Here is a 72,089-nt window from a genome sequence, read left to right as displayed (position 1 = left end):
GGAAAGTTTGGTAGAATTCCCCTGTGAAGCCATCTGGCCCTGGGCATTTATTTGTGGGAAGATTTTTGATGACTGATTGGATCTCTTTGCTTGTGATGGGTTGGTTGAGGTCTTCTATTTCTTCTCTGGTCAGTCTAGGTTGTTCATATGTTTCCAGGAAATTGTCCATTTCCTTTACATTATCGAGTTTGTTGCCATACAGTTGTTCATAGTATCCTCTTACAATTTTTTTAATTTCTTCAGGATCTGCAGTTATGTCACCTTTTTCATTCATTATTTTGTTTATATGGGTCTTCTCTCTTTTTGATTTTGTCAGTCTAGCGAGGGGCTTGTCAATCTTGTTGATCTTCTCAAAGAACCAACTTTTGGTGATATTTATCCTCTCTATTGTTTTTTTGTTCTCTATGTCATTTATTTCTGCTTTAATCCTTGTGATTTCGTTTCTTCTACTTGGTTTAGGATTGGTTTGCTGTTCATTTTCTAGCTTCTTCAGTTGATCCATTAGTTCTTTGATTTTGGGTCTTTCTTCCTTTTTAATATATGCGTTTAGTGCTATAAATTTCCCCCTTAGCACTGCTTTTGCTGCATCCCATAGGTTTTGGTATGTTGTGTTCTCATTTTCATTCGTCTCTATATATTTAGCAATTTCTCTTGCTATTTCTTCTTTAACCCACTGATTGTTTAGGAGTGTGTTGTTTAACCTCCAGGTATTTGTGAATTTTCTAAGTCTCTGATGGTTATTGACTTCTAATTGTATTCCATTGTGGTCAGAGAATGTGCTTTGAATAATTTCAATCTTTTTAAATTTATTGAGGCTTGTTTTATGTCCCAGCATATGATCTATTCTGGAGAAAGTTCCATGAGCACTAGAAAAGTATGTGTATCCTGGTGATTTGGGATGTAATGTCCTGTAGATGTCTGTTAAATCTAATTCATTTATCAGATTGTTTAGGTTTTCAATTTCCTTATTGGTCTTCTGTCTGGTTGATCTATCTCTAGGAGAGAGTGATGAGTTGAAGTCTCCCACAATTATTGTGGAAACATCAATTGCTTCCTTTAGTTTTGCCAGTGTTTCTCTCATGTATTTTGTGGCACCTTGGTTGGGTGCATAGACATTTACGATTGTTATTTCTTCTTGCTGAATTGCCCCTTTTATTAATATGTAGTGGCCGCCCTTGTCTCTCAAAACATCCCTGCATTTGAAGTCTATTTTATCTGAGATTAATATTGCTCCACCTGCTTTCTTTTGGCTGTAGCTTGCATGAAATATTTTTTTCCATCCTTTCACTTTCAGTTTCTTTGTGTCCCTGTGTCTAAGATGGGTCTCTTGTATGCAACATAGTGATGGTTCATTTTTTTTGATCCATTCTGCGAATCTATATCTTTTAATTGGGGAGTTTAATCCATTTACATTCAACGTTATAACCGTGAAGGCATTTCTTGAATCAGCCATCTTATCCTTTGGTTTATGTTTGTCATATTTTTCCCCTCTGTCTATTAATATCCTTTATTGTACCCATACCGAATCTCTTTAGTACTGAACCTTTCTCCAAGTCTCTCTGTCCTGTCTTTGTTTCTCTGTCTGTAGGGCTCCCTTTAGTATCTCCAGTAGGGCAGGTCTCTTGTTAGCAAATTCTCTCAGCATTTCTTTGTCTGTGAAAAATTTAAGCTCTCCCTCAAATTTGAAGGAGAGCTTTGCTGGATAAAGTATTCTTGGCTGGAAATTTTTCTCACTCAGAATTTTAAATATATCGTGCCACTGCCTTCTTGCCTCCATGGTGGCTGCTGAGTAGTCACTACTTAGTCTTATGCTGTTTCCTTTGTATGTGGTGAATTGGTTTTCTCTTGCTGCTTTTAGAACTTGCTCCTTCTCTTCTGTGTTTGATAGTGTGATCAGTATATGTCTCGGAGTGGGTTTATTTGGATTTATTCTATTTGGAGTTCGCTGAGCATTTATGATTTGTGTATTTATGTTGTTTAGAAGATTTGGGAAGTTTTCCCCAACAATTTCTTTGAATACTCTTCCTAGACCTTTACCCTTTTCTTCCCCTTCTGGGACACCAATGAGTCTTATATTTGGACGTTTCATATGATCTATCATATCCCTGAGGTCCATTTCGATTTTTTTCAATTTTTTTCCCCATTCTTTCTTTTATGCTTTCATTTTCCATTCTGTCATCTTCGAGGTGACTGATTCGTTGTTCAACTTCCTCTAGTCTTGTACTATGACTGTCCAGAATCTTTTTAATTTGGTCAACAGTTTCTTTAATTTCCATAAGATCATCCATTTTTTTATTTAGTCTTGCAATGTCTTCTTTATGCTCTTCTAGGGTCTTCTTGATTTCCTTTATCTCCCGTACTATGGTCTCATTGTTCATCTTTAGTTCTTTGAGTAGCTGCTCTAGGTGCTGTGTCTCTTCTGGTCTTTTGATTTGGGTGCTTGGGCTTGGGTTATCCATATCATCTGGTTTTTTCATATGCTTTATAATTTTCTGTTGTTTTTGGCCTCGTGGCATTTGCTGAACTTGATAGGGTTCTTTTAGGATTTGTAGACCAATTGAAGTCCTTATCTCTAATTTATCAGATCTACAGCTTCGTGGAGTACACTTTCTCTAACTAACCAGCAGGTGGCGTCCACGAGCCACCTGTTCTCCACAAGCCAGTTCTCCCCTGCTTAGCCTTTTTGGTGAGTGGGGGAGTGAGTCTTGTGGGGTCCAATTGGTGTACCAAGCTTGCGTGTGTAGTTGGTGTTGCCTGCCCTGTATATGGGGCGTGTTTCTGGGCAGTCAGGGAGGGGGGGTGGCTCTAACAATCAAATCTCCCTGGCGATCCTAGGGTTTTAAAGCTGCTGCAATAGTGTAATCCTTCAGTTCAGTCCTGCCACAGTTTGTCTCTGCCACTGACCCACAAGTCCTTGGTATTGGCGTATGGCTCCTGAGACTTGCAAGTGGACCCCTCTTCCAGGCCGTGCACCCCGGGTCCTCTGTTGAGGGATGACTGTGCTATGTCACAGGTGAGTGCCATCCCCCCAGGGCAGTTCTGGGCTGCTGGGCTGTGTAGGGAGGCTCCCAGTCTGCTGAAATGATGGCTGAATGAGGGTTTGTTAATTCACACTGCTCTACCTTCCCAACTCTGGGACAATCAGCTGAGGTTGCAGGGAAGGCTAATGTCCACGCCCAGTTTTGTGGTATGTGCCTGTTATTTGAAGCACTTCCGTCACACTGGGTTGTCTGGGGCAGTTCTGGGCTATGGGGCTGGCAATGGGCAGGAGTGTTTCCTGTCCACCAGGATGGTGGCTGTGAGCGGACACCCCCCTTTTCTTCGGAAGTTGTGGTGTTTAGTGGATTTTCTCAGCCACTGGATTATTGCGTTTTGTCTCAGAGCTCTCCTAGTTCTGCTCTTGACTTGACCTGCCCAAATAGCAAGTCTTTGAAGCTTTCTGTATTGGGCTTCTTAGAGTAATTGTTTTAGAAAAAGAAAAAAGGATTAAAAAAAAAAAATAAAATAAAAATAAAAAAACGGGCCCTCCTCAGAGATCTAATGGGTTATTGAAATGCTAAGAGACAAAGCAACCAGGGCCATTAAGGAAAGGTCCACAGGGCAGAGAGATCAGCTTTTCTTCGGGATTTGCATATGTGCCTCAGGGCCCTTCCCCTTTCTATGTTCACCAGAACTCCAAAAATCCTCTGCTTTTATTTTGATTTTTTCGTGTTGTTTTTTTTCTATGCCTGTCTCCTCTCTGCTGGGCTGGCTGCTCTCAGATTCTCTGGTGTCTGGTCTCAGTCTATCTATGGTTGGATTTTGGATCAGTAGAATGAGTTTCCGATAAGGGCTGCCACTGCAGTTCTCCCTTCTCCTTCCCAGAGCTGACAGCCCCTCCTCCCCCGGAACTGAGCCTGGCAGGGAGGGGCGTGGGTCCCCTGGCCGCAAAAACTTACAGATTTCGCTGATCTCAGCAGTTCCACATTTTCATGAGTGTTGTATGAAGTATGCCCAAAGTCAGATTGCTCTGTGGTGTCCAGTCCACGCAGTTCCTGGCTTTCTACCTACTTTCCTGGAGGAGTAACTAAAACATACAGCTCACCAGTCTGCCATCTTGCCCCACCTCCTCTCTTTGATTTTTCCTTTCATTCCCATAAGTTCTGCCATTTGTTTTTTTAAGCTTACGAATGCTTCTCTATGGGCACCCAGTGTCTTCTGTAATTCCTTCATCTCTTTTGCCACATTTTCCTTCAGCTCACTGATTTGATTTAGAAGATTTGTTTGAACATCTTTAATTAGTTGTTCTCACTTGAAGTGCAAGTTTGTTTCTTTGTGCCATATCTTCATTTTTCCTTGTGTGAATTGTAATTTTTTGTTGTCTAGGCATCTGGTTTCCTTGATTACCCCAATCAGATTTTCCCAGACCAGATGGTCCCCAGTCTCAGGAGGAAGATGTAGTCAGTATCAAGTTTCCCTGAGGAGCAGGTTGTCAGACTTTCCAGTGAGGCCTCTAGACTCAGTGCTTTTCCTATCCTGCCCAGCAGGTGGTTGCTTGTCAGACCACAGCTCCCCACTGGCATAAAGAGGTGTCATTCCTTTAACTCTCAGTGGATCCTGTCACTGCCGGGGCCGAGGCTAAATCAGAAGTCAAGCTTAAGCTGTTTCTATTTTATTTTTTCTTTTCCCTCAGGCTCTGGGGTCTGAATTCTCTGAGGAAGGGCAGCCTCTTGAGCACCCCTCCCCTTTCCTTTGGGAAGATATGCCCTTTAGGGAATTATCTCCTTGACTTTACTTCTTCCTCTATCTTACCTGCACCCTTGCGTGGGTCAGTGCTGACAAACTGAAAATGCCTGAGGTTTTCTCTAATGAGCTACTAAGAATGAAAGAAAACAAAAGAAAAAAATAAAGAAATCCCCTTTTCAGAGCCTGTCCCCAGCCCCCCAGTTTTGCCAACCAGAGTCATTATCTGGTCCTATGTACCAAGTTTTCTTGGGACACAGCCCTTTTCCTGTATTCTAAGCTCAGCCAATTCCAAAACCCTCTGTTTTTATTTTATTATTACTTTTTTTCCATTAGCCCTGCCTCCTCTCTGCCAGAAGAGAGACCTCAGGGTCCCTTTCCTGCTTGCTCTGGGTGTATCTGTGCTCATAGCTTGTATTCAGTAGCCCAAATTTGTTAACTAAAACTGTGATTGGAGCTTGGTTGACCTACCTTCCCTTGCTCCCAACAGATTGCTTCTTTTTCCCACAGGGAAGTCTTCCAGCTCAGCCTGCTGTGCTGGCGGGGGAGGAGTGTCAGCTCCACAGTTTGAGGAACTTTACTTACAGTTCTATGCTGCAATATCAGCCTTTCCACCCATTCCAGACTGGTGTAAGATGTGTGTACAGTCACAGATGTCCCCCAGACAGGTGTTCCAGACTATTTACTAGTGGCTCTGGTGGACTAAGTGCCACACCTCCCTGTGCCGCCATCTTGCCCGGCCTCTCTCTCTATGTGATTTTATTGTGCATCTTTCAGTATGTGTGTGTGAGAAATGGAACGCTACCTCAGATCCTTTATGGAATTAGGCAGGAATGAGATGGTTTAGAAACTGCAGCAGCACCATCTGTGAACTTCATGCACAAAACCAGAATATGAGGGCTGCCTGGCAAACTGAGGCAGGGGCCCTCTGCTCCCCACATGGTCTCCTATCTGACAACAGCAGTGAGGAGGGGCTGCCCTGTTCCCCCCAGGATGCCTCTGCAGAAGTGGCTCCCTATCCCAGCCAGGCAGGCCTGTCCCCTCCTGCACACCCTCCTCACCAGGTGCCTTGGATGGTCTCCCCACACTGCTGTGGGGTCTACTGTCCCTCCTAGGAAAGCCTGCAGGTGGACAGGAAGCTATAGGACATCAGAGGTGGCTCGGAAAAGGCGGCACAGCTTCTGCCCCGCTCATTTTGGGACAGTCACTCTTGGAACAGCTTTCTGGCCAAGAGGGAGCCCCAGCAGCCTGGGGAGAGGCTGTGCACCCCTCTCCAGTCCACTGGGTGAGGCCCCAGCAACAGGGAGCAGAAACTTCCCTCCCCCCTAGAACCTTTCCAGATCCCCACCTGCAGAACCCGTGCATAAAGGAGTCATTCACGAGGCAATGACAGTAACTGGGTCGCAGTGGACAGGGACGTGGCCACCACTCCAGAGGACCGTGGGCTGCCCTAAAGCGAGTCATTTAACTTCTACAGCCTCAAGATCCTCATTGCAAATGGGAATAAAACCAGCCTCACAGGGTTGTATAAAATTATGTACAGAAGGGATTTTGATGCATTGTTCAAACAGGAAGTATAATTGTTTCTAAATCTCAGTAATGTCTTCAATGCTCGAATGGTGAGTTAAGCCGGAATCCCGCAGGGCCCAAAGTGGTGACATCAGGTGGGTCCTCAGGACAGGGGCCTCTGCACTCTTAACCTTGACTGTGTCCTGAGGGGTAGCCATGAGTCGCCCAGAAAGAACATGAAAATGCATTTAATTTTTTCTTAATTTAATTTAATATTCCTCCTAAATTTGAGCGTTAACTGGTATATTACATTCATACGAAGGCTGAAAATAGAACACTTATCTGCGAGCTCTCCAACCCTTACTGACAGTCAGACTTACCCCTCCTTGGCAGAAGACTGGGGGGGGGGGTCTCTGCTAGAGAAACTGCCCAGGAATGGCCTTTGGTGAGTGTCCAGTAGATGTGCTATCTGCTGTCATTTGAAACGATTTTATTTCCATGCAGGATACTTCTTTGGTAGGAGAGTCTCTCTCTCTCTCTCTCTCTCTCTCTCTCTCTCTCTCTCTCTCTCTCTCTCTCCACCTCCCTCTCTCTCGGGCTTTTCTGGGTGAACTGGGTCTCCCTCTCCTCCCCCACCCCCACCTCCTTCCCTTGTGCTCCCTCTCCCTCCGCAGGGTCCGAACCTCGCTGTGAGCTCTTCCCTATTCAAACTCAGCACATGTCCATGGCTGCCGTCCCCAAGCTGAGCGCTCTCACGCCAGCTCAGTTACCCCTGCCACCACCCAATGTTACAGCCAAGGACACCGAGGCTCAGACATCAGTGCCCTCTTCCAGGACACACCCTCGGAGAGTGGCTGAGCTTGGGTTTGAACCCAGGCCTTCTGGCTCTGCTGCCCTTTCCGCTCCATGCCAGCCAGGCCGGGGCCCTTTCCTCTAGCTCTGTGTCTAACTCCATGTTCTAGAGGCCTGAGATGATGCCATTTTAACCAACTTCAATTAGCTCCTCAAACTGAACCTGTTCTAAGGGACTGAAAGTTGGTTTCATACAGGCCAGGCTCATCTTGATACAGAACCAAGATATTTTATGTATAAGGTTAACATGTTGCCAATTTCCAGCTGATTTTCATGTTTCCGTAATAGGGGCCATCGGTATTCTCCAGCAAGGTGGGGAAACTAGAACTTGAAACTTGTGTCCCCCTTGCCATATTATGCTCCTTCCCCAAACAAGACGTGCAGCGGACGCCACAGGAAAGTCCACCTCGGAAGTGGCTGGTGCCAGGCAGCACGGACACACAGATGTTACGTCTTCAGGGCTCTTTCTTCCCTTCCTGGAAAGAGAAATAACGAGCTCTTGAAATTCAAATTCCCATTGACTCTGAAGTCATGAACATATTTAGAAACAGTGTGAGTCCGTGGCATTTACAACCACCAAATTCATGTCAGAGAATAAATCCGGAATCACTTACCGTCACTGAATACGAAACACCCGTCATCTCCAACCACGTGCTGGGGGACGCTGGCTTCAGAAGGGGTAACATCTGGAAAACGGTGAGGGGGTGTATACTGGAGGTTCCCAGCCTCCAACATCTTCAAAGAGGCTAAAGATTAGGGGAACCTGAGGTGACCGCTGTGTGCAGTCTCTACCTGGACAGGAGCATCTGGCGTCGTGGGGGGCCCAGGTGCGTGGGCTGAGCACAGCGGGGCTCACACCTGGGGAAAGGTGGGTGCATTCTCCACAGAGATGCAGCCACATTAGAGCCAAACGACGCTCCCACTGACGACACCAGCAGGGCTCAGTTCGACTGCCGCGCGGGGACAGTCTATCCCAGAGCCAAACGCGCTTGCCCGGCAAGGTGGCAGGCAGCTGTGCCAGGCGATGCTCCGCTGGCCACTGCCCGCTCTCCGCCCGCTCTGCCGATAACTGCTCCTGCCCAGGTGGCTGCCGGGCCTTGCCCCAGACTTCCAGCAGGCTGGTTCCAGCTACAGCCCCTTCTCCTGCAGGCCCTCCTGGCCGCCGGCCGTCAAAGCTTCCTCTCTCGCTCGCAGACGTGCTCTGTCTGTCTGTGAGGACAGGGAGGGTGGGGGCGGAGGCTCACACACCCTGTGGCCCACTCCCAAAACCGTGTTGCACATCGGATGAGACAAAGGAGAGCTGAAGCTTTGGAAGAACCACTTTCCCAGTTTCCTGCAAGTCTGTACGATTTGAAGCTGAGAACAGGTGTCCGACAGTCGGCATGTCCTCCCCTACAAGGAGCACGTGTGCAGCAGCCCTGCAGGGGACACGCTGACCCGTGTTGTCTGCACTACTTCCCAGCACTCTGAAATGTGTGCACCATCATTTTCTGCTTTCCAGGGTGTCTTGTCACCCCAATAGATGAGAAACTTCCAGGAGCCTGCTGGTGTCATCTCCCTCCCAGTGCCTCCACAGGCTGTCCCAGCAGCCCAGCAGCCTTCCAGAACTTCCCCTTGCCTCCATCCTCCTTCAGGGTTCTGAAGCAAGGGGCGCGCTTTCTCACGGCCGGAGAGAAGGCCCCATGACACGTGGAGGCCTCTGGAGGAAAGCTGGGGTTGGCCAAGCCTCTCCCTTCCCTGCCGGCCATGCCCAGCTCAGGGGCCGCTTCACCTGGGGCTCAGCGGGCGGCTGAGGAGGGGAGTGGAGACGATCCCCTGGGATCAACAGTGGGTTGTGGAGAGGCTACACCCGCAGGCGTGTTTGTAACCTGGATGAAGCGGGTGCCTGCAGAGCCTAACCTCCGTGAAGGTGTCCACACCCCAGGGCTGAGGCTGCAGAGAACGGCCAGTGGGCTCTGCTGGGTGCCAGGGCCTGTAGAGAGCCATATAAACCCACTGCTGGGGTTTTCAGTAACAATTTTTACTGATTTTGTCAGATTTCTGGTGACCAAAGGTTTTGCGTGGCCTGCTTTAACTCCATTTCCTCAAATCCTAGGATTCTTAGTGTGCAATTGTGAAGAACCCAAGGCGTCTTAGGACCACATAGAAGGTGCTACGGCACAAGTGCACAGACATGTGTGTGCTTTTACATCCACACCCAGTAGGGGTGTGTGTCTATACCCACACCCAGAAGGTGTGCATGGGTCTATATCACACTAGAAGACGTGAGTGTCTACACCTAGATGGTGTGTGTCTGTCTACATCTGTGCCTAGGTGTGTGTGTGTGTGTCCACCTCCGTGCCGAGTGTGTCGTGGATGACAGTGAACGGAAGTCCCTGTCCTTGTTTCGTGTCCACGCTGCGTCGGGCTCTCCTCTGGTCTGGCCGCCATGGGGTGGGACCCGCTGGGCTCTGGTCACGCTGACAGCTGCCGCCTGCCACAGGGAACCCACTGCGCCAGGAGGGTCCGAGCCGATCACCTCTGGCTGCTGCTGTCCTCCTGTGCTCCATGGGGAAGGGGGGTTCCACTCACACAAGGGGCCCCCAAAACACAGACCCCAGACCAGGTGCCCCAGTGGCCCCCGGGGGCCTCCAGAGCTGCAAATGCTCAACCAGGAGCCTGGGGTGGGCCCAGCAGGCGACCTGCAGCAGGCCCTCCAGGGGTCCTCGGGCACCAAACACAAGCACGCCTGGTTGGGGTCCCCACGCATTCACCCTGCCGGTGTCCATTCGTTCCCGCACACATCTGCCCCGAGGCCTGTGGCCAGCAGAGCCCGTTCCCCGGGAGCACGGTGAGAGCGGCACAGGCGGAACGTGAGGGCCAAGACCCCAAGCTCAGTGGCCAGACGGCCCGGGACGGGACGTGCCTCGGCAGCCCCACGCCCTCGCTGTGTGGCCACAGGCAAGCCCAGACCCTCTCTGTGCCTTCGGTTCCCCTTCTGTGGGTGGGATAGTAATGGCATCTATCTTACAAAGTGGCAGTGAGACTAAAACAGGCTATGGTGATTCAAGCTGTGTCTCACACACAGGAAGCACATAAAAATGTTAGTTAATATATATCCAAGTGTGGCAGCAGATGTCATTCTGAGTTAAATCTGATTTCAGAGGAATGTGAGATGTGCATCTTCTCTGAGACCAGGGGAGCCCTCAGGGCTGATTCACCACTGCAGGCAGCCCCCGGACAGGGCGTTTATAAAGACAACCGAACATAAACCCAGCAGCCCCGACAGAAGTGGACGCACCGGTGCAGTCTGCAGCAGGCAGGTGCTGTGGGGACGGAGGGAGCTGACAGGCGAGTGGGGTCCTGCCTGCTCTGTGAGGTCCCACCTGCTGGCCACACCTGGGCACCCCCAAAGAGAGCTGGAGCCTGGGGTGCAGGGTGACCCAGGTCAGGGGGCAGGAAGTGCTTCTGGAGCCAAAGGCACAGGGCAGAGGACACAGGCTGGAGCCTGACCCTGCACGGGGACACTGGGGCTGCAGGGTAAAGGCTCACGGCGCCCCCGGAGGGTGGGCTCAGAGGGACGGCAGGGCCCCAGAGGAGGGTCCTGCCTCGGTCTGCGGTGAAGCCCCTTCCGCTAGAGTGGGCAGGGTGCCTGCTGCCCCCCAGGCCTGGCGAGAGCCTCCCCGTGGTTGTGTTTAAGAACTGAGAAGGCTGCCAGGCACTGGCTGCTCTTCCGACACCCGGGAGCCTGTCGCCTGCCCAAGGCAGCCACCGGGTTCTGTGGAGCCGCAGAGGAGAGAGGGGGATGGGTGGGAGAGGCCCTGGGGGGACACCTCAGGCCCCCAGCTCCAGCCTGTCCCTAACCAGTTCTCTGCACTGAACCCCTGAAGGCCGTTTCCTTTCTCACACAGGCAGCTCCGGGAACACCCTTCACTGGCTTCCGCTTCTGTGACCCGGGAAGGCCGAGGGGTACAATTACACATCCCTCGACAGGTGCATTAGGAGCAAACATGGTCTCCTGGGTGTCCTGTGGAGTTTACACGGAAGACAGCAGGCTCAGATCAGGAGAGACGGGCAGGTTTTGCCTGGGGCCTGAGCAGAGGCCAAACACGGATTTTAAAAAAGAATGAAAAAAGTCACAGGGGAAGGTGGGTGTCTTTAGAGGCCCGACAGCTCTGTGGGGTGCAGCAGGGGCCCCCCAGGAATGTGGCGGGGGAGAGGAGAGCAGGGGACAACTGAACATGGCCGTGCAGCCTGGTCCCGTCCCACCCCATGCAGGGCCCACGGGGCATCAGACAAGCCCTCCCAGGCAGCCATGTGCCCTCGGCCAGGAGGACCCAGGTGGGGGGCTGTGGGCAGGACAAGCCCCTCAGAATCCTGCTCACGGCCCGAGCCCAGTCCTGGGTGGAGGTTGGGGAGAGCTTGCTGTACGAGGCCATAACTCAGGAAGACCGAAGGCAGGGGAAGCCAGAGGAGGACACTTGAGACAGACAGACCACCACGGGACAGAGGGGTGACAGAAGGGGGATGGAGGGGGGACAGAGAGTGGATGGGGGGCTGGCAGCCACCACCAGGGCCACAGGCTTGGGAAGCGGAGTGGCACTACCCAACTGTGCACCGTGGACACCGTCATTTGGGCCAGCTGGGGGTGGCCTTGGCCACGGGGCCTGGATGGAAGACGGGTGTGTGGAAAAGCTCCAGGAGGGGGGGCCTGTCTGAGCTGTGGAGGAGGAGACAGAGGTGAGGGGTCCGGGAGGCTCGGCCGCCCCCAAGTGGCACCTGGGTGAAGACCCAGCAATGAGGGGTCTGCAGCGAGTGGGGGCTGCGGTGGCCACAGGGCCTTCTGGACCCAGGACTCAGCCAGAGCCTCAAGAGCTCGATGGGGCTGATGCCGGGGGACGGTGCCTGTCTGTGGCCTCGAGCCGGGCATGGCCAGAGGAAGGAACCGCTCCCCAAAGCCTCTGCTCTGTAGGCCAATTCAAGCCCTGCTTGCTCCTGTGGGCCGGCTGAGACCTCCAGTTTCCACAGGTCTGAAAGCAATCCTGAAACCCCAGCCCCATCACAAGGAGTGAGACACGTGGAAAAGAAGGAATTAAAAAAAAACAGAATCTACAGCCCGGGCACTCGGTTTATTTCTTTACCCAAGTTCACAGGAGCTGGATAAAATGGGGGAAATCCATGGCTTCACTCCCCCACTTTAGGAGGGAGGAAACCGCCTTAGCCCCAAATCCTGAGGGCCTTCCACTGTTTCTTGGGCCCTGAGGATGTGCCTGGCACCCGCGCTTTGCTGTGCAGGGACCTTGTTTGCCGGGTGAATTCTCGGGTTGAAGCTGGTTTGCCCCAAACCTCACCTGCTCCAGGAAGCCCTCCTGCCCTGCCCGGCCCCACGCCCCTCGGTTCCCCAAACTCCTTCAGGGCTTATGGTTGGCATCACAAACATGAATCCGAGAGGTGCCAAGCCTTCCCGACAGAACTTGCTGGAAGGGTTCTTGGAGCTAAGCTGTCCCATGCCCAGGGCAGGCCTCCCTGCCAGCTGCCCACAAAGCCCTGTGCAGTGGGGTCCGCTGGAGGGGCTGGGGGCTGCCGCGGGGCATGGGCCCAAAGGGTACGTCCTGGCCCAGAGCAAAGGACAGTGGAACAGGAGAGGCCTCTCCTTCCTCCGGCCTTGTGTCCTCAGGCAAGTCAGGGAACCTTCTGGAGCCTCGGTCTCCTGTGGGGACTCCCAGGTAACATGCCGGCCCTTAAGTGAGAGAAAAGTCAGAATCTGGAGCCTGCCCAGGATCGCAGAGCACAGGAGATCCCCGCACACATGTCCCCATCACTGTCACGCAGATGGAAGTGCTGACGACGATGCTGCAGGGGGGGGTCCACGGAGCCACCAGGGGACACCCGTGTGGAGCCGCGTTGCGGCCACAAGCCCCGGCCTTCCTGGGCTGCAGGGACGGGGCACCGCACATCGGGCCACTTGAAGTCCCAGAAACTGCCTCTCAGCGCTCGAGGCTGGAGGGGGTCCTTCCTGGCCTCCTCGGGCTCTGCTGGGGTCTCCAGCCACCGGGGCTGCCTCCCTGCCTCCACGGCCCCCTCCTGGAAGGACACCAGCCACCCCCGATGGCCTCACCTTTCCTTAAATCCCATCGCCAGGGCCCTTTCCCAAGTAAGGTCACATTCTGAGGCCTGAGGTTCCGTCCTCAGCAGCAGTCCTTGGGGCGCAATGGACCTTCCGCAGCACCCCAGCCCCTTCCATGCGCAGTGACCTCCCGAAGGGACCAGGGCAGGCTGCTGGCCCCAGAGGAGCCGAGCAAACCAGATTCTGCATGATGAGGACGTGAACAAAGGGACGGAGGAAAGGCGTACAGTGTAGATGAGCCAAAATTGTCACGGTGCCCGAGCAGAGAGCCTCGGATTCCACAAGATACACCGTCTCGTAGTGAGCCCTTTCTGAGGCAAGTACAAGCGCGTCTGAGTCCTGCTGTAGCACAGCACGAGCCTCTGGGTTCCGTTTGCAGCTGGAGGCAGGCGAGGGCCGAGGACGTCACGGGGGGCAGCCCGGCCTTCCCCCAAGGCTGCCGGAATGAGAGCACTTTCCCGAAGAAGAAAGAGCCGGGCTGGAATCCCTGTGGAGACAGGAGGTGACGAAGGCCACGCGGCCCTCACGGGTTCCACAGCAAGACGCCAAAGGAAGAGTCAGAGCCACTTCAGGGAAGAGAAAATAGAGACTACGTCCAAGATGAGAGCAGACAGACATTCAGATACCCCCGTCCTGTCAGCCTCATGGCAATTCCTGGCAAAAACCTACCCACGAACAGCCAGAATGTGCATGAGGATGGTCAGGACGCGGATCTTCCCAAACTCAACTTCAAAATGTGCTTTGGGCAGAGTGCAGCTTGCTTAGGTTTTTAGCAAAACCCCAGACGGTCACCCACCCTCTCTCTGTCTTGGCTTCCAACTGCATAAAACGAGGATAAATTTTTATAGGGAGGTTGTGAGGGATAAGTTAAACCAGATAATGTCCATAAAAGTGTTTTTATAAACTAAAAATGGCTGTACTAATGTGTGCCATCATTAAGGTTTTAGGAGCTTGGAAATAAAGGACTCCTGGGGCTCGCAGCGTTGTGTGGAGACGGTGGTTTCCGACACCGGCACCCGGAAGCCTGGCTGGAAATAAAGAGCCACGAGCAGGGTGGGGAGCTCCACACACAGCCCACAGGGCACCCCTCAACTCCTCACTAGGGCATTGAGGCTGCGCTGGTGCAGCCCCGGAAGCCAGCGTATCTTCCTTGGGTTTGTTCCGAGGATGAAAATGATCCGCTGGGTACTCGCCTGGTACAGAGGCAGCCCGTGGATCCCGCCACCTAGCACAGAAGCTGACAGATGGAAACATGTTTCACAACACTGTCCCCCAACTCCCTGCTGGGAGGGGGTCAGGCCGCTGGGGCTGCTGGCCGGGGGCCTCCACGGGGGACGGGGGCTCCTCCTTCCTCCTCACCAGGGCTGCAGGGGCCCCTGCTCAGCTGCAACCCTGCTCCTCCGCCTTGCTCTTCTGCTGAGAGCTCCAGCCGCAAAGGCTGCTGTTGGCTTTCCGCAGCACGGATTCATCTGGCTCACGTCTACAGTGTACCTTCCTCTTCTCACCAGTGTGGACTCTGCAGGAAGGTGCTGCATGGCCCCTCAGCCCTGGGCGGCCCTGCCTCACCCGGGAGCTGCCCTCGCTCTTGTCCCCGCAGCCACCGCCCCATCACCGGCTGGCCCTGGACAGCCACTGTCATCCTTTGGGGTCCAGCACGGAGGGTGACAGTGAATCTTCCAACCACCAGGGCCCAGAGGTGAGCAGTGGCTGCTCCGTCAGCCGCAGGACCCCCGGCAGGAAGGCCGCTGGATTCGGTGATTCCCAAGATTTCCGTGCTCTCGGGTGCTACCCATTCGCTGCCTAAGAGTGATTAAGTTTATGAAATATTCAGACACAATATAGCAAAAAACCACCGCCATTATCTAGACAACCGTCCTCGGGCCAGGCTCGGCCCCTCCCAGACTCCATTTCTCACTATAAAGAAGGACAAAATCTTTTACCTTCCAGAGTTGTTTTCAGTTCTAAAGAAAACATGTACATCGAGCACCTGAAAGCTCAGCTGGCACACATGAGGGACTGGATAAGTGTTCATTAGTTTTCTTCCCCTCCTCCTCAGACAAGAGCTTCTAATCCCTTTCAGGAAAAAAAGGATTTGCTTATCCGGAAGGCTGCCCGGTAAGCGTGGGGAAAGAGGAGCGCTCCAAGGACTTCAGTAAAGCAAGAGGGATTCTGGTTCCATCTAAATCCCCTGGGTAGGAAGTTTCCAAACCCATCCACCCTTATGCTGAGGACACCCCCACTCCCTCTGCCTTTTCCCGTGGGGGCTGGTGCCCGTTTCCCAAGGTTTGGAGGGGACGGTGCCCCTCTTCTGAATTTGGCAGCAGAGGGTGCTGTGCCAGGGCTCTGGAGAGCAGGCCCCCCGACTTTGGAGCCAGGCCATGCTGCAGATGCACAGTGTTCACAGGGCTCTGCATTTCTAGATGTCACAAATCTTCCTTCCCCTTCTTGCAGAAGTGATTGCCACACAGGCATAAAATTGACTGCTGAACGCTTCTGCCCATTTCCCATTCCCTCTCCACCACGTAAGCCTTCTGCCAGAACGTGCTCTGCGGCCCAGATGGCTGACAAGGGGGAACCAACAACAGCTCATCAACAGGCACCTCTTGGTGCCAAGATGCCCAGAAGGTTTCTGTTCACAGCAGAAAGGCAGGCATCCGGGCGGGGCAGCATCCGGGCAGGAGAAGCTCCTTTTCTTCCTGTTCTTTTCCACAGCGCTGCCTTTCACTCTGAACCTCACTAGACACTTGACAGGCATAAAAAGCAGTCGTTTCCTGCCCCAAAGTGCTGCCTTCTCAGTCTTCTTTGTTTCCTGGGAGTGAGCCAACCTGGGGAGAGGAGGCCCTCCCCTGGGGGCCGGGAAGCAGATGAGGCCCCTGTTGGCACCACAAGGCGCCATAGCTTGGGGGCTCCTGGAGGCCCCGTCTGGGGTCCCCTCCTTCAGGCAGGTTCAAAGAAAGGCCTTCCGGGCAGGGGTCTGGGGTGTGGGTGGGCTTTGCCAGGTGGGTTTCTGCTTTCCCTGTCACCTGCAGGGAAGGCCAGACGGGCCCGGCCATGGAGTTCACCTGCCCCAGTGGGCGCCCTCCTGCCAGGCACGGGCTACACGCGAGGCAGACGCCACAGAACGTAGTTTCCAGGGCCTCGTGCCCTGGATCCAGCCACTACTCTCACTCCCACAGATCCCTACCCAGTGTTTCCTAAGCTTTCTGTGTTTTCGGAGAATTCAGAGAAAGCCGTGCACATCCTCCCTTCTTTCTCCCCCTCCCCCATACATTTCCTTCAATTCTGCAGGAACATGCAGGGATTTCTCGGACCTCTGAAGCCCATCCGTGCAGCCGGGGGTCAGTGATCCTGAACTTCCTGAGGCTCCCTTCCTCGAGCGCGAGCTGTCTGAGGACAAAGTGGGGGCTGACGAGGCACCCCAACACATGCATGCTCTTGCTCGCACCCCGCATTTCCACGGTGTGAGCCCACTGTGTGCAGGACCCTTTGCAGATGCTGCCCCTGGATAAAGTGAGGCAAGTCAGGTGGGTCCTAACCTGGCTGATGGGAAACCTCATAAAGAGAAGAGACCAGAAGCCGTGTGGCGGGGCCAGAGCCAGTCAGCAGGAACGGGAAGGGCAGGTGCACGGAGAGCAAGGGGACGCCAAGGAGCCCCAGGAGACTGCAGGCCCTGTGGGAGCACGGCTGTGTGGTGCCGACTTGGCCTTCCAGCCCCGGGAAAACCAGGAGCCCCCGAGTCCCTGTGGTTAAGCCAGCCCGTCCTGTGGTACCTGCCATGGCAGCCTCCGCCCCAGACAGCGCCCACACGCAGGCCCGGCCATGTAGCTCCCAGGGCCTGCGCAGCCACGGCCACAGCCCCCCTCTGCCTCTGCCTGCGGACCCCCTCGCCAACCAGAACCAAGGTTCTCAACAGGCTCGGCAGGCACCGAGCTGAGCGGGCCGTGGGCAGCAGGCACCCTCCATGCCCCATCAGAAGCAAAATGCTGAAATGGTTCTTAGAAAGCTGCATCCAGTCTGTGGTTTGACTCGAGGTAAGACTGACCTGTGAGGGTCCCCTGGGTGAGCTGAGGCGCCATCACGAGAACGGGCAGGGGGAAGGGGAGGCAGGAGCAGGCGAAGGAACTTACTGGAAAGAGGACAGAGTCGGGGGTGGAAATTCCCAGCCCATTCCAGCCTTGCAGCTCCCAGCTGGGGATCCCGGCTGCGTCACTGTCCTCGCTCTTACCCTCCATTACTTCACCCGAGGACGACAGCACCTAGCTCACGCCATCGCTCCGAGAATCCGACGAGATGACAGTGGAGGACGCGCCTGCTGCACTTGGCCATGTGTGGCAGGGGAGACCTCGAGTGACCCCGGTCCAGCTCCAGCCACTGTCCGCACGGCCGGGGCAGCAGGAGCAGTGTCCATGGCGGGCCGAGAGGCTGTCCGCAGCCTGGGGATGCCAGCCCCTCCCGGCCCAGGACCTTGACCCCTGCAAGGGTCCAGTCGAGGCCCCCCCCAGCCCAGGCACCCTCCCTCTCCTGCTGAGCTCCCCGGCCTGACGCCCAGGCCTGGGGTGAAGCGGGCATGGGACCCTGTTGCAGCGGCAGCCCCTGCAGGTGCTCCCGACAGTGACGACGAGGCCAGTCGGGTTTGCTTTGCTCTCCTGTGCAGCAAGTCTGAAAGCGAGAGAGGTCACGGGTGGCAGAGGCCCCAAGGCCAGCAGACGCAGGGGCCCTCCCGGGTGACAGCTGGTGAATGGCAGGGCTGAGGCCCACCAAGGCCACCGCCTGTCAGAACCCGAGGAAACGGGCTTGCCGCACGTGCCTACCCTGGAACCTGTTCTCTCTCACCATCGAAAGGCCATCTCACCCAGGGGGCTGCCAGGCCTGGCCCCCCTCTTCCCTGGGCTCTTGGCATAATGGAACACCCCCCCTGCCCCGCAGCTCCATCCCAGGATGGGCCTCCCCTTTGGCAGCTGAGCCACACTGACGTGGCCCCAGGGCTGCCTGGACAAGGCCCCTCGGAGGGACAGAGTGAAACCAGCATGCGGAGAAACTCAGATGAAGGTGGACATGAAAGGGGCTCGGCGGGGGCTGAGTTCTCTGCCCTGGGCCTGGCAGGCGGGTGGGGACCCGTCCCCTTGTCCTGAGTCATCCTCTGTCGGCCACGGCCACAACTCCTGGCCTTGCGGCCCGTCCCAGGCTGTGGGGATGCTGCCTGCTGTGGTTGGTGATCCCTGTGCTCTGCTCTTGGGGATCATCCCCCCTATTGCCCCAAGGGCCCCAGCAGAGGCATCAGAAACAAGTGGGGGCCGGGGAGCCTCCTGTACCCGGAATGTGCCTGCGGGCATCTCCCGGCCCCAGCCCCTGCTTCCTCTCCCGGAAGGAGGGGACGAGGGACACCAGCTCCCAGGGCAGGCTGGGTGGTCTGAGGATGGGGTCCAATGCCCAGTCCCACCCCACACTGACCAGACACTGAAGAACAGCAAGGAGGGGACGCTCCCTCGGGAGGTGGCCAGAACGGGGCAGGGGGCGCAGGGGCCGGCACCTGCCCAGGACGGACCTCAACCCTCGGCTTTCCCGCCCCGGCAGACCCTGCCCGGCCATGACGGGACGGCCGCAGACCCAGGCCCCAGAGCAGCTGCGGAAGGGGCTCCCAGACGGGGTGGGGAAAACGCCAGACACCAGAGTTGGCCACAGGAGTCCAGACAAGGAATAAAAACAAAAACTCCAAAAACATTGTTTTTAAAAGCCTGCACTTTCAGGCGGTTAGAAGTGAATGGTAACGGGAACATCACAAATTAAAAGTGGTAGGATAGGGCCAAAGGTAACCCTTCAACCACCCCAAAACCAGAAACAAAACCTCAATTTGCTGAATTAAAACAGAAGAGAAAATTCTAACACAAAATATTAGAAATGATAAATGATGTACATTTTAGTCCGTATTAGTGAGACATTATGTTTGTCCTTTCATTTCTGACTTATTTCACTCAACATGCTGTCTCCGAAGTCCATTCACCCAGCTGCACACTTCACAGCTTCATTCCTTCTTGCCACTGCTCAATGTTCCTTGGTATGTGTATGCCCCAGTCCATCCTTCCATTTATCAGTTGATGTACCCTTAGGCCGCCTCCATCCACTGAAAACTGTGAATATTGCCTCCATAAACACCAGTGTGCAAGTCTCCATCCGTGTCCCTGTTCTCAGTTCTTCCAAGTATATACCCAATAACAGGGTTGCAGGACCATTCAGAAACCCCATAGTTAGCTTCCTGGGGAACCACCACACTGCCCTCCTGCTGGGCTGCACCACTTACTTCCCCACCAACAGGTAATAGGTACATCCCTCTCTCCACATTTTCTCTAGCGCTTGTATCCCTCTGTTTATTTTTTAAACAGTTTGATTCACACACCATACATTCCCCCCTAAGTAAACACTCAAAGGCTTCCAGTATATTCACATAGTTATGCATTCACCACCACAGTCTATATGAGGACATTTCCATTTCTTCCACATAGAAAGAGAAAGAGGAGAAAAAAGAAAAGGAAAAAAATGACAAATAAAAAAAAAAAAGAAAATACAATGAAAAGGTCAGACAGAAACCATACCACCAAGAATCCCATAGCCTTCCCTTATAGACCTCTTATAGACATTTAATTTTGGTATATTGACTTTGTTACAATTAATGGAAGCATCTTACAATGTCACTGTTAACTACAGACTCTAGTTTGCATTGATTGTATTTTTTCCCCAATACCATCCCATTTTCAACACCTTGCAAACTTGACATTCATTTCTTTTCCCTTACTTAAAAACATTCTTATATTTGTACATTTAATCACCATCACTGACCACTCTAGGGTTCCCTAAGTTATACAGCCCCAGTCTTTACCTTCGATCTTTCCTTCTGGTGTCATACTTGCCCATCACCTTCCTCTTTCAACCATACTCACAGTCATCTTTGTTCATTATACTTACAATATAGTGCTACCATCACACAGGATTATGCTATCTATTTCTGGATTGATCTGTACAATCAATCCTGTTGAACATTCTGTACTCCTTCAGCCTCAAATGACCGATCTCTACCCTCTTTTTATCTCCTGATAACCTGCATTCTCAGCTTTAGCCCTCAAAATTTGCTCATTAATGTTAGTTCATATGAGTGAAACCATACAGTAGTTGTCCTTTTGTTTCAGGCAAATTTCACTCAACTGAATGTCCTCAAGTTTCATCCATGTTGTTATATGTTCCAAGACTTTATTCTGTCTTATAGCTGCATAATATTCCATTGTATGTATATACCAGTTTGATTATCCACTCATCCATTGATGGACAATTGGGTTGTTTCTATCTCTTGATGATCATGAATAATGCTGCTGTAAACATTGGTTTAAAAATCTGTTCATGTCCTAGCTTTCAGTTCCTCCAAGTATATACCTAGAAATGGGATTGCTGGATCACATGGCAAATTCTATACTTAGCTTCCTGAGGAACCACCACACTGCCTTCCAGAAAGGCTGCCCCATTCTACATTCCCACCAACGGTGCGTAAGTGTGCCTCTTTCTCCACATCCTCCCAGAAGTTGTAATTTTCCAAATGGCTTTGAATTAGTTCTTTCAAACTTTTAAGATTCATGTAACTCATACTATCAGTCCTTAAAAAAGGACTGAAAAATGCCTTTCATTTTGAAGCTAACATAACCTACATCTCAAACATTGATAGAGAGAACACATATTGTACACACTTACATCTAGTCCATCTCGCCTCTTAGGGAAAAATATAAAGCCTTTAAATAAAATACTGATTGTATTCGGTGGTATATTAAATGAATGATTCATCATAACCTCCTAGGTCTTTGAGAAATGGACATGGTTTAACATTGAGTTATTATTTCTCTCTTCCATTGGTTGAAGAAGAAAATTAATATGATTACCCTCATATTCAAAGTACATTTGATAAAATTCAACTTTTAACTTCTGATTAAAAGGAAGAAAAAAATATATGATGGGGGATAAAACCCTGGCACCCCAACACCAGCATGCTCCCTGGGGGTCAGCACTGCACGTGAATGAGCCCTACTGGCAGATTCTGAGCGAGCACCCAGTCTCCTTCCCTTTTGGGTCAGCACCCCCCACCCCTGCCCCACACTCCCCGGCCCACTCCTCTCTCTTTACATCCCTTTGACCCACCTTGGAATGGGTCAGGGGCTCCTTTTTCAAGGGGCCTTGAAGACCTGTTCGTGCAACAGCCCCTGCCCTGGGGAACCTGCCTCAGGTGGCTGGGACCCCACCCTGTGTGCTGCGGGGGGTGCTCCCGGGGTCACCACTGTTGGGGGCCAGGGCTCTCAAGCTCACAGGCTCTGCTCTCACCCTTGGACTGAGTTGTGGGGTCACTGAGGGGCCTGGGCCCCTGCCACCCAGAGCCCAGAACCTCATCCTCCCAGAGTTCGGCACAGAACACTCCCACATTTGGGGATGGATGAAGATCGTACAGATGCTACTGCCCGGTCACTGTTCTAAGAGCACCTGCCCATGGCCTGGGGTGGGGAAATGTAGGGGTTTGAGCCCAGGGACCACCAAGTTCAACACTGCGGCTGCGGCTGCATCATCAGGTGGACGGACACTCCCGGAGGCGGGAGGGAGGGGAGCCCACCGGGCATGTGTGCTGCACAGAGGAGCCCGGGCTGCCCGTCCAGCCCGCAGGCCCCACGTCAAAGACCCGCAGCGAGCCACCTTCAGCCCAAGGCCTGGGAAACGACCTGGGATTGCCTCTTCAAAGTACTTAAACTTACATAAAGATTACTCCAGACAACAAAGGATTATCCAATATAAAGTTACCTCATCTACAGAGAGACAAATTATCTATCTAGACGAAACTTTCCTACTATTGCACGTCACTAGTCATTAAGAAAGTATGTTAAGCAGGAAAAAAGAATGAAACAAATGGCCCTTTGCTTGTCATATATATCCAGTTTTATTTGCAATTGGTTGGGAGCACGGAGAACAATCAGCAGATGCACCCGTGGCTTCCGGCAGCCGCCTGCCCTGGAGCCTCTCCCGCCAGGGCCCCCGAGGCCGGCTCACACCCAGTGCCGCCCTGCGTGGAGGGCGCAGCGGGAAGTCCGCAGGGCCCGGTGAGCGCCCCGCGCGGCCAGCAGCAGGGAGCCGGCTTCGGCCTCTCGCAGGTGCTTGGCCAGCGTGTCGGCTTCCCAGCGCCCCTGCTGGAGGCTGGCCAAGAGGTGGTCCACCACCCGGGGATAGTAGGGAGTGGAGAGACACTGCACCAACAGTTTGGCATCCAGGAGAAGGGAAAGGAGTTCTTGGTCACAATTTGAATCATCCACCTTCCAGAAATAAGACAGGCAAACAGGAGAGAGTTATGCGTTAGTTCTTCTCACCATCACACTCAGCACACACGTCTCTGGGCTCTGGGTCCTCCCCGCCTTCTGCCTCGTCATCACACAGAGCTTGACCTGGCCTACGAGTGACTGCTCCCTGCTCCATAAAGCACAGGACGGACACGGACATCTCTGAGAAAGACACGGGCAGCCAGGCACACCTTTTAACGTGAGAAAGCACAGCCAGTCCAAAGAACCTGCCCAGAAATGCTGCAGCAGCTGCCAGATGCCGCGTGCACTGCACACATCATTTCACTGTGTCCTCCCAATCTGACCCGTGAAGCCAGCACTTCCACCTGTCGATGTGACAGCTCAGGAAAGGCGGGTGTGTGAGAACCTTCCTGATGGTGGTCAGTAAGTCACAGGGCCAGCACCTGCACCCACCACTTCACGTGGCTTTCACCACAACCCATGTTCCTCAACCCGTAACCTCTTCCATAGGTACAGCCATGTGAAAAACATTCTTTTCAGAACAGGAAAACCTTTCTTCCTACTCCCTTGAGAAAGTCAAGCATCCCTTTCTCAATTCCAAGATTAGAAATAGGACAACCAACAGTGGGCACTTCAGTTGTTCTTTCCTTTAGCCTCCAGGAAGTTCAGGCCCAAACTCACCCTTTACAGTAGGGTGTTATCAGCACGTTTGCCTGTGGGTTCTCTGTACTGCCTCTCTCTCTCTCTCTTCTTCTTAGTTATGAATATTTTCCTCTGATACTTAACTTGTTTCTCTATTTGCTCTGATTGTCCACGTTCTTGTAAGCAATCAACACTGAACAGATATCAAACTTCAGAGTTTCTCCTTTATATTGGGGTGTCATAAAGCAGCGTCTGGACTGGGGCTCCTTAATGCCACATGCATTTTTAACTGTTGTGTTCTTGGAAATCACGTGGCATTTCAAAGGCAATTGATTAACCTTTAGACACTATATCATAAAACTGTACACAGTGTGCTCTTCCTGCATCTGCTGACGGGAGGGAAGGCTACAGCAGATGAGAAGGACAAGAATTAAAGCACAAGGAGTTTATGAGAAGAAAAGTTTCAGTGCACAGCCACACAGCTTCTCCCTTTCCCACAGCCCACCGATCCTGTAACTCGGCCTAAGCGCACACGCCACAGCCATTGTCTTGGTGGCAAGTTCTTCAGCTCCCTTGGCCAAGCTGCCTCCTGCCTCCTCCCACCCCCAGGCCCTCCTGGGTGCCTTTTCAGGCTGTGCTCCAGGAATCTCTGTCTCCCCTGCCAGCCTGGGAGATTCTTGGGTCACAGAGGTTCTATCTTTCTATTTCAGCACCCAGTCAGCTCTGTCACAGTTCTGCAAACCACACAGTGCATGAGGAAGACCCTGATCTCTGCAGAGACTCCGAAGAGAGTCGGCCTCCGGTACAGAGGGGGCCTCTGCAGAGCCTCAGTGGCTGTCCCGTAGCCTCGCGGTATACGAGGACATCCACACACAACTGGCCTGTGACTCAGAAAGACACCTGGGTTAGACTCAATGCAGCTGTTTTGTTTTAGGGGCTGGAAGGTAGGGGAAGCACTGGTGAGAAAGACCAGCTTTTCCACTCAGAGGGTGAGGGCGTTAAGCCCCGACTGGGGGCTGTAGCTCCGTGCAGCCTGCCTTCTTTCCGTCCACCTGCTGTCCTGCTCTCCCACTCATAGCTATCTGGTGAAAACCTCAGCCTGGCAGGGAGCCTGCCCCACCACAAGCATCTTCCACTGCCCGAGCCCCTCCACGCACTGGCCCCAGCTGGACGCTCCATCTCTAAGCCAGAAGACATCCCTGTGAGGCAGCCGTGACCTCAGCCTACAGACGAAGAAACTGAGGCTCGGTGTGGTCAACGTCACGTGCCCAGTGCCACCCAGCCGCCAGCTGGTCCTGCACCAGACAGCCTCACTCGTCTGTCCCGGGCTTGTGTCCCCAGACCAGGACGCCGGCGGCCACAGGGTAGGAGCACAGCGGGACTGAGGAGTGAACGCACGAATGCACGAGTGACGGCAGCCAGCACCCCTCGCCCAGCCAGCCGGCCCCATGCACACATCTGCACCCACAGAGGCACGCGAGGCCCCTGAGGGACCTGCACACTGCTATTCTGGTTCACCCTTGGAACGAAGAGCCCCTCCACCTGACCTCTGGGAGGGAGCAGTGTGGGCAGGAGGCCGCGGGCCAGGGGCTGATAAGATACACAGAGAAAAGGCTCAGGGCCCAACGCTGCAGGGCAACACTTCCTCGGCTGCCCGGGATGAGTCTTCAAGCTAACTGTCCCCATGTCTGTGTGTCCTGTTGTTTTAGCCTTTTCCTTGAATGGGCCATCTCTTCCCCTTTATTTGTATGATCTGTGATCTTTTGGCATCTATTTTGATGTGCTAACTCTGAAAGTCAGTCTCCCCCTCCTGCCTATGGTTTTGGTGAGGACGGGCAGTGTGCTGAGTTTCGTCAGTGCTCAACCCAGTTTATACGGAACCTTTAGAACAGACTGTGGTGAAGCATTCAGCTCTCAGGTTTTCCCGAGCCTGTGTCTACACCTCGGCATCCACGGTAACTTTCATAAATTCCCCTCCAGGAAAGAGTCTCCTCCCCCCAGCTCCTCCCCCTGGAGTCCTGGGCTATGCTCTTTGTTTCTATATAGTTTTTCCTCCCTGACAGCTGAGGTAAGCTCGGCTCCACCACCACACTCCGGTCCAGCTTTTCACTCCATCTTTCTGCCTGGGTCTGTGCCACCTTCACCGGCTCAGCTTTCCCTCTCCAGGCAGGCTTTCTGTGCTCAGTGACCTCAGGGCTAGGACGAGACCAGAACCTTGAGTCTCTCAGGGGGCCCCATGGCATCGATGTAGCAAGATACCCACTATTTCTGTTTAGGTGCATCAGTAATCAGACCCTTGGGACCTGGGCTGCAAATATGTGTGGTTTACCAAAAAACCACAGCAGGCTAGTCCTGCTTCATGGAGCCACTGGGAACGTGCCCACTGCTGTTGGTCTACGGGGCCTAACAGACCTGCGTTTGAATGCATATGGGTCACCAAACTGCCGCCACGGGTGGACTGGTTGTGAGAGACCTGCACTAGACCTGCTCGAAGCAGGGGACCACAGCAGTGAGGTGCACAAACTGCTGTGCAGATCTGTTGGGGGAGAGGGCACCGTTTCAGTTTGCTAAAGCTGCCACTATTCAAAATACCAGAAGTGGATTGGCTTTTTCAATGGGGATATTAGGTTGCAAATTTACAGTTCTAAGGCCATGAAAATGTCCAAATTAAGGCAGCAAGGGGTAGATACTTTCTCTGAGGAAAGGCCAATGGCATCTGGGGTTCCTCTGTCACATGGAAAGGCAAGTAGCTGGCTCTGCTGAACCTTCTCTCCCAGGTTTCAGTGGCTTTCTCCAAAATGTCTCCAGGCTTCTGTCTCAACTTGTTGTCCCAGGGACAAACTCTGGATCACTTCTCTTAGCTTTTCTGAGTTTCTGTTGGTCCTCCTTGCTTCTCCCAGGGGCAAACTCTGGAATACACATCCAAGCTTAGCATCTCCAAGCATCTGGGTCTGTGCTGGCTCTGAGTTCTCTCTCTCCCTGAGCTCTCTTAAGGACTCCAGTAAACTAAATCCCACCCACAACTGGGTGGGTCACATCTCCCTGGAAACAATCTAATCAAAACATCCCACCCACAATAGGTCTGCCCCCACAAGATTGGATTAAAAGAACATGGTCTTTTATGAGGCACATCACAGTTTCAAAACAGCACATGCAAGGACTGGTAAATTTGTCCTGTTGCTCTCCAGCCGTATTTAGGCGGGGTCTCCCCTCAACCCCAATTCAGCATGTGTTGAGCTGTTCTCTAGTCTCAATCATCTCTCAGAGTTTTGACGGAGTTGATTTTCTCCTTTAATTTTGCTGTTTCTGAGGGGGAATGTTACCAGGACATCTGATACTGGCATCTTGATGACATCCCACCTATCCTAACTTATAATACCACAGATGAAGATGACTTTATCCTGTTTTTAACATGTATGTAAATGGACATATATGGCATGCATTCTTTTTAATAAACATCTTTATCGAGGTATAATTCACATACCACAAAATTCACTCATTTAAATGTCCAATTCAATGATCTTTAGTTAGTGCAACTACCACTACCTAAGTTTTACATTATATTACAACAAGAAACACCACCCCATTAGCAGTCAATACATATACACACTCTCCTCCACCATCAGGCCCTAGGCAATAACTAATTTATTCCTTGTCTCCACAGATAAACATATTTGAGACATTTCATATTAATGTAATCATAAAACATGTGGTCATTTGTGTCTGGCTTCTTTCACTTAGCTTAATGTTTTCAAGATTCATCCATGTTGTAGCATGAATTAGTACTTCATTTCTTTTTCTTGCCAAATAATATTCCATTGTATGACTATCCACGTTCTATTATCCACTCATCAGCTGATAGCTATTTGGATTGTTTCCACTTTTTGGCTATTATGACTAATGCTGCCATGAACATTCATGTACATGTTTTTGTGTGGGCATATATTTTCATTTTTCTTGGGTATATACATAGGAGTAGAATTACTGGTCATATGGTAACTCTGTGTTTAACAATCTGAGGAGCTGCCAAACCGTCTTCTAAAGTGGTTGCACCATTTCACATCCCCACCAGCAATGAACAGAGGTTCCAATTAGTCAATATCCTTGCCAGCAAGGGTTACTGCCTGTTATTTTGATTATAGCCATCCTAGTAGTTGTGAAGTGGTATCCCACTTTGGTTTGATTTGCATTTTACTAATGACTAATGATGTTGACTCTCTTTCCAGGTACTTATTGGCCATCTGTATATCTTCTTTGGAGAAAAAGTCTATGCAGATAGACTTCTTATTTTAAAAAATTTTTACTGATACATATTCACAAACCTACAATCCACCAAAACATACAATGGCTTTTAGTATATTCAGAGTTGTGCATTCATCACCACAATCAATTTTAGAACATTTTCAGTACTCTAAAAAGAAAAACCCTGTACCCCTTAGCAGTCACTATTCCTTCTATCCTTCCCCATTCCTACATAACCACAAATCTATGTCTGTCTCTATAGATTTATTTTCATTTACACTTTTTATAAATGGATTCATACAATATATAGTACTTTGTGTCTGGCTTCTTTCACTTAGCATAGTGGTTTTTAAAAATTATTAGTATTTTTTAATTAGAGAAGTTATAGGCTTACAGAAAAGTCATGCAAAAAATAGTGCTCCCATAACTTCCCTATTGTTGACATTTTGCATTATTGCAGCCTTGTTAAATTGATAAAAGTATATCAAAATAGTACTATTAACTACAGTTCATAGTTTACATTATGTATATTTCCCCACATACTACCCTATTAACACCTTGTATTAATGTTGTATATGTTATAATCATGTAAGAACATTCTAATACTTGTACTATTAACCCCAGTCCATCATCTATAACAGGGTTCACTTTGTTGTACAGTCCTGTTTTATCTTCTAAAGTTCATTCTAGTAACATACATAATCCCAAACTTCCCTTTTTCAACCACATTCACATACACAATTCAGTGTTGTTAATTACACTCATAATAATGCACAACCATCGCCACCATCCATTTTCAAACCTCTATAATCAACATAAATAGGAATTAAGTACGAATTAAGCATCAGCTTCCAATTCTCTGCCCTAATCTATTCCCTGATAACCTATATTTTAGATTCTAACTCCATGAGTTTATTTATTATAATTTGTTCATATCAGTAAGAACGTGCAATATTAGTCCTTTGGTGCCTGGCTTATTTCACTCAGCTTAAAGTTCAAGTTTCATCCATGTTGTCGCAGGAAATAGGACTTTGTTCCTTTTTACAGCCGAATAATATTCCATTGCATGTATATACTACATTTTGTTTATCCATTCATTGGTTGAGAGACACCTGGGTTGCTTCCACCTTCCAGCAAATGTGCATAACACAGCTATGAACATCAGTGTGCAAGTGTCTGCTCCAGTGCCTGCTTTCAGTTCTTCTGGGCATATACTTAGTAGTGGGATTACCAAGTTGTAAGGAAATTTTATACATAGCTTCCTTAGGAGCTACCAAACTGTCTTTCACAGTGGCTGCACCATTTTACATTCCCACCTGCAAAGAATGAGTGTTCCTATTCTTCCACATCCTCTCGAAAATGTATAATTTTCTGCTTTTTGTATAGTAGCCATCCTAGTGGGTGTGAAATGACATCTCACTGTGGTTTTGATTTACATTTCCCTAATAGCTCGTGATGTTGAGCATGTTTTCATGTACTTTTTATTCATCAATTTTATATCCTCTTTGGACAAATGTCTATTCAAGTCCTTTGCCCATGTTTTAACTGGGTTGTTTGCCTTTTTATTGTTGAGTTGTAGGATTTTTTAAAAAATAAGCTCTGGATATTAAACCCTTACTGGATATATGATTTCCAAATATTTTCTCTCATCGAGTAGGTTGTCTTTTCATGTTTTTTGACAAAGTCCTTTGAGGTACAAAGGACTTTCAGTTTTGAAGAGGTTCCTTTTATTTATTTTTCTTTCGTCACTTGTACTTTGGGTGTAAAGTCTAAGAAACCGGGTCTTTGATCCATTTTTAGTTAATTTTTATATATGGTATGAGATAGGGGTACTCCTTCATTCTTTTGCATATGGATATCCAATTATCCCCACACCATTTGTTAAAGAGACTATTCTTTCCCAATTGAATGGACTTGGCAGCCTTGTCAAAAATCAATTGTCCAGAGGTGTGAGGGTCTACTTCTGACCCCACAATTCAATTTCACTGGTTGATATACCTATCCCTCTGCTAGTATCATGCTGTTTCAACCACCATAGATTTGTAAAATGCTTTAAAGTCAGTAAGTGTGATTCCTGCAACTTCATTCTTTTTAAAGATGTTTCTGGCTATTTGGGGCCCCTATCCTTCCAAATAAATTTGATAATTAGCTTTTCCATTTCTACAAAGTAGGCTGCTGGAATTTTGATTGGGATTGCATTTAATCTGTAAATAATTTTGGGTAGAATTAACATCTTATCGATAGTCTTCCAATCCATGAACATGAAATGTCTTTCCATTTATTTAGGTCTTCTTTGATTGCTTCTTGTAGCAATGTTTTGTTGTTTCTTGTGTACAAGTCCTTTATATCCTTGGCTAAATTTTTTCCCAGATATTTGATTCTTTTAGTTGTTATTGTAAATGGATTTTTTTCCTTGATTTTCTCCTCAGTTGCTCATTACTTGTGTACAGAAACACTACTGATTTTTGCTTGTTGATCTTGTATCCCGCCATTTCACTGAATTCATTTATTAGCTTTGCTGTTGATTTTTTGGGAATTGCTACATATAAGATCATGTTGTCTGCAAATAGCACAGGTTTTGCTTTTTCCTCTCCAATCTGGCTGCTTTTACTTCTTTTCCTTGTGTAATTGCTCTGGCTAGAACTTACAGTACAATGTGGAATAACAGTGATGACAGTGGGCATCCTTCTCTTATTACAGATCTTAGAGGGAAAGTTTTCAGTCTTTCACTACAGGGTATGCTGTTAGCTGTGGGTTTTTCAAATATGATATATGCCCTTTATCATGTTGAGGAAGTTTCCTTCTATTTCTATTTTTCTAAGTGTTTTTTTTTATCAAGAAAGGATGCTGAATTTTGTCAAATGTGTTTTTCTGGGTCTATTGAAATGATCACTTTTGTTTCCCTTTGTGTTGTTGATGTGATGTATTACACTAATTGATTTTCTCATGGTGAACTGCCCTTGCATACCTGGGATAAAAACCCACTTGATCATGGTACACAGTTCTTTTGAAGTGCTTCTGGATCTTATTTGCAAGTATTCAGTTGAGGATATTTGATCTATATTCATAAGAGAAATTGCCTGTAATTTTCTTTTCTTTTGGTATCTTTATCTGGCTTTGGTATTAGGGTGATGTTGGCCTCACAGAATGAGTTAGGTAGCCTTCCCTCTTCTTCAATTTTTTGGAAGAGTCTGACCAGGATTCTTATTAATTCTTCTTGGGATGATTGGCCAAATTCCCCTGTGAAGCCATCTGATAACTGGGATTTTCTTTGTTGGGAGGTTTTTGATGACTGATTTATTCTCTTTGCTTGTAATTGATCTTCTATTTCTTTTACAGTCAGTGTAGATTGTTCATGTGTTTCTAGGAATCTGTCCATTTCATCTAGGTTGTCTAATCTGTTGGCATACAATTATTCAGCGTATCCTCTTATAACCCTTTTTATTTCTGTGAGATCAGTAGTATGCATCTTCTCTCATTTTTTCATTGTCAGTCTAGCTAAGCATTAGTCAATTCTATTGATCTTCTTAAAGAACCAACTTTTGGTTTTGTTAATTCTCTCTATTGTTTTTTTATTCTCAATTTCAGTTATTTCTGCTCTAATCTTTGTTATTTCTTCTTTCCTTCTGCTTTCTTTGGGGTTAGTTTGCTGTTCTATTTTCTAGTTCCTCCAGGTATGTCGTTAGGTCTTTGATTATTACTCTTTCTTCTTTTTTAATGTAAATGTTTAGGGCTATAAATTTCCCTTTCAGTCCTGCCCTTGCTGCACACCATAAGTTTTGAAATGTTGTGTTCTCATTTTCATTCATCTGAAGATATGTACTGATTTCCCTTGCAATTTCTTCTTTGATCAACAGGATGTTTAACAGTGTGCTATTTAAGTTCCATATATTTGTGGATTTTCCAGTTCTCCACCTGTTATTAATTTTTGGCTTCATTCCATTATGGTCAGAGAAGATGCTTTGTATGACTTCAATCTTTCTAAATTTATTGAGACTAGTTTTGTGGCCCAACGTGGTCTATCCTGGAGAATGATACATGTGCACTTGAGAAGAATGTATATTCTGCTGTTCTGGGACATAACGTTCTATACATGTCTGTTAGATCTAGTTCAATTGTCATATTTTTTTCGGGTTCTCTGTGTCTTTTTGATCCTCTGTTTAGATGTTCTATCTCTGGGAGAGAGTGGTGTGCTGAAGCCTCCCACTATTATTGTAGAGACATCTACTACTCCCTTCAGTTTTGCCAGCATTTGCCTCATGTACTTTGGGACACCTTGATTAGGTGCATAATGCAAGTGGCATTTGTCCATTTTATTTGCTAAATGTCTGGGGATGCTTTTTCAGGGGATGTCTCACTTCACCGTGTTGATGATGTCACCAACTTGTTCACTTTTCCTATTTTTTCATTGGGATACCTGTTTTCTTATTAAGTTGTAAGAGTTCTTCATATATTCTGGATACAAGTCCCTTATAAGGTAATGGTTTGCAAATATTTTTTCCTAATCTTTGTGTTGTCTTTTCACTTTCTTGATGGTATTGTTTGTAGCACAAAAGTTGTTAGTTTTGATGAAGGCCAATTTACCTATTTTTTTCTTCTGCCATTTATTTCTTTGGTGTCATATCAAGAATTAGCCCAAGTGCATGAAGACTTCTGTAGTTTCCTTCTGAAAGTTTTATCATTTTAGGACTTAGTTTTAAGTCTACGATCCATTTTGAGTTAGGTTTTGTATGGTGTGAAGTGGGGGTCCATCTTCATTATTTTGTGTGTAGATACCCAGTTATCCCAGCACTATTTATTGAAGGTATGTACTGGCTTCTTTCTCTCAGCATTATGTTTGTGAGATGCATCCATCTTGCTGTGTGCAGTAAGTAATTCATTCATTTCCATTACTATATAGTATGCTATAGCATTTATATAGTCTTGTAGGGATATATGACACTTTAAAAAATTCTATCGATGGGCATTTTCATGGTTCCTAGTTTTGGGCTATTACAAACAGTTTCTGTGAATATCCTGGTACAAGTCTTCTGGTGGATATATGCACTCTTGTGCCATATTTAGGAATGAAATTTCTGGGTCACAGGTTATGCCTGTATTAAGTTTTAGTAGATACTACGTATGAGTTTTCCCAAGTGGTTGTACAAATTTGCAGTCTTACCAGCAGTGTATGAGTCTTCTAACTGCTGGGAAACTTTTTTTTTTTTTTAATCATCATTTTATTGAGATATATTCACATACCACGCAGTCATACAAAACAAATCGTACTTTCGATTGTTTACAGTACCATTACATAGTTGTACATTCATCACCTAAATCAATCCCTGACACCTTCATTAGCACACACACAAAAATAACAAGAATAATAATTAGAGTGAAAAAGAGCAATTGAAGTAAAAAAGAACACTGGGTACCTTTGTCTGTTTGTTTCCTTCCCCTATTTTTCTACTCATCCATCCATACACTAGACAAAGTGGAGTGTGGTCCTTATGGCTTTCCCAATCCCATTGTCACCCCTCATAAGCTACATTTTTATACAATTGTCTTTGAGATTCATGGGTTCTGGGTTGTAGTTTGATAGTTTCAGGTATCCACCACCAGCTACCCCAATTCTTTAGAACCTAAAAAGGGCTGTCTAAAGTGTGTGTAAGAGTGCCCACCAGAGTGAACTCTCGGCTCGTTTTGGAATCTCTCTGCCACTGAAGCTTATTTCATTTCCTTTCACATCCCCCTTTTGGTCAAGAAGATGTTCTCCGTCCCACGATGCCGGGTCTACATTCCTCCCCGGGAGTCATATTCTACGTTGCCAAGGAGATTCACTCCCCTGGGTGTCTGATCCCACGTAGGGGGGAGGGCAGTGATTTCACCTTTCAAGTTGGCTTAGCCAGAGAGAGAGGGCCACATCTGAGCAACAAAGAGGCATTCAGGAGGAGACTCTTAGGCACAAATATAGGCAGGCCTAGCCTCTCCTTTGCAGCAACCGTCTTCCCAAGGGTAAAACTTATGGTAGAGGGCTCAACCCATCAAACCACCAGTCCCCTATGTCTGTGGTCATGTTAGCAACCATGGAGGTGGGGTAGGCGAATACACCTGCATTCTCCACAGGCTCCTCAAGGGGTCACTACATCTTTTTTTTTTTTCCTTGTTTTTCTTTCTTTTTTTTTTTTTTTAACTTTCCCTTCTTTTTTAAATCAACTGTATGAAAAAAAAAGTTAAAAAGAAAACAAACATACAATAAAAGACCATTTCAAAGAGACCATAACAAGGGAGTAAGAAAAAGACAACTAACCTAAGATAACTGCTTAACTTCCAACATGTTCCTACTTTACCCCAAGAAAGTTACATAATATAGCAACATTTCTGTGAACTTGTTCCTACTATATCCATCAGAAATTAACAGACCATAGTCATTTCTGGGCATCCCCAGAATGTTAAATAGCTTATCTGTTCTTCTTGGATTATTGTTCCCCCTTCCTTAATTGCTCTCTACTGCTAGTTCCCCTACATTCTACATTATAAACCATTTGTTTTACATTTTTCAAAGTTCACATTAGTGGTAGCATATAATATTTCTCTTTTTGTTCCTGGCTTATTTCGCTCAGCATTATGTCTTCAAGGTTCATCCATGTTGTCATATGTTTCACGAGATCATTCCTTCTTACTGCCGCGTAGTATTCCATCGTGTGTATATACCACATTTTATTTATCCACTCATCTGTTGAAGGACATTTGGGTTGTTTCCATCTCTTGGCAATTGTGAATAATGCTGCTATGAAAATTGGCGTGCAGATATCTGTTCGTGTCACTGCTTTCCGATCTTCCGGGTATATACCGAGAAGTGCAATCGCTGGATCGAATGGTAGCTCTATATCTAGTTTTCTAAGGAACTGCCAGACTGACTTTCAGAGTGGCTGAACCATTATACAGTCCCACCAACAATGAATAAGAGTTCCAATTTCTCCACATCCCCTCCAGCATTTGTAGTTTCCTGTTTGTTTAATGGCAGCCATTCTAACCAGTGTTAGATGGTATCTCATTGCGGTCTTAATTTGCATCTCTCTAATAGCTAGTGAAGCTGAACATTTTTTCATGTGTTTCTTGGCCATTTGTATTTCCTCTTCAGAGAACTGTCTTTTCATATCTTTTGCCCATTTTATAATTGGGCTGTCTGTACTATTGTCATTGAGTTGTAGGATTTCTTTGTATATGCAAGATATCAGTCTTTTGTCAGATACATGGTTTCCAAAAATTTTTTCCCATTGAGTTCGCTGCCTCTTTACATTTTTGAGAAATTCCTTTGAGGTGCAGAAACTTCTAAGCTTGAGGAGTTCCCATTTATCTATTTTCTCTTCTGTGGCTTGTGCTTTGGGTGTAAAGTCTAGGAAGTGGCCTCCTAATACAAGGTCTTGAAGATGTTTTCCTACATTATCTTCTAGGAGTTTTATGGTACTTTCTTTAATATTGAGATCTTTGGTCCATTTTGAGTCAATTTTTGTGTAGGGGGTGAGGTAGGGGTCCTCTTTCATTCTTTTGGATATGGATATCCAACTCTCCCAGCCCCATTTGTTGAAAAGACCATTATGGCTCAGTTCAGTGACTTTGGGGGCCTTATCAAAGATCAGTCGGCCATAGATCTGAGGGTCTATCTCTGAATTCTCAATTCGATTCCATTGATCTATATGTCTATCTTTGTGCCAGTACCATGCTGTTTTGACAACTGTGGCTTTATAATAAGCTTCAAAGTCAGGGAGTGTAAGTCCTCCCACTTCGTTTTTCTTTTTTAGAGTGTCTTTAGCAATTCGAGGCATCTTCCCTTTCCAAATAAATTTGATAACTAGCTTTTCCAAGTCTGCAAAGTAGGTTGTTGGAATTTTGATTGGGATTGCATTGAATCTGTAGATGAGTTTGGGTAGAATTGACATCTTAATGACATTTAGCCTTCCTATCCATGAACATGGAATATTTTTCCATCTTTTAAGGTCCCCTTCTATTTCTTTTAGTAGAGTTATGTAGTTTTCTTTGTATAGGTCTTTTACATCTTTGGTTAAGTTTATTCCTAGGTACTTGATTTTTTTAGTTGCTATTGAAAATGGTATCTTTTTCTTGAGTGTCTCTTCACTTTGTTCATTTCTAGCATATAGAAACATTACTGACTTATGTGCATTAATCTTGTATCCCGCTACTTTGCTAAATTTGTTTATTAGCTCTAGTAGCTGTATCGTCGATTTCTCAGGGTTTTTCTAGATATAAGATCATATCATCTGCAAACAATGACAGTTTTACTTCTTCTTTTCCAATTTGGATGCCTTTTATTTCTTTGTCTTGCCGGATTGCCCTGGCTAGCACTTCCAGCACAATGTTGAATAACAGTGGTGACAGCGGGCATCCTTGTCTTGTTCCTGATCTTAGAGGGAAGGCTTTCAGTCTCTCACCATTGAGTACTATGCTGGCTGTGGGTTTTTCATATATGCTCTTTATCATGTTGAGGAAGTTTCCTTCAATTCCTACCTTTTGAAGTGTTTTTATCAAAAAGGGATGTTGGATTTTGTCAAATGCTTTTTCAGCATCTATTGAGATGATCAATTGATTTTTCCCTTTCGAGTTTTTAATGTGTTGTAATACATTGATTGTTTTTCTTATGTTGAACCATCCTTGCATGCCTGGAATGAACCCCACTTGGTCATGGTGTATGATTTTTTTAATGTGTCTTTGGATTCGATTTGCAAGTATTTTGTTGAGGATTTTTGCATCTATATTCATTAGGGAGATTGGCCGGTAGTTTTCCTTTTTTGTAGCATCTTTGCCTGGTTATGGTATTAGATTGATGTTAGCTTCATAAAATGAGTTAGGTACTGTTCCATTTTCTTCAATGTTTTGAAAGAGTTTGAGTAAGATTGGTGTCAGTTCTTTCTGGAAAGTTTGGTAGAATTCCCCTGTGAAGCCATCTGGCCCTGGGCATTTATTTGTGGGAAGATTTTTGATGACTGATTGGATCTCTTCACTTGTGATGGGTTGATTGAGGTCTTCTATTTCTTCTCTGGTCAGTCTAGGTTGTTCATATGTTTCCAGGAAATTGTCCATTTCTTCTACATTGTCCAGTTTGTTGCCATACAGTTGTTCATAATATCCTCTTATAATTTTTTTAATTTCTTCAGGATCTGCAGTTATGTCACCTTTTTCATTCATTATTTTGTTTATATGGGTCTTCTCTCTTTGTGATTTTGTCAGTCTAGCTAGGGGCTTGTCAATCTTGTTGATCTTCTCAAAGAACCAACTTTTGGTGATATTTATCCTCTCTATTGTTTTTTTGTTCTCTATGTCATTTATTTCTGCTTTAATCCTTGTTATTTCTTTTCTTCTACTTGGTTTAGGATTGGTTTGCTGTTCATTTTCTAGCTTCTTCAGTTGATTCATTAGTTCTTTGATTTTGGCTCTTTCTTCCTTTTTAATATATGCATTTAGTGCTATAAATTTCCCCCTTAGCACTGCTTTTGCTGCATCCCATAGGTTTTGGTACGTTGTGTTCTCATTTTCATTCGTCTCTATATATTTAGCAATTTCTCTTGCTATTTCTTCTTTAACCCACTGATTGTTTAGGAGTGTGTTGTTTAACCTCCAGGTATTTGTGAATTTTCTAAGTCTCTGATGGTTATTGACTTCTAATTGTATTCCATTGTGGTCAGAGAATGTGCTTTGAATAATTTCAATCTTTTTAAATTTATTGAGGCTTGTTTTATGTCCCAGCATATGATCTATTCTGGAGAAAGTTCCATGAGCACTAGAAAAGTATGTGTATCCTGGTGATTTGGGATGTAATGTCCTGTATATGTCTGTTAAATCTAATTCATTTATCAGATTGTTTAGGTTTTCAATTTCCTTATTGGTCTTCTGTCTGGTTGATCTATCTCTAGGAGAGAGTGATGTGTTGAAGTCTCCCACAATTATTGTGGAAACATCAATTGCTTCCTTTAGTTTTGCCAGTGTTTCTCTCATGTATTTTGTGGCACCTTGATTGGGTGCATAGACATTTATGATTGTTATTTCTTCTTGCTGAATTGCCCCTTTTATTAGTATGTAGTGGCCTTCTTTGTCTCTCAAAACATCCCTGCATTTGAAGTCTATTTTATCTGAGATTAATATTGCTCCACCTGCTTTCTTTTGGCTGTAGCTTGCATGAAATATTTTTTTCCATCCTTTCACTTTTAGTTTCTTTGTGTCCCTGTGTCTAAGATGAGTCTCTTGTATGCAACATATTGATGGTTCATTTTTTTTTGATCCATTCTGCAAATCTATATCTTTTAATTGGGGAGTTTAATCCATTTACATTCAACGTTATAACCGTGAAGGCATTTCTTGAATCAGCCATCTTATCCTTTGGTTTATGTTTGCCATATTTTTCCCTCTCTCTATTAATATCCTTTATTGTACCCATACCGAATCTCTTTAGTACTGAACCTTTGTCCAAGTCTCTCTGTCCTGTCTTTGTTTCTCTGTGTGTAGGGCTCCCTTTAGTATCTCCAGTAGGGCAGGTCTCTTGTTAGCAAATTCTCTCAGCATTTGTTTGTCTGTGAAAAATTTAAGCTCTCCCTCAAATTTGAAGGAGAGCTGTGCTGGATAAAGTATTCTTGGCTGGAAATTTTTCTCACTCAGAATTTTAAATATATCGTGCCACTGCCTTCTCGCCTCCATGGTGGCTGCTGAGTAGTCACTACTTAATCTTATGCTGTTTCCTTTGTATGTGGTGAATTGCTTTTCTCTTGCTGCTTTCAGAACTTGCTCCTTCTCTTCTGTGTTTGACAGTGTGATCAGTATATGTCTCGGAGTGGGTTTATTTGGATTTATTCTATTTGGAGTTCGCTGAGCATTTATGATTTGTGTATTTATGTTGTTTAGAAGATTTGGGAAGTTTTCCCCAACAATTTCTTTGAATACTCTTCCTAGACCTTTACCCTTTTCTTCCCCTTCTGGGACACCAATGAGTCTTATATTTGGACGTTTCATATTATCTATCATATCCCTGAGGTCCATTTCGATTTTTTCAATTTTTTTCCCCATTCTTTCTTTTATGCTTTCATTTTCCATTCTGTCATCTTCCAGGTCACTGATTCATTGTTCAACTTCCTCTAGTCTTGTACTATGAGTGTCCAGAATCTTTTTAATTTGGTCAACAGTTTCTTTAATTTCCATAAGATCATCCATTTTTTTATTTAGTCTTGCAATGTCTTCTTTATGCTCTTCTAGAGTCTTCTTGATTTCCTTTATATCCCGTACTATGGTCTCATTGTTCATCTTTAGTTCTTTGAGTAGCTGCTCTAGGTGCTGTGTCTCTTCTGGTCTTTTGATTTGGGTGCTTGGGCTTGGGTTATCCATATCGTCTGGTTTTTTCATATGCTTTATAATTTTCTGTTGTTTTTGGCCTCGTGGCATTTGCTGAACTTGATAGGGTTCTTTTAGGGTTTGTAGACCTATTGAAGTCCTTATCTCTAATTTATCAGATCTACAGCTTCGTGGAGTACACTTTCTCTAACTAACCAGCAGGTGGCATCCACGAGCCACCTGTTCTCCACAAGCCAGTTCTCCCCTGCTTAGCCTTTTTGGTGAGTGGGGGAGTGAGTCTTGTGGGGCCCAATTGGTGTACCAAGCTTGCGTGTGTAGTTGGTGTTGCCTGCCCTGTATGTGGGGCGTGTTTCTGGGCAGTCGGGGAGGGGGGGTGGCCCTAACAATCAAATCTCCCTGGTGATCCTAGAGTTTTAAAGCTGCTGCAATAGTCTAATCCTTCAGTTCAGTCCTGTCACAGTTTGTCTCTGCCACTGACCCACAAGTCCTTGGTATTGGCGTATGGCTCCTGAGACTTGCAAGTGGGCCCCTCTTCCAGGCTGTGCACCCCGGGTCCTCTGTTGAGGGATGACTGTGCTATGTCACAGGTGAGTGCCATCCCCCCAGGGCAGTTCTGGGCTGCTGGGCTGTGTAGGGAGGCTCCCAGTCTGCTCAAATGATGGCTGAATGGGGCTTTGTTAATTCACAGTGCTCCACCTTCCCAGCTCTGGGACAATCAGCTGAGGTTGCAGGGAAGGCTAATGTCCACGCCCAGTTTTGTGGTGTGTGCCTGTTATTTGAAGCACTTCCGTCACACTGGGTTGTCTGGGGCAGCTCTGGGCTATGGGGCTGGTGATGGGCAGGAGTGTTTCCTGTCCACCAGGATGGTGGCTGTGAGTGGACACCTCCCTTTTCTTGGGAAGTTGTGGTGTTTAGTGAATTTTCTCAGCCACTGGATTATTGCCTTTTGTCTCAGAGCTCTCTTAGTTCTGCTCTTGACTTGATGTGCCCAAATTGAAAGTCTTTGAAGCTTTCTGTATTGGGCTTCTTAGAGTAATTGTTTTAGAAAAAGAAAAAAGGATTAAAAAAAAAAAAAAAAGGCCCTCCTCAGAGATCTAATGGGTTATTGAAATGCTAATAGACAAAGCAACCAGGGCCATTAAGGAAAGGTCCACAGGGCAGAGAGATCAGCTTTTCTTCGGGATTTGCATATGCGCCTCAAGGCCTGAGCTCCGCCCTTCCCCTTTCTGTGTTCACCAGAACTCCAAAAATCCTCTGCATTTAATTTTGGAGTTTTTCGTGTTGTTTTTTTTTTCTATGCCTGTCTCCTCTCTGCTGGGCTGGCTGCTCTCAGATTGTCTGGTGTCTGGTCTCAGTCTATCTATGGTTGGAGTATGGATCAGTAGAATGAGTTTCCGATAAGGGTTGCCACTGCAGTTCTCCCTTCTCCTTCCCAGCGCTGACGGCCCCTCCTCCCACGGGACTGAGCCTGGCAGGGAGGGGCGCGGGTCCCCTGGCCGCAAAAACTTACAGATTTCACTGATCTCAGCAGTTTGACATTTTCATGAATGTTGTATGAAGTATGCCCATAGACAGATTGCTCTGTGGTGTCCAGTCCACGCAGTTCCTGGCTTTCTACCTACTTTCCTGGAGGAGTAACTAAAACATACAGCTCACCAGTCTGCCATCTTGCCGCCACCTCTCCGCTGGGAAACTTTTGAAGATAAACTAGTAGCTAAGAATCAAGGTAGTTCAAAAAGTAGAAAATCCAAACAAACACAATGTGGAAGTGGTGGATTTGATGACAACATGTAAGTTCAGTAAGATTTGACCCTGAGATTACAGTCATTCAAATAGAGAACACAAAATGCCAACTGCCTGAATGTATATGAATGTCTACATAATAATAAAAAAAAATTATTTAAAAAAGGGAAATTTCCAGCAGCTCCACTTCTAGGTATATACCCACAAAAAATAAAAACTCATGTCCACCCAAAAATTTGTACGTAAATATTTATAGCAGCACAACCAAAAAAGTGGAAACAACCCGAATGCCCATCAACAGCTGAAGAAATGAAGTACTAATACATGCTGTAACATTAATGAATCTTGAAAACATATGCTAAGTGGAAGCAGTCAGTCACAAAAGAGCATATTTTGTAAGATTCCATTTATATTAAATGTTCAGAATAGGCAAATCCATAAAGATATAAAGTAGATTAGTGGTTGCCTAGGGCTTGAGGACATGGGGAGAAATAGCAAGTGAGGGGTTTCTTTTTGGAGTGATGAAAATGTTCTAAAATTGAATGCATTGATGGATGTACAACCCATACAACTCTGTGAATAAACTAGAGACATCCAATGTAAAATGGGTGAGTTAAATGGTATGTGACTATATCTCAATAAAGCCATTATATAAAAAAAAGCATTAATAACTGTATGGTTCCATTTATATAGCATTTTTGAAACGACAGAACTACAGAGATGGAGGGCAGACTGGCTATGGCAATAAGAGAGTGGCCAGAGGGACACTTACGATGGAACTCTTCTCTGTCTTGACTGCAGCGGAGGACACACACGTGTCTACACGTCATAAAGCTGTGCAGAACTATACACACAAACGAGCGCACATAAAACTCGAAATATGAATAAGGTCAACAGATTGCACCAATGGCAAAACCTGGCTACGACCTTGCACTACAGTTATGCAGGATGTTACCACTGAGGAAAACTGGGTGAAAAGTGTGAAAGAAATCTCTTATTGTTACTATAATACATAGAAATTATATATTATGATAATATAATAATAGATTACCTAATTATAATATAATTATATAATGAATTATTCTTATTCATTTGTAATTTATTTCTTAAAAAGGAATGTGAATTTAAAATGATCTTAAAATTGAAATATATACACATATTTGAATAATAGAAAACTCTGCAAACCTTCAGATTGCTCTTTGTAGGATGCTAAAATCTGAGGATGTGTGGTGTTTCTGAGGGGCACATTTTAAGAGCACAGATGGGCTAGTCTATGATGAATACTCAACTTAGTGTAGAGAAATACAATTAAGTCTCAATTCTGATTTCAATGAGGTAGAGAAGCAACTTGACAATTTATTCCTCTGGCTTTGATTCCTGCATCTGAAGAGCACAGACATTTTGTATGGTATCATCACAACCACTAGGTAAACTACCCTATATCTGCAAGTCAGTTTCAAAACGACAAGAGTCTTAGCAAAATGCTGCACATGCAAAGTACAGATGCAAAGTGTTATGGAGGTAAATTAGTACCATTTAAAAACTGGTTGGGTGTCATGATATTCCCATTTGATTTCTTATTTTGACAGTCATTGGTGTGTGTGTGTGTGTGTGCGTGTGCGCCCGCACGTGCGTGTGCGTGCAAAGACTGGTTAGGAGTTAGGGAGCCCAAGTTCTAGTTTCAGTTTTGACAGGCACATTTGAGATAAAGAACCCTTAAAATGAGAACTGATTTACTCATCTCTGGAATTCGGGAACGTGTCAAGACAGCCTATACTGGATGAATACAGAAAGGCACTGTCTGACACATCGCTTTTACTTACAAAGAGGCCGCGGCAAAGTCGAGTGGGGATGCCCAAGCAGTGATGCTAATCCAATGTATGGGGGTGGGAAAAATGCACTGAAAACATGCACCCCTATTTTCTCTTCTTCCTTGTTTCTCAGATTGACAAGGGAAAATAGGCTAAGGAAAAAAAAACTCACCGTAATTCTACTTTGTGTAAATTTCTAAGGTTACGCAACTTGTATTTTTATTTTTTTAGCAAAAATAGACAAGAAGCCTGCCATAAAACAAGTCCCCTCAGTTCCTTACTTCGGTCTAGTTGTCAAAGAAGTGGCTGTTATTTTGCTATTATCAGTAATAATGGAGTGTATTTACAAAATTTTTACAGAAACTTTTACGTTATTTTGAAAATACATCTAATAAATAAAGCCACTAGGTTTTGCTCATTTTGTTCATGATGTCTGTTTCCAAATACAATTATGTTATATTTTCTATAACCATCTACATAACTTCCTGCAACTTTTGAAATAATGGGATACTAGAATTAGGATTTTTTTTTTACTTGTTTCACTCTGTATCTTTTGTCTTAAATGAAATTTTACAAATGTCTTTCTATTAATCCCACCACTGTCATGCGGCAAGTATGCACGTCTGTGCTGGGATTTTCCTTCCTGTTCTGGTGTCTAGAAGGTATCCTGTTATATTTTTGTATACACAGACACACAGACACATGTATATAAAATACAAACTTTAGTACACACACACACACACACACACACACACACACACACAAACAACTCAAATGGAGGATCTCCCCACAGAAGGGTTTTGGTAAGAATCATACAAAGTGCATGCATTAAAACACAACCTTTGAGCTGTCTAATTCTAAGGAGTAAAATTTAAAATGAGAAGTGAAAATTTCTTCCTTAATCATGATAACAAGATGGCCAGCCTTGAGGAAGAAATTTTGAGACTTAACCTTAGTACAGCATTCCTCAAGTGAAGCAGCTGCTTTCACCGGGGGCAGAAGTTGCCAGAGGAAACCAGAGTTTGAGATTTCAGATGGTGCCACCTTCTCACCTTTAACTGAAGCCTCCTAAACACACACGGAGGGAAGGAAAACCCACCTGAAGCTAGGTGCTCCCCAGACCCAAGTTTCAGACAGCAAGAGGACCAGCATTATTGATAGACCTGCTGACACGTCTGACTATGCTGACATTTTCTTAAAGAGGGACTGACGTCCTGCTTCTCTAGAGAAACTGTTTGGTTCTTTGTCTTGTAACTTAACACCTAAGCAGACTCAGGCTCTTGCTTGTGTGGACACCATAAGAAAGGCTTCTGTGGTCAAAGGGACTTGTGGTAAGGTAGTTTCAAATAACTAGTATTTACTCCTTATGAGAATGGAAATGCTAATTCATTTATCTGTAAGGAAAAAAAATTGCACATTCCACTGTGCATCCCTCAGCGACCCCCGCGATCTGCTCCGTGCCGCAGCGTGCACGCCCTCATCTCGGCTCTCCAGGAGAAGCCTCAGGGCGGGCAGCAGGAGAGAGCGGCTGAGCAGCAGCGAGCAGGGCTCCCTCACACACTGAAGGAGAAGTAAGGGTAAGCGGGTGGGACGTGAGCAAACACTTGCAATCACCAGCTGCTCTGGCTGCATATTTCCATACTTCTTCCTATTAACGTGTGTGGGTGAGTGTGTGTAAAGCACATATGCTGCCGTACTAAAGGGCGCTTGGAGCCTGCTTTGTTCACTTCCCAGTAAACTGTGAGCATCTTCCCAAGCTATGAGATACTCATATACGATACCACTTTTAATGACTCCACACTATCCCCCTCTATGGAAGGAGTCCTCTAATTTACTTTCCTAGATTCTGAGAGTCCTAGTTTCCTCACAAATAAAATGGAGGTAATTATACATACTTTGCAGGTTTGTTGATGAGAATTAGTTAATGAATATAATGTACAATCCTCAGCAGATAGAAGATGCTTAACAAATAGTAAAAACTATTTTTAATTATTAGTATTAACAATAACCAGTTAATATCGACTGCAGGAAAAGAAATCAGCATAATTAAATATTTAAAAACCTGTGAATAATTCTAACATCAAGGTGATCTGAATGCTTGATATATTTAAGATATTACATCTTGAAAACTATCTGTGGCCTAGAAAAATGGAAATGTATTTGGAACTCCATAGGTGTATTTGAATTGTATTCGTAGGCCTTTATCATACTGACTGAAACTGCCATGAGAGAGCAGGTTCTAATATGAGGCCACAAATGATAATCATTCATAATAAGAGTACAGAAGAATACAAACAAATCTGTGGAGGAGGCAGCAAGATGGCAGCATAGAGAGGAGTTGAAGTTAGTACCCTGGAACAACTAATAAATAACTAGGAACAACTAGCAAATAATCTGGAATAACTGCTGGGGGACAACCGTGACTGTTCACATATCATACACCAACCTGGATTGGGAGGAATGCCTGAGATCACAGAATAAAATCTGTAAGTAAAAACTGTGAAACATGCCAGGAACCCCCTCCCCACCATGGCAGGCTGAGTTACAAGATCTCACTGTGGTAGAAAGCAGCACTCGCTGAACAAGCAAATATACCTCAGTCCAGCTCCAAACGGGTTTTTAATTAACAAATGTGGAATGCTCAACACAAGTTACAACCCCCCAAAAAGCAGACAGGGGCTTTTAGTGACAACTGACCTTGAAGAACCAGAAGACTCTGCTGTCCTGGGAGGGGGAGCCCAGAAGACCACGTGTTACCTCTGGCCAATGAGTGAAATTGGTGGTCCGTGGACTGGCTCTGATGGGGGCTTTTTGTCCCTTTTTCTCTCTCTCCACTGAGTGGGTCAGTGGAGAAAAACTCAGACATTTTCAGTTCACATTGCTCTGACCCAGACAAGGGTGGAGACAGCAGAGTCAGAGACACAAAAAACCTATTTAAATGCAGATGATAGCTTCCTAAGAAGTGTGTCTTCCCTAAGAGGAAGGAGGTGGGCCCAGCTCTACTATCTGTCTTCCCTCCAGAACCAGATCCCAGAGCATGGGGGAAAACAGCCAAGATAACTAAAGGGGCCATACCTTCTTATACCAGTCAGGAGCGACAGGCTGACAGGTGACACCTGCTCGGCAGGTTAGGAAAACCACAGCAGCTTGAGGCCTCACAGGGTGTGTCAATCTTCTAAGACACATCTGCAGGGTGATATACTTAAGACACTAAAAAAAGAAAAGCCACCAATCAAGAATCCTGTATCTGGCAAAACTGTCCTTCAAATATGAGGAAGAGTTTAAAATATTCTCTGACAATGTGAGAGTTTGTGAATAAGATACCTACTCTAAAGGAAATACTAAAGTGAGCATTACAGATAGATAGGAAAAGACATGAGTGAGAGGTTTCAAAAACAATTTTGAGTGATGGCAGCATAGCAATGTAAGTACACTGAGCAAAGATGACTGTGAGTATGGTTGAAAGAGGAAGGTGGGGAGCATGTGGGACACCAGAAGGAAAGAGGAAAGATAAAGACTGGGACTGTATAATGCAGTGAAACCTAGAGTGCTCAACAATTGTGAAAAAATGTACAAATATGTTTTTATGTGAGAGAGAACAAACGAATGTCAACCCTGCAAAGTGTTAAAAATAGGGTGGTATTGGGGAAAAACTACAATCAATGCAAACTAGAGACTATAGTTAACAGAAACATTGTATTATGCTTCCTTTAATGTAACAAAGATAATATACCAATGCTAAATGCATATAAGCAGGGGACATAAGGGAGGGGTATGGGACTCTTGGCCTTGGTGATGTTGTCTGATTCTTTATTCTACCTTAGTTTAATTTTTTCTTTCCTTTTGCTGCTTCCTAGCTGTCAGATTTTTTTTTACTCTTTCTTTTTTCTTCTTCTTTTGTCTCTCTACCTTCTTTCACTCTTCCTCCTTCTTTTTGGAAGAAATGGAGATGTCCTTATATAGACAGTTGTGATGGTAGTGAATACATAAATACATGACTATATAGGGAACCATCGATTGTTTACTTAGGATGGAATGTATGGGGTGTGAACAAAACCATCTTAAAAAAATGGGTTGATGAAGAAACCCTGAGGACATGATATTGAGTGAAATAAGTCAGACACATAAGGGCAAATATTGCAGGGTCTCACTGATATGAACTAATTATAATATTTAAACTCATAGACAGGAAATATAAGTCACCAGGATATAGAACGAGGCTAAAGGATGGGGAGTGGTTGCTTATTATGAGCAGAATGTTCAACTAGGTTGAACTTAAGTGTTTGGAAATGGACAGAGGGGATGGTAGCACATTGTGAGAATAACTAACAGTGCTGAATGGTGTGTGAATTGGTAGAAAGGGGAAGCTCAGAGTCACATATGTCACCAGAAGGAATGCTGAAGGTTAAAAGATGGGAGTGTATAAAACAGTGAATCTTGTAGTGGGAAATGTCCATGATTAACTGTATAAATATTGGAAATCTCTTTCATGAACTAGAATAAATACATGACACTATAACCAGAAGTTAATAATAGAGGGGCATACAGGGAAACAAATATACTTATTGCAAACTATATACTACAGTTAGTAGTATTTTAACCTTCTTTCATCAACAGTAACAAATATACTATACCAATACTATGAGTCAATAATGGAGGGGGAGTGGTTAGGGGTATGGGAGGATTTGAGTTTCTTTTTTTGTGTCTTCATTTCTTTTCTGGAGTAATGAAAATATTCTAAAAACTGAAAAATAAAATAATTGTGGTGATGGATGCACAGCTGTATGATGATACCATGGGCAACTGATGCACACATTGGATCTTTGGATAATGGTATGGTATGTGAACAATCTCAAAAAAATTAAATTAAAAAATAAACAACAAACAAACAAACAAAAAAACCAAATCTGCCAGCTGCTCTTCCCTGCTGAGCCCTGCTCCGACGGTGCCCTGACATCAGCTGAAACATCGCAACCGTAACACCCGGTCAAGGACCAGAAGTAAACGCAGTTTCGTTACGTCAAGGCAAGGCCCTTCCTGAAAGAAGCAAGGCTCACCTCTCGCCATGGGGCTGACAACCTCCTGTGCTACTCAACAGTGGCACGCTGGAGGAAAAAATTCCGATCTATGACATCCTCACAATTCTACTGAATTACGAAGAGAAGATACAATAAAGATGACACAAAGAAGCTCCCATTTAAAGCAGAGGATGAAATGCTGCTTGGAATTCCACTCGATCGTGTTTCTTTTAGCTCTCACCTAACACATCTCTGCTGGAAATGAGCAAGGCCTTCAAGTTTCAGATCTGGAGGAGTGTGACAATGATCAGTGTCACCAGGGAACAGGCAGGTAAGGTATATAATGCAAGGATTATGCATTCTAACTCAGGAAGGACTTCCATGTGCCTTAAAGCACAAAGGCGTCTCACCAAGCATCTTGGCCAAATAGATAAGCATATTTTTAATCCAGGTTGCCACTATCAGGAGAAAGTATTTGGGAGGATGAGACATAACCCCCTGGCGCAGCAACCTGGCCCCGCTGCCGCCGACCGGCTCTGCCCTGCACCCTCCTCACACAGGACAGCCACCAGCACACAGCTGCCCCCCAGACTCTCCTGCCATGATGGAAACACTCCACATCTGTGCAGACCAATGTGGTGGCCACAGCCAGATGTGGGCATTCAGCTTGAGATGTGGCCAGCATGACTGAGGAAATGCTTTTTCTATTTTAGTGTTGGATGTGCAGCTACAGGGCATCAGGCTCTCTCACACCTCTGAGTGTCAGCCCACGATGTGATCTCCCTGCATCTCTGAGTAAACCCTGCCTGTTCTTTAAGCCTATGCTGAAAAAGGCCCAGGAGCACCCACTATGGTGGACTCAATCGTGCCCCCCAGGTGGGACACGGTATTGGTCTTGGTCCACATCCTGGAGGGTGTGGACCCATTGTCGGTAAGATCTCTTCAAGGTGCTCCTTCAGTTAAGGTGGGGCCCACCTGGACCATGGGCTTTTATCTGGGTCACTGGAGTCCTTTACAGGTAGAGTGAACATCAGACGGAGAGAGAAGCCATGGGGAACACCCAGAAGCCAGAGGTCAACAGAACCAAGAGGAGAAAGGAGACAACATAGCCATGTGCACTGCCATGTGACAGAAAAACCAAGGTAGCCCAAAGACTGCCAGCCAGCCAGAAGATACCAATCCCAGGAGGAAGCCAACCTTCTGGCCTCTGAAACTGTGAGCCAATAAATTCCCACTGTTAGCCAAGCCACAGTGTGGTATTCAGTTTAGCAGCTGGGACACTAAAACATCCACCTTTTCTGCAATGGCATCTCTGCCCTAAGCAGGGGATCGGTAGATACTTTCTTAAGAGTATCTGTCAACTTGTATCCTTCTAATTATTCATCTATCTGCCTCACCAGAGGATAAGAATATTTTTCCTTCTCTGTATTCCAAACTTCCTTGTACATTCTATACAGAAAAATACCCATAGACAATCATTCAAATGCTCTTTGAGTGATTTGCAGTTAAACACCCTAGAACATACCCGTTCAGTAAATAAAAACATAAATATCCAATATGTAAAGATTTAAAGATTCTCTTTCTTAACTCTCACGTTTGCTTATTTAATAAGTTATCAGTAATTGGCTAACAATTATTTTTCAGCAATTTGTGATATTCAGAAAAAGCTTAACACTTGACTGACTTCTGCCTTAATGACAGTTTGTCAAATAACCTTTATACCTCTCTGAATAGGAATCAAGTACAGACGGGACACAACCAGGCAAAGACATGCAAGAATGGAGGAATTCATTTTGTGTGACTTACTCTGTATTTAAATACTATATGCTATACTAAGTTCGAGTTTTTTCCTGATTCCCAATTAGTTTATTAGGAGGCTTACAGAGGATTTTGGGAACCGCAAAACAGGTCCAGGGAGCAGACAGAACCACAAAACACCTCCTATGATGCCTTCACAGCTCAAAGCTGGCAGAGAATCAGGACAAAGAAAAGCCACAACAGACGGTCCTTGAAGGTGAGGACCAGGTGGGCTGGGGCTCAGGGCCAGGCCATGCCCCTGCCGGGCGGTGATGCACAGAGCACACTGGGGATCATGGTGACAGGGAAGCCTGACCTGTGAATGGTCCCTCTACCCTCAGGTCACCATCCATGTACCCAGCACCCAAGTGGGACTCAGAGTCTGCGGCAGGAGCACAGGCCATGAGGTGTGCAGGGATTGGCAATGCAGGGCATGGCAGGTGTGCAGGTGCCACAGGGCAGCCTGCTGTCCTCAGTCAGCAGCAGGCCCTGGGACGTGACACTCTCATGCTCTGGTAGACCTGGTCATCCTGCACCCCCAGGTCTCCCGGCTCCACAGCTCCAGGTCAGCCGGACTCACGGCCCTGTTGTTCGTGCTGCACCCGGGACCACTGGGAGCTGCAGCCTCAGTCAGTGTATCTTCCTGAGTCTCCTGCTGTGCTGGGCCTGCAGCTCCATCTCCAGGGTGCTGACCGTGCGTTTAGCTCGATGGTCTCTACCGGTCAGCACTGCAGCTGCTCTGGGCCAGGCACCACCAGCCTGTTACATTCTGCTCTAACGTGCACTGTCTCCTTTGTTTTCTCCCCAGATCCACTGAGGGAGATGCCACCATTATCTCCACTGATGAGATGAGGAACGTAGGGTATTGAAAGGGTAAATAGCTTGAATGCCATTTGATTCTAAAAATCAAGCTCTTGACATTGTCAGAAGTGCCTCAACCATAAGGGAAAACAATTAGGTTGAGATTTCGGTGCTGGGCAGTGAGCTGGCTCACTCCTTGTCGGGTGACGTGCCCCACACAACAGCCCACAGCAGCTGTGACGGCAATCCAGGCTGCACCTCAGCAAGATCCAGGGACTCCAGGGCCAGTCACAACCAGCTCAAACTTGGAATTCTAAATCTGTAAATGCCAGGGATCTGCTTTGTGCCAATTTACTCTTCTACATGTACCCCCACCCTGAATATGCTTCAACTATTTTCATGGGTATCAGCTGAGAACAAAACATAACTTTCAAGATTGTGGGACACATGACCCATGTGAAACATGACACCATCCTGCTGATAACATTTCCATCTGCAACACCATCATGGCCCTAAGTCAACAAGTGCCATGAGCAACAATGGAAAGTCACAAAAAGGCCTTTGGAAGATACAAGGAGACAAAATAAGATCTACAAATATGAGTGCTTAGTGTGGGATGGGAAACAGGGATGAAAAGAAGGGGCATCCATTCAAGTCTCTTGCCAACAGTTAAGCATACCCGCTTCATAAACCACCAAGCAGGATGACTGCAGGCATTGGATTAAAAACTCAAAACAAACAATGAATCATGGATAATTTTACAACCACAGTCATATAAAATATTATGAAATGCTGAAACTATGTAACTTGCAAATGTAGTAAAATAAACTTAAGACATTTTCATTTTGTAATAATAATGTCCCTTCCTTTATAAAACTTTTAATTCACTATTGAGCATATTTAGCAATCAACAAAAATAGTACACAGCACTTACAAAGCTCTTTTCATCACAGTAGCCGAAAAAAAAAAAAAAATCTACAAACGTGCCCAATTAAGAGGCAGAAGCTGAGGCAGTATAAGGGAAATGAAGGAAAGTCACTGTGGGGACAGAACTCCTGGAGAATAATTATTTTTCATTCCCTCAAATGGAATAGACAAGTAATAATGACCTACTTCAACATGGGGTCAGTCCAGTACCCTTCCCCTCACACCAAGATTATCATCGACTTACTGCCTTCGTTAAGGTGAGGCACAGAGAATCATGAGCTATGAGTGAGAGCAACACTCAGCTCGCTCTCGTTCCAAGCCTGCAGAGCTTGTGGGACAGACCCAGAGCAAGAGGAGGCCTCCAGGCCCACCCAGGCTCACCCCCCACTCTCGAGCTCAGAAAACAGCACTCCAGAGAGCCTGGGTCCCTGTTCTGGTCGCACAGCATGCTGGGAAACAGCTGGGAACAGAAATGGTGTGGTGCCCCATGTCCACAGGGCTCCTGCTGCTGCACTGGGAGGTCATTCCCTGACCTTGAGGTGCCCGGTCCTGCCCACCACACCTGGCCAGAGTGATCTGGAGCTACCGGGTGGTGGTGGAGGTCAAATGAGTTAACATAAGCAGAAATGAGGCCATTACTACCACAACCCCTAGCCTTTTACAAAGCAACACAAAATCCTAAATAACGTGTTCCTAACCCTGATTCCACAGAACTAATCTCAGGACACTTCTGGTGACTGGTCCTGATCAAACATGACTCGGTCATAATCTCTATGTAAGGCAAATGTGACGGGTGCAGGGTCCCTTCTGATGCAGCGTCTGAACCGGGCCTCGGGTGGCCCTGCCTCCAGGTGCTCCCACCGTGGCAGAGCAGGTGGCGGGCAGCCAGGTAGCCGGCACGGCAGACACCGGGGCACAGCCCAGCTAACAGGTCGTTTCAGGCGGGCAGGATATTTTTGGTGATTGTGCTTTAAATATATTACAGGATAAGTCTGTCATTCCGGTGGTTGGAAGAGTTCTTTAAATGGATGAAATACTTTAAATATTCAATCAAAAAACACTTAGCCAGTCTCTCATTCAGGAAACAATTCATTAAAGGTGCATTCATATTGAGATTGTTTTCCTTGAGTGAGTACAATAAGGATTCAAAGAATCCTATTTACAATTTTATTTTCAAATTTATTTCATATATGGTAGAAACCTGAAACTAATTAATTTAGTGCCATTATCCAAAAATTTTAAAATATAAGATACGTAAATTGCTGAAATAATACATTGCTTAGGTCACATCCACAGTGGGAGCTGTTATTAATGTGCTTATTTTAGAATGCATTATTTATACATACATATATCTATACACACACACAAAACAACTGTATCTGTGATAGCCAACTTATGTGATCAAATAGAGAACAAAGGTCAAATGGAGACGACTGAGTTTTTCCCATGTTCTGAATAAATATTATGGTTATACATTTTATCACAGTGATGTCAAAAGAAAGTATGTAAAAACCACAATGGCTGGTTTCCTGCTGAGAGGAGTGCTAGAGCTTTCTACCACTTTACCAACAGGTGTGGCTCTGAGAAAACACGTGAACTGAAGTGTCCCCTTGGGACATAAACTTGAGTGAGACAGAAAAGGGCATCCAGAGGAATTAAAAACTGGGTTATAACCTCTGTGACTTGTTAAAGGAATATTGCTTTGGAGCACTAACAAAAAGAAAAATACCCCAAAGCAAACTATTGGCACTGCTCTTCTTCATTTGATCTGTTACAAATTTGAGGCCTTTACCAGTAATAACTTAAGCTAAATGTTCCTTAAGTCAGTGATATTGCTTATAATAAAAAAGGCACAGTGCCCAGGAAAGCCACTTGCACATCCACCTACCTCTGCAGGGAGCATCTGCTTCGTGCTATGTAAAGAGCGACAGATTTTCGAAACTTCCTCTCCCAGACCTTGCTTGTTCTCCGTTGTGCATCTGGTTAACATTGCTGTAGTTAGCTGCAACCACGGATTATTGCTTCTGTTGCTTCTAACGGAGAAAAATGCAAGGCATTGGAAATGATTAAAGTTATCACAACTGTAATAAGAAATTAAAAAAAAGAAAACACCCTACTTTTTGAAAAAAAACTTGGCAGCAAATTGCAGCTGGAATCAAGGAGGTGTGTTCGGTCGAGTCTCCTTGGTAGAAAGGAGAAAGGGCAGCCCGCGGTGGCATCGTGACTGTTGCAGCAGCGTGGAGGTGTGGGGTGGAAGTGGAGCGAGGACAGGCTTTGAAGCCAGGGACCAGGGTTCAAATTCAGGCTCCCTGACTTACCACTCGGGTGGCTCAGGTAAGTTACTTAAATACTCCCAGCCTAGTTGTATGGTTCTGGGAAAGCCACCCAACCCCTCGGGGCCTCAGTTTTCTCATTTGGGAAAAGGAGATTTAACATTTTCCTTGTCAAGTTGCTTTATTTAATGAATGACTTATGCAATTGTGAAGTTTCACTCTTAATAGCAGGCACATCTTATATTAACTACATAAATATTAGCTCTTCTTAATTATTATTATTATGGGACCAGAGCAGGACTAAACTGCCATTCTTTAAAACTTGCGCTATTTATTAAGAGTCTGTGGCTGCAGCACTGGATGCCAGACGCTGACCGACTAAGGAGGCCCAGCCTCTGGAAGGTTCCCTTCCTCGCCCTCGATGAGGCTTGCAAGAGCAGTAGCCACAGGGGGCTCACTAGGCCGTGCTTTCCACAGAACGTTCATGTCTGAGCTCAACTGAACCATCCATGAGGACAGCTGCACTGCTCATTTCAAGGCACAGACAGTTTGGGGGGTGGAGGGGGTGTCTGCCTGCCAGGAACCTTCTCAGGCTCCAGGACTCGCCCTCAGCCATCTTCTGCCACACTCTGAGCTCGGCCCTGGTCTTTCCTGACATCTCTCCAGGAACAGCGAGGGCTGGGCAGCCCGCAGAGCAAAAACCCATGTACAATGTGGCTTTGAAAACAAATTATCAAAAGATAATTTTCACCAGCCAGGAGTGATACACTGGATGAAAACTAAGACTCTTCCCTAAGTACAAGACTCTTACTTTTTTCAGGAATTCTCAGACTGAAGTGGAAAAACCATGGACCACCGTTTCTCAGACTCTAAGTTGGCCCTAGTAAGCTGGCAGTCCTGTGGGTCAAATCTCTTAGATTTTAACCCTGCTGTATTGGCTGGCAATATCCAATGGTCACTCTCTTTCTTTCTCTCTCTCTCAATAATTTTGGAAGTGCTTAAGTCATATGTTGGATTGTGTGGGGTAAAAGTCCTCAAAAGCAGGTTTGAGAGTATGTCTTTAAAGCATCCCATCACACCCTGTCCTGCGATGGGCAGCAATTTGAGACAGGAAAGAAGCAGAAAAGGCCAACTTTATGTGATTTATCCTTTATCTATCTTTCAGCTAGCAGAGACACGCACAGAGAGAGGGGCTGGGTGAAATGGCAAATGTTAGTTCAGTTTCAATGATTCAATAAGGTCGATTTGTAAAACACAGGTTAGAAATTTACAATTTTCATTTCATGTAACTATAAAAGGAAGAGTATAACTTTAAAATTAAGAATATCTTTTTGTCTACAAATGCATTCAACATTTCAGATGCAGTAAATATTTGGCTTCTTGTGGGTAGATTTTACTATAAGAAAGTGAGTGTAAATGGTAGCGTTCTAAAAGTATAAGAAACTATAAAACCAGAATTACCTAATCTACTAGAGGTGTTGCATTTGAATTCAGAAATTCTCTTTAAACTGAGAAAATATACATTTTGAATGCTGGAAGAAATCCACAATTCAACTGCAATGATTTGCTAAAAAAGTGAATCATTAATGACCACCCAATTCTTGGGTCCCCATCCGGGAGTTCCTTACGAGCAGTGCCCCAAGCCCCAATAAGAGGGGTGGAGACAGGAAGTTGAGTGAGGGGCTCAAGAGCTGCTTCTGATGAGCACCTGCAGGTTCCCAGGCAGCTACTCAAAGACAGCTGTTCTCAAAGGCCATCACAAGGAGAACTGAAGATTTTATGATGTGAGAACTGTACTGTTTTATAAAAGTTACATGTCAGCATGCCTGCCACCAATGACAGAGACCTAAGAAAAGACTTTTCTTTTTGTATTTTTATTACCTGAAGACACTTAATTAAAAACCAAACCAAAACTAAAACACCACTCTCCTTGGGTCTGTGCCACAAATTTCTAACAGTCTCATCCTAGGGTAGAAGGTAAAGCGTATTCTCCAGATGGTTTTCAGCAGTCCTAAACTGCTCAAAAATAATTTACTTTCAGGAAAACATCCTCCTTTAACTTCCAGTGTGTGGCGATGTGTCCTGGCCTGGGGCAGAGCCTGCTGGCCGAGTGTGAGGACAGTCCCAGAGCAAGTAGGGCCTGCAGCACGGAGCTGGTGCTCATATTCTTTGCCACTGGGAAGCAGCAGTGCATGGCAGCCAGCATACATGCTCAGAGGGAATCTGGCCACCACCCTCCAAAGGAAAAAGGCTCAGGTAGGAGGCTGGCAGCACAGGGAGCCATGGAAATACCCCACGTGGATGTGAGGGACAGCCGTGAGCTCAGCAGGACAAAGGGGAAACACACCTGGGATGTGAAAGGAGCCAGTAGCTGGCTAGAGGTCTGTCTCCTCCACTTATTAGTGGTGTGATGCCCACAGTGATTTCACTTCTAAGTCTCCAAACCCACCTGCAGAATTAGGATAACCTCACTTCCCCTTGTAGGTGTGTTCCAAGAATTACTGATAATATATGAGAAGTACATGTAATATGTGTGTTCTCAAAAAATGGAATTATTCATTTATTCTCAAGTTAGCATTGTGAGCTGTGTTAAAAGGCAGTCAAACACATGTTTTAAAACTTCAACTTCCATGTGAGACCAAAGAAGAGATGTTTATTTGGTGCAAAATCTCTATTTTCTGTAGCACGTTATGTAAGTTAAATTGACTGGCCAGTTTATTCCATAATTACATGGAACCTTGAAAAGAGGGTGAGATCTGGTTGTTTTCTACAGGTTAGTATGAAACCCTGATACATCCTAGAGTAATTTGGGCAGAGAATAAAAATGTACTTGCAAAGCCCCCTTGAGGGACTGGGGAAAATTGTGGAAATTAAACTTCCTCACCTGGGGAATTCGTGATATACTCACAAGCATTGGGGACTACCATTGTAGTAGACCAAGCCCTTGATCTTGGGGCTTGCCCTTATGAAATTTGTTACTGCAAAGGAGAGGTTATGCCTCCTTATGATTGTGCCTAGGAGTCACCCCCAGAGAACCTCTTTTGTTGCTCAGATGTGGCCTCTCTCTAGCTAAGCCAACTCAGCAGATAAACTCACTGCCCTCCCCCCTACATGGGGCATGACTCCTAGGGGTATAAATCTCCCTGGCAACATGGGACATGACTCCCAGGAATGAGCCTGGGCCCGGCATCATGGCATTCAGAAAGCCTTCTTAACCAAAAGGGGGAAGAAAAATGAAACAAAATAAAGTTTCAGTGGCTGAGAGATTTCAAATGGAATCAAGAGTTCATTCCAGAGGTTATTTGTATGCATTATATAGATATCCCTTTTTAGTTTTTAGTGTATTGGAATAGCTAGAAGGAAATACCTAAAAACTGTTGAAATGCAACCCAGTAACCCTGATTCTTGAAGATGAGCATATAACTATATAGCATTTATGGTGTAAATGTGTGATTGTGAAAACCTTGTGGCTCACATTCCCTTTATCCAGTGTATGGACAGATGAATAGAAAAATGGGTACAAAAATTAAATGACTAATGGGGGTGGGTGGGATGTACTGGGTGTTCTTCTTTATTTGTATATTGATTATTATTTTTTTTGGAGCAATGAAAATGTTCAAAAATTGAATGTGATGATGGTACTATGAACAATTGTACAATGTGGATGATTGCAGGGTATGTGAATAGATTTCTATAAAACTGAATCTTTAAAAAAGGCAGTCAAACAATTTCCTGTTGAAAATACTGGGACAAAATTTTGTTGACACCATAATAAATCAGATGTTACTAACCACTGTCTGAGACTTCTGAATCAAATGTTTGGGTTCAGGGCAAGGAGAAATGGAGACCCTGCTATAAATCAAAAATATAATTTTAACTTCCTTTAAATGCAAACATCACTTACATATGCATTATCCTTCTTGTACTGGCACTTTTGAAGGTGCTGGATTTTTAGAACTAAAGCTCAGGCCAAGGACATCTGAGTAGGCTGACTGTACCTTAATACTTACACAGATTCACTTCTCATCGGTGGCCAGGCTTGCAAGAGCAAAACCAAGTGCTGAAATTCAGCCTCATGGTGACTGGATTCCAGGAGTTCCAGAAAGAGAGAGAGGCAGTTCTCTTCACTATCAGTGTCAGTTATATTTACCCGTCAGTGGAAAAACACACTTGAAAACGGTGGCAGAGGCTACCGAATTTGTTCATATGAGAATTCAAATTTGATTATTTTGATTAAATACTGTGTTTGGAGAAACTTTACAGTATGCTGGTAAAGTCAACATCCAACAAACCCTTCAAAAGCTCTATGCCCTATTCAATTTCTAATATTCACATAAAAATTGTTTAGAACAATAAAATCACAGGAAGGTTCTTAACTTTCTTTACCCACATATGTTCAAACAAGTAGACTTCCACAGAATGAGCTCACTGGCATTTAACATATCATATGGTAAAATACTGAATCATTTTAATTGAAATTCTAATATTTCACCATAACCAACATTAGCTAAATTTTTAAAAGTTTCAATTATAAATAAATTTCTAGTTTTCATTTTAGCATTATTATTACTTAGCCTTCATGTTGTCTGGAAAATTTCTCTAATTTGAAATTAAAGATTTTACTATCACACATTTGCCATAAGATTTCTTTTCTCTAAATCAAAATAAAGGGATATATCCTGTATTCACATTTCCATTTCTAATGTGTTCTGTCAAATACAGAATATTCATGTTTCTTCTAATTGAAGGACTGAATGATTTTCCTTTTATGTTGAGGTAACCCTAAAACAAATTACCTTGTCAATGCCTCTGTGGATGAAAATTTTGCTATTTTAAGCTAAAAAGCAGTTTTAAGCAGAAAAATAAACCAATAGCCAGTTCTCTTGTTTTGTAACCTGTCTTAATACAGATTCTCTGTATCTGGATATACAGACATTCATAACAGTCAGATGATGATAATATGAAAAAAATGAGAATAGACGGTTGACTCTATATTTGCTAAATTGTCTTGATTAATGCATGTTTCCAAAACATTTAATGTAATGGTCATTCTGGCGCAGATTCCACGAAGCCATCTGAAGAAGTCACACCATGAATTCTGCATTTTCACAAAGGTTGACAGGTGCAGTGAAATTGTCATAATCACTGCATGAATCTTCTCACACGGAGACCGGTTCCACCTTCCTAAACCTGACTTCAGCCCACATCGTTCCTTCATGGAGTTAAGAATCCAAGAGCATTTTGGGATTATTCTTGAAATAACTTCATGTTTATTCATAAATAACTTCCTGATCTCACCTGCCCTTACAGCAGTTTGTGGGGACAGCACAGGCATCATTAACCTCACTGTGCAGGTGAGGAAACAGGTGACAAGTCCAGGTCACCCGGGTCGGCAGGTGGCAGAGCCAGATTGGGGTGTTCTGAAACCAGAGGGCTAAATGAGATAGGCTAAGCCTGCAATCATTTAAATCGGTGTTCTAAATGGGAGTTTGGCAATGTCCTCTGACCTATTTATAAGGAAATGTTTAAATAAAACAACCCTCGAATTCAAGACATTCATCTGCCAAATCACTTAAATCCCGCCTTGGTGATGGAAACCCTTTCCTTTTCTTTGTTTTAATTTCTTTGTTCCTTTTATTTATTTGTTTGTTTGTTTGTTATCTGTTTGTGCCTAGAACATTCTTCCTTCAGATACCTGTAGGGCCCATTCCCTCATTTCCTCTGTGTTCCTCCAGTGTCTCTCTCCGGAGGGGCCCTGCCCACCCGCCCCACTCGACAGCTCCGCAGCCCTTGGCACAGGGCACATGTGCTTTCTGCCCTCCTTCCTCCACAAGAACTCGGCCCGATGGCAGAGGCTTTTGTGCATTCCCAGGTCTGTCCCCGCTGCTTGAAACAGTGCCTCAGAAGGAGCAGATGACCAGTAAGTACAGATGGAGCGAGGGAACGGATGAAGGAGGTTCATCATTTACAAAATCCTTTAGCACGGAGGATTAAGTATTCATGGAATTCTTATACAGTTTTGGTGCCAACAGAAATTACTAAAAAAGACCCAGACAGCTTGCTTATTGCCATTATATCTAAATCTACTGATGCGTTGTGATTAGTTTGTGACTTCAACAAAGTCCTCTCTTTGGACCTAATTTTCCGTATCTGCAAAATGGGTTCCCCAAATCGCTGCAGTCTCAGAAGTTTAGGCGGTGCCTTCACGTCTGCAGCTGGTGAAAAGGACTGGTGAATGGCTGGCCTTTCCTTCCGGCATCAGTGATCTGAGTTTCCATAGATGCACTTATTTGCAGAAAAGTTTCCGTGCTTAACAATATATAAGACTCATTGAGTCTCTAACATTCTTGGCAGAGTCAATAATTCCAGTTTCCATAACCAACTGCAGTGTAATTAGTAATGAGCAGGTTTTTCCCTTACATGAAATGCAGATTTTCTATGTGTTATTTTCAGAATGTGATGCATCCCATAAAAAGGAAGAGATTAAGAAAAAAGTATTCATGGTTACAGAATCATTTAGGTTGAATTTCTTTCTTTTCAGCAACTGTAATAGCTTATGAATTTTTAGGACATCGACTGTATCAGGAGGGGAGGAGAGAGAAAAGAAACTATAAATTAAACATTTATGTGTTTGTTTCTATAGTAATGTGCAAATGCCACTTCATGTTGTTTAAAATGTTTGTAATAAAGCTCTTTGTACAGAGTTTTGAAGCGTGTGTTTGTCAGGAAACATTTTTTTAATGTTCACTAATAATTTTGATTTTTAGTAACTTAGCTTTTCTATATTTAAAACACAAATGTGAGATATATAGTAACTTACACAATTATCCATTTTGTGTATGCACACTTTCACACTCCCTTGTATCATAAAGGATTTCAAATTAAGTTACTCAGCTTTTAAGAAAGCAGTTTGAAATTCTGTACCACTTAAACAGACAAAGTTTTCCCTTTAAGTTTTATCACCTGTGATGGTTAAGTTCCTGTGTCAATTTGGCCAGGTGATGGTGCCCAGATGTCTGGTCAAGTGAGCAACGGACTAACTGTTACTGCAAGGACATTTGTGGCTGGTTAATAAGCCAACAGGCTGGTTTGCATCTGTGGCTGACTACATCAATGAAGGGAGTGTCTTCCCCAATGAGAGAATTCAATCAGCTGGATTTAATCCAATCAGTTGAAGACTTTTAAGGGAGAAGAGAGACAACCTTTACTTCTTCTTCAGCCAGCCAGCCTCTCCTGGGGGGTTCATTGAAGACCCTCAGTTGAGTGCCAACTCAAGCCTACGCCATGAAATTTCCCTTTGTCAGCCAGCCTCTCCTGGGGAATTCACTGAAGACCTTCACTGGAGTTGCCAGCTCGCTGCCTGCCCATGGAATTTGAATCCATGTATCCCCACAGTTGCATGAGACACTTCTGTAACTCTCATATTTACAGATCTCTCTTGTTGGTTCTGTTTCCCTAGAGAAACCACCCAACAGAAGAAGGACACCCAGGCCCCATGTTTACTAATCCCTGACCTCGTGACACAGAGCATCTCTGAAGGCTCACTCCCCTCCAGGTACAGACTGTCTGACTTCAGGTGAGCCCAGTGCTTGGACAAGAGTGAGCAAGGGACAGACTCTCTCCTGCTGGGCCTGGCACTCCCCTCCCCTCCAGGAGTTACTGGAGTTGTTACTACAAGTTTTCCAATAATGAGTGGCCTGATATGACACCCTTTTTGTCCCCATGGGCTAGATATTCTTTCACCCTAGGACAGTGAATATTTATCTGACAAAACTACCCATCACGAATAAAAGGAAATGAAAACATTCTCAGATGAAGGAAAACTAAAAGAACCTGTTGCTAGCAGCCCTACCTTTCCGAAAAAGAAAGTAAATGATAAAAGGAGGAACTTTGAACCATCTGACAGAATAGACAGAGCAGAAATATGGGTAAATAGAATAGACTATCCTTTTCCTCTGAGTTTTTGTTATATTTAATGTCTGAACAGAAATTATAACACCATCTCCTACTGAGATCAATGATATCTGAAAGTGGGGAAGGTAAAGGGATCCAAATGGAAGAGAGGTTTCCACACTACGTTCCAAGGCAATGATGTGTGCTCTTATACTTTTATGCAACATTATACTGGAGGTTGTGCCATTGCCATAAGACAAGAAAAAAGAAATAAAAGGCATACATATTGGGAAGAAAAAAATAAAGCTGTTTCTGCTTGCAGGTGACACAATTGTCTACACAGAAAATCCCAAGAAATCAATAAAAAAGCTCCTAGAACTAATAAATGAGTCAGCAAGGTTGTAGGAAAAAAGATCAAAGGCAAAAAGTCAATCATATTTCTATATACTAACAACCACCATATGAAAACTGAAATAAAAAACACAATACCATCTATAATCACTCTAAAATGAATATTTCTATGTACAGGAACTATACTGTGAAAACAACAAAATGCTGAAGAAAGAAATCAATGAAGACCTACATAAATGAAGAGGTACCCTGTGTTCACAGACTAGAGGACTCAACATTGTAAAGATGTCAACTTACCCCACACTGATTACAGGTTTCATGCAATGCCTATCAAAATGTCAGCAAGGTTTTTTATAGACAAAGATAAGCTTTTCTGAAATTTATATGGAAAGACACATGCCCTAGAATACCAAAAACAATCTTGACAAAGAATAAAATGGGAGAAATAATTCTACCCAATATCAAGGTTATTATTTAGCTACAGGAAGCAAGACATTGTGCTAATGGTAGAGGGACGGAGCAAGATCAGTGGTATAGAACAAAGAATTCAGAAATGTCACATTGGTTTTTTTTTTTTTTTTTTTTTTTTTTGTTTGTTTGTTTGTTTACTTTTATTAAAATGCAGTTTTATTGAGATATATTCACATACCAGATAGTAATCCAAAGTGTACAATCTGTGGTTCACAGTGTCATCATGTATTGTGCATTCATCACCACAATTTTTGAACATTTTCATTTCCAAAAAAAAGAATAAAATTAAAATTAAAAAAGAACACCCAAAACATTCCATAACCCTTATCCCCCCATCATTTATTTATTCTGTCTTTCTTTCCTTATTCATCTGTCCATAGACTGGATAAAGGGAGTGTCAGTCACAAGGTTTTCGCAATTACACTTTAAGAGCTATGTAGCTATACAGTCGTCTTCAAGAATCAAGGCCACTGGGTTGCAGTTTGACAGTTTCAGGTATTTCCTTTTAGCTATTCCAATACACTAAAAACTATAAAGGGATATCTATATAATGCATAAGAATAACTTCCAGAATGACCTCTCAACTCTATTTGAAATCTCTCAGCCACTGAAACTTTATTTTGTTTCATTTCTCTTCCCCCTTTTGGTCTAGAAGACTTTCTCAATCCCACGATGCTGGGTCCAGGCTCATCCCCAGGAGTCATATCCTGCATTGCCAGGGAGATTTATACTCATGGGAATCATGTCCCATATAGGGGAGGGCAGTGAATTCACCTGCCACATGGTCTTAGAAAGAGACCACATCTAAGCAACAAAAGAGGTTCTCTGGGGGTGACTCTTAGGCATAATTATAAGTAGGCTTAGCTTCTACTTTGTAGGACTATGTTTCATAAGGGCAAGCCCCAAGAGTGAGGGCTTGGCCTATTAAATTGGTAGTTCCCGATGCTTGTGAGACTATCAGGAATTCCCAGGTGGGGAGGTTTAATATTTCCATATTTTTCCCCAGTCCCTCAAGGGGGCTTCGGGCAAGGTTTTTTGTTTTTTGTTTTTTTAAAGCAGTTTTATTGAGATATATTCACATACACAATCATCCACAGGGTGCAATCAGTTGCTCACAGTATCATCATATAGCTGTGTATTCATCACAATCATCACTTGAACATACTCATTACTCCAAAAAAATTAAAATAACAATAAAATGAAAGTAAAACTGAAAAAGAACACACAAAACATCCCATATCCCCATTCACTCATATTATGCGAGGTTTTCACAATTACACATTCACACCATGTAAGCTAAATAGTTATACAATCGTCTTCAAGAATCAAGGTTACTGGGTTGCAGATTGACAGTTTTAGGTATTTCCTTCTAGCTATTCCAAGACTCTAAAAACTAAAAAGGGATACCTATATAGTGCATAAGAATGTCCTCCAGAGTGACCTCTTGACTCCATTTGAAATCTCTCAGCCACTGAAACTTTTTGTTTCATTTCACTTCCCCCTTTTGGTCAAGAAGATTCTCTCAATCCCTTGATGCTGGGTCCAGGCTCATCCCCAGAAGTCACATCCCGCGTTGCCAGGGAGATTTACACCCCTGGGAGTCATGTCCCATGTAGGGGGGAGGCAGTGAGTTTATCTGAAGAGTTGGCTTAGAGAGAGAGAGAAGGTATGGGCAGGGTTTTGAAGGATGTCTATGAGTTTGCCAGGTAATCAAAAGAATATGCTTTTCCTGGGGAATGAAGGTGAGACCTGTCCAGAACTCCCTGACCACGGAGGCCATGGGAGTCTCGAGGATGTACAGTTTTGCAAGGACCCATTTAGGGCTGAGGAAGCTCCTTGTTCTTCTTGGGTAGATGCAGGACACAGGGCTGAGAGCTGAGGTTTATACAAGGGGAAAGGAGGGCCTGTACCATCTCTTCATCCCCCCCTGCAGCCTCCATTTTTATGCTGGGGGCCTATTAAGCCCAGATTTTGTGGGCAGCAGAGGCTGGCCCACCACTGGTGAAGCTCATTGTGGGGAAGGGAAGAGGCCTGAACTCTAAGCTGGGAGGCCTGGGTCCCTGTCATCACTCATGGACCTGTGGGACCTGTCCCCTCTCAGGGTCTCAATTTATTCTCCATAAAATAGGGATAGTAATTCCCATGCTAGCCATCAACACACAGTTTTGGGTGAATCAAATGAAATAACATGCGTTAGCAGGCACTTTGACAAGTGACTATGCATGAATAGAAAGGATAATAATTATATATTTTTTAATCTAGGTCAACCCCCAAGGATGATTTGTGCTCTGCTAATTTTGGTACAGTATTTTCTAGCCATTTTTTTCCACCAAGACACACTCTGTGGGCCTAGTATGGGTTACGCCCAGTGCCTGGTGTGAAGCCTGTAATTCCATCCCCTTCTTTCCCATTCAGAAAAGGACTTTGGAATGCTAGTGAGTGAGCAGGATGTTTTTGCAGGGATCCCTTGAATCCTCTCTGATTTTTTTTTTTTTTTTTTTTTTAATCATCATTTTATTGAGATATATTCACATACCACGCAGTCATACAAAACAAATTGTACTTTCGATTGTTTACAGTACCATTACATAGTTGTACATTCATCACCTAAATCAATCCCTGACACCTTCATTAGCACACACACAAAAATAACAAGAATAATAATTAGAGTGAAAAAGAGCAATTGAAGTAAAAAAGAACACTAGGTACCTTTGTCTGTTTGTTTGCTTCCCCTACTTTTCTACACATCGATCCATAAACTAGACAAAGTGGAGTCTGGTCCTTATGGCATTCCCAATCCCACTGTCACCCCTCATAAGCTACATTTTTATACAACTGTCTTCGAGATTCATGGGTTCTGGGTTGTAGTTTAATAGTTTCAGGTATCCACCACCAGCTACCCCAATTCTTTAGAACCTAAAAAAGGTTGTCTAAAGTGTGCGTAAGAGTGCCCACCAGAGTGATCTCTCGGCTCGTTTTGGAATCTCTCTGCCACTGAAGCTTATTTCATTTCCTTTCACATCCCCCTTTTGGTCAAGAAGATGTTCTCCATCCCACGATGCCGGGTCTACATTCCTCCCCGGGAGTCATATTCCACGTTGCCAGGGAGATTCACTTCCCTGGGTGTCTGATCCCACGTAGGGGGGAGGGCAGTGATTTCACCTTTCAAGTTGGCTTAGCCAGAGAGAGAGGGCCACATCTGAGCAACAAAGAGGCATTCAGGAGGAGACTCTTAGGCACAAATACAGGGAGGCCTAGCCTCTCCTTTGCAGCAACCGTCTTCCCAAGGGTAAAACTTATGGTAGAGGGCTCAACCCATCAAACCACCAGTCCCCTATGTCTGTGGTCATGTTAGCAACCATGGAGGTGGGGTAGGCGAATACCCCTGCATTCTCCACAGGCTCCTCAAGGGGGCACTACATCGTTTTTTTTTTGTTTTTTTTTTTCCTTGTTTGTCTTTTTTCTTTTCTTTTTTTTTTAACTTTCCCTTCTTTTTTCAAATCAACTGTATGAAAAAAAAAGTTAAAAAGAAAACAAACATACAATAAAAGAACATTTCAAAGAGACCATAGCAAGGGAGTAAGAAAAAGACAACTAACCTAAGATAACTGCTTAACTTCCAACATGTTCCTACTTTACCTCAAGAAAGTTACATACTATAGCAACATTTCAGTGAACTTGTTCCTACTACATCCATCAGAAATTAACAGACCATAGTCATTTCTGGGCATCCCCAGAACGTTAAATAGCTTATCTGTTCTTCTTGGATTATTGTTCCCCCTTCCTTAATTGCTCTCTACTGCTAGTTCCCCTACATTCTACATTATAAACCATTTGTTTTACATTTTTCAAAGTTCACATTAGTGGTAGCATATAATATTTCTCTTTTTGTGCCTGGCTTATTTCGCTCAGCATTATGTCTTCAAGGTTCATCCATGTTGTCATATGTTTCACCAGATCGTTCCTTCTTACTGCCGCGTAGTATTCCATCGTGTGTATATACCACATTTTATTTATCCACTCATCTGTTGATGGACATTTGGGTTGTTTCCATCTCTTGGCAATTGTGAATAATGCTGCTATGAACATTGGCGTGCAGATATCTGTTCGTGTCACTGCTTTCCGATCTTCCGGGTATATCCCGAGAAGTGCAATCGCTGGATCGAATGGTAGCTCTATCTCTAGTTTTCTAAGGAACTGCCAGACTGACTTCCAGAGTGGCTGAACCATTATACAGTCCCACCAACAATGAATAAGAGTTCCAATTTCTCCACATCCCCTCCAGCATTTGTAGTTTCCTGTTTGTTTAATGGCAGCCATTCTAACCGGTGTTAGATGGTATCTCATTGTGGTCTTAATTTGCATCTCTCTAATAGCTAGTGAAGCTGAACATTTTTTCATGTGTTTCTTGGCCATTTGTATTTCCTCTTCAGAGAACTGTCTTTTCATATCTTTTGCCCATTTTATAATTGGGCTGTCTGTACTATTGTCATTGAGTTGTAGGATTTCTTTGTATATGCAAGATATCAGTCTTTTGTCAGATACATGGTTTCCAAAAATTTTTTCCCATTGAGTTGGCTGCCTCTTTACCTTTTTGAGAAATTCCTTTGAGGTGCAGAAACTTCTAAGCTTGAGGAGTTCCCATTTATCTATTTTCTCTTTTGTTGCTTGTGCTTTGGGTGTAAAGTCTAGGAAGTGGCCTCCTAATACAAGGTCTTGAAGATGTTTTCCTACATTATCTTCTAGGAGTTTAATGGTACTTTCTTTTATATTGAGATCTTTGGTCCATTTTGAGTTAATTTTTGTGTAGGGGGTGAGGTAGGGGTCCTCTTTCATTCTTTTGGATATGGATATCCAACTCTCCCAGCCCCATTTGTTGAAAAGACCATTATGGCTCAGTTCGGTGACTTTGGGGGCCTTATCAAAGATCAGTCGGCCATAGATCTGAGGGTCTATCTCTGAATTCTCAATTCGATTCCATTGATCTATATGTCTATCTTTGTGCCAGTACCATGCTGTTTTGGCAACTGTGGCTTTATAATAAGCTTCAAAGTCAGGGAGTGTAAGTCCTCCCACTTCGTTTTTCTTTTTTAGAGTGTCTTTAGCAATTCGAGGCATCTTCCCTTTCCAAATAAATTTGATAACTAGCTTTTCCAAGTCTGCAAAGTAGGTTGTTGGAATTTTGATTGGGATTGCATTGAATCTGTAGATGAGTTTGGGTAGAATTGACATCTTAATGACATTTAGCCTTCCTATCCATGAACATGGAATATTTTTCCATCTTTTAAGGTCCCCTTCTATTTCTTTTAGTAGAGTTATGTAGTTTTCTTTGTATAGGTCTTTTACATCTTTGGTTAAGTTTATTCCTAGGTACTTGATTTTTTTAGTTGCTATTGAAAATGGTATCTTTTTCTTGAGTGTCTCTTCAGTTTGTTCATTTCTAGCATATAGAAACATTACTGACTTATGTGCATTAATCTTGTATCCCGCTACTTTGCTAAATTTGTTTATTAGCTCTAGTAGGTGTATCGTTGATTTCTCAGGGTTTTCTAGATATAAGATCATATCATCTGCAAACAATGACAGTTTTACTTCTTCTTTTCCAATTTGGATGCCTTTTATTTCTTTGTCTTGCCGGATTGCCCTGGCTAGCACTTCCAGCACAATGTTGAATAACAGTGGTGACAGCGGGCATCCTTGTCTTGTTCCTGATCTTAGAGGGAAGGCTTTCAGTCTCTCACCATTGAGTACTATGCTGGCTGTGGGTTTTTCATATATGCTCTTTATCATGTTGAGGAAGTTTCCTTCAATTCCTACCTTTTGAAGTGTTTTTATCAAAAAGGGATGTTGGATTTTGTCAAATGCTTTTTCAGCATCTATTGAGATGATCAATTGATTTTTCCCTTTCGAGTTTTTAATGTGTTGTAATACATTGATTGTTTTTCTTATGTTGAACCATCCTTGCATGCCTGGAATGAACCCCACTTGGTCATGGTGTATGATTTTTTTAATGTGTCTTTGGATTCGATTTGCAAGTATTTTGTTGAGGATTTTTGCATCTATATTCATTAGGGAGATTGGCCGGTAGTTTTCCTTTTTTGTAGCATCTTTGCCTGGTTTTGGTATTAGATTGATGTTAGCTTCATAAAATGAATTAGGTAGTGTTCCATTTTTTCAATGTTTTGAAAGAGTTTGAGTAAGATTGGTGTCAGTTCTTTCTGGAAAGTTTGGTAGAATTCCCCTGTGAAGCCATCTGGCCCTGGGCATTTATTTGTGGGAAGATTTTTGATGACTGGTTGGATCTCTTTGCTTGTGATGGGTTGGTTGAGGTCTTCTATTTCTTCTCTGGTCAGTCTAGGTTGTTCATATGTTTCCAGGAAATTGTCCATTTCTTCTACATTATCCAGTTTGTTGCCATACAGTTGTTCATAATATCCTCTTATAATTTTTTTAATTTCTTCAGGATCTGCAGTTATGTCACCTTTTTCATTCATTATTTTGTTTATATGGGTCTTCTCTCTTTTTGATTTTGTCAGTCTAGCTAGGGGCTTGTCAATCTTGTTGATCTTCTCAAAGAACCAACTTTTGGTGATATTTATCCTTTCTATTGTTTTTTTTGTTCTCTATGTCATTTATTTCTGCTTTAATCCTTGTTATTTCTTTTCTTGTACTTGGTTTAGGATTGGTTTGCTGTTCATTTTCTAGCTTCTTCAGTTGATCCATTAGTTCTTTGATTTTGGCTCTTTCTTCCTTTTTAATATATGCGTTTAGTGCTATAAATTTCCCCCTTAGCACTGCTTTTGCTGCATCCCATAGGTTTTGGTATGTTGTGTTCTCATTTTCATTCGTCTCTATATATTTAGCAATTTCTCTTGCTATTTCTTCTTTAACCCACTGATTGTTTAGGAGTGTGTTGTTTAACCTCCAGGTATTTGTGAATTTTCTAAGTCTCTGATGGTTATTGACTTCTAATTGTATTCCATTGTGGTCAGAGAATGTGCTTTGAATAATTTCAATCTTTTTAAATTTATTGAGGCTTGTTTTATGTCCCAGCATATGATCTATTCTGGAGAAAGTTCCGTGAGCACTAGAAAAGTATGTGTATCCTGTTGATTTGGGATGTAATGTCCTGTAGATGTCTGTTAAATCTAATTCATTTATCAGATTGTTTAGGTTTTCAATTTCCTTATTGGTCTTCTGTCTGGTTGATCTATCTATAGAAGAGAGTGATGTGTTGAAGTCTCCCACAATTATTGTGGAAACATCAATTGCTTCCTTTAGTTTTGCCAATGTTTCTCTCATGTATTTTGTGGCACCTTGATTGGGTGCATAGACATTTACGATTGTTATTTCTTCTTGCTGAATTGCCCCTTTTATTAGTATGTAGTGGCCTTTTTTGTCTCTCAAAACATCCCTGCATTTGAAGTCTATTTTATCTGAGATTAATATTGCTACACCTGCTTTCTTTTGGCTGTAGCTTGCATGAAATATTTTTTTCCATCCTTTCACTTTCAGTTTCTTTGTGTCCCTGTGTCTAAGATGAGTCTCTTGTATGCAACATATTGATGGTTCATTTTTTTTGATCCATTCTGCGAATCTATATCTTTTAATTGGGGAGTTTAATCCATTTACATTCAACGTTAAAACCGTGCAGGCATTTCTTGAATCGGCCATCTTATCCTTTGGATTATGTTTGCCATATTTTTCCCTCTCTCTATTAATATCCTTTATTGTACCCATACCGAATCTCTTTAGTACTGAACCTTTCTCCAAGTCTCTCTGTCCTGTCTTTGTTTCTCTGTCTGTAGGGCTCCCTTTAGTATCTCCAGTAGGGCAGGTCTCTTGTTAGCAAATTCTCTCAGCATTTCTTTGTCTGTGAAAAATTTAAGCTCTCCCTCAAATTTGAAGGAGAGCTTTGCTGGATAAAGTATTCTTGGCTGGAAATTCCTCTCACTCAGAATTTTAAATATATCGTGCCACTGCCTTCTCGCCTCCATGGTGGCTGCTGAGTAGTCACTACTTAGTCTTATGCTGTTTCCTTTGTACGTGGTGAATTGCTTTTCTCTTGCTGCTTTCAGAACTTGCTCCTTCTCTTCTATGTTTGACAGTGTGATCAGTATATGTCTCGGAGTGGGTTTTTTTGGATTTATTCTATTTGGAGTTCGCTGAGCATTTATGATTTGTGTATTTATGTTGTTTAGAAGATTTGGGAAGTTTTCCCCAACAATTTCTTTGAATACTCTTCCTAGACCTTTACCCTTTTCTTCCCCTTCTGGGACACCAATGAGTCTTATATTCGGACGCTTCATATTATCTATCATATCCCTGAGGTCCATTTCGAGTTTTTCAATTTTTTTCCCCATTCTTTCTTTTATGTTTTCATTTTCCATTCTGTCATCTTCCAGGTCACTGATTCGTTGTTCAACTTCCTCTAGTCTTGTACTATGAGTGTCCAGAATCTTTTTAATTTGGTCAACAGTTTCTTTAATTTCCATAAGATCATCCATTTTTTATTTAGTCTTGCAATGTCTTCTTTATGCTCTTCTAGGGTCTTCTTGATTTCCTTCATATCCCGTACTAGGGTCTCATTGTTCATCTTTAGTTCTTTGAGTAGCTGCTCTAGGTGTGTCTCTTCTGGTCTTTTGATTTGGGTGCTTGGGCTTGGGTTATCCATATCGTCTGGTTTTTTCATATGCTTTATAATTTTCTGTTGTTTTTGGCCTCGTGGCATTTGCTGACCTTGATAGGGTTCTTTTAGGGTTTGTAGACCAGTTGAAGTCCTTATCTCTAATTTATCAGATCTACAGCTTCGTGGAGTACACTTTCTCTAACTAACCAGCAGGTGGCGTCCACGAGCCACCTGTTCTCCACAAGCCAGATCTCCCCTGCTTAGCCTTTTTGCTGAGTGGGGGAGTGAGTGTTGTGGGGCCCAATTGGTGTCCCAAGCTTGCGTGTGTAGTTGGTGTTGCCTGCCCTGTACGTGGGGCGTGTTTCTGGGCAGTCGGGGAGGGGGGGTGGCCCTAACAATCAAATCTCCCTGATGATCCTAGAGTTTTAAAGCTACTGCAATAGTCTAATCCTTCAGTTCAGTCCTGCCACAGTTTGTCTCTGCCACTGACCCACAAGTCTTTGGTATTGGCGTATGGCTCCTGAGACTTGCAAGTGGGCCCCTCTTCCAGGCTGTGCACCCCGGGTCCTCTGTTGAGGGATGACTGTGCTATGTCGCAGGTGAGTGCCGTCCCCCCAGGGCAGTTCTGGGCTGCTGGGCTGTGTTGGGAGGCTCCCAGTCTGCTCAAATGATGGCTGAATGGGGCTCTGTTAATTCACACTGCTCCCCCTTCCCAGCTCTGGGACATTCAGCTGAGGTTGCAGGGAAGGCTAATGTCCACGCCCAGTTTTGTGGTGTGTGCCTGTTATTTGAAGCACTTCCGTCACACTGGGTTGTCTGGGGCAGCTCTGGGCTATGGGGCTGGCGATGGGCAGGAGTGTTTCCTGTCCACCAGGATGGTGGCTGTGAGCGGACACCCCCCTTTTCTTGGGAAGTTGTGTTGTTTAGTGAATTTTCTCAGCCACTGGATTATTGCCTTTTGTCTCAGAGCTCTCTTAGTTCTGCTCTTGACTTGACATGCCCAAATTTCAATTCTTTGAAGCTTTCTGTATTGAGCTTCTTAGAGTAATTGTTTTAGAAAAAGCAAAAAGGATTTAAAAAAAAAAAAAAAAAAAAAAACGGCCCTCCTCAGAGATCTAATGGGTTATTGAAATGCTAATAGACAAAGCAACCAGGGCCATTAAGGAAAAGTGCCCAGGGCAGAGAGATCAGCCTTGCTTCGGGATTTGCATATGCGCCTCAAGGCCTGATCTCCGCCCTTCCCCTTTCTGTGTTCACCAGAACTCCAAAAATCCTCTGCTTTTATTTTGGAGTTTTTCGTGTTGTTTTTTTTCTATGCCTGTCTCCTCTCTGCTGGGCTGGCTGCTCTCAGAGTCTCTGGTGTCTGGCCTCAGTCTATCTATGGTTGGAGTTTGAATCAGTAGAATGAGTTTCCGGTAAGAGCAGCCACTGCAATTCTCCCTTCTCCTTCCTGGAGCTGACAGCCCCTCCTCCCCCGGGACTGAGCCTGGCAGGGAGGGGCGTGGGTCCCCTGGCCGCAAAAACTTACAGATTTCGCTGATCTCAGCAGTTCCACGTTTTCATGAGTGTTGTATGAAGTATGCCCAAAGACAGATTGCTCTGTGGTGTCCAGTCCACGCAGTTCCTGGCTTTTTACCTACTTTCCTGGAGG

At 44.7% G+C, this 72,089-nt stretch overlaps 1 protein-coding gene across 1 annotated transcript; it reads right to left on the bottom strand.

The window, feature by feature from the left end:
• Positions 1 to 22,149: 22,149 nt before the first annotated feature.
• On the bottom strand, positions 22,150 to 52,850 carry LOC119507342 (neuroblastoma-amplified sequence-like). Its single transcript, XM_037800514.1, has 2 exons — positions 52,710 to 52,850; positions 22,150 to 22,518 (listed from the first exon to the last, which is right to left on the bottom strand). Exons 1-2 carry the CDS (start codon positions 52,809 to 52,811, stop codon positions 22,255 to 22,257), a joined length of 366 nt encoding a protein of 121 aa, XP_037656442.1. The 5' UTR covers positions 52,812 to 52,850; the 3' UTR covers positions 22,150 to 22,254.
• Between the last annotated feature and the right edge of the window lie 19,239 nt (positions 52,851 to 72,089).

This window comes from Choloepus didactylus, chromosome 12 (genome assembly GCF_015220235.1).
Source record: "Choloepus didactylus isolate mChoDid1 chromosome 12, mChoDid1.pri, whole genome shotgun sequence".
Classification (NCBI taxonomy): domain Eukaryota; kingdom Metazoa; phylum Chordata; class Mammalia; order Pilosa; family Megalonychidae; genus Choloepus; species Choloepus didactylus.
This window is presented reverse-complemented; position numbering and strand designations above follow the sequence as displayed.

Coding starts and splice junctions, on each gene's coding strand:
- LOC119507342 (XM_037800514.1), bottom strand. CDS start 52,811: ATGTTAACCAGATGCACAACGGAGAACAAGCAAGGTCTGGGAGAGGAA. Junction 22,519..52,709: donor AGCAGATGCTCCCTGCAGAG/GTAGGTGGATGT, acceptor TATTTCTGGAAG/GTGGATGATTCAAATTGTGA.